The following is a 71,630-nucleotide window of genomic DNA, read 5'->3' as shown; positions in this document are numbered from 1 at the left end:
TAGGCACTGCTAGAAGCATTTTACACTCATCATATCATATCTCACAACCACACTATGAAAAGGGTTGTTTATTACCCTAACTTTACATAAGGAAAATGCATGAAGAGGTTAAACGACTTGCTCAAAGTCATACAAACAGCAACAAAACTAGGATTTGTACCTCCATAGTTTGACTAAACTCATAACTGTATAACTATTATGCAATTCTTACAAGAAATATAAGACCACAAAAACTCTTGGGCACAAATAAATACCAATAATGAAAAAGCACACTAGATGATTAAGGAAATGCACAGCTAGAGACAAAGATGTAAACCCAGGTTACAGCAAGAAATTGTTAAATCATCCTATTACCAAGTATATTTTTAAAGGAGGGAAATACAGACACATACACACACACACACACACACCACACAGGTCTTGGAAATAAGGATTTCCTCTGTATCAGTCCATTTCTGTTGTTTATAACAAAATACCTGGAACTTGGTGATTCATAAGAAAACAAAATTTATTGCTTACTATTTAAGAGGCTTGGGAAGTCCAAAGTCCTGGGAACACATCTGGTCAGGGTCCTCATTGCTGGTGGCTATATGTTAATTCAGGGGTCTCACATAGCAGAAAATGGTGAAGCAGAGAGTCTCACATGCTGTCCTTTTAAAGCCCCGAGAACCACACCCCTAAAAACCATTACTAATCCATTCACTAGGCATGGTCCTCTGAATCTAATCAGTTCTTCAAGGCCCCACTTTTCAATTACCATAATAGGATTTGCCACCCTCTTAACACTGTCACACTGGGGTTCAGGCCTCTAATTCATAAAACTTAGGGGACACAACACATTATCACCCTCTGAAAACTAAACAAGTAAAAGCCAGCCACAATGGATGTGAAGAGTAGACTGGGACACAATCAAAGGGCTCCCCATCCAGGTACGACAACAGAATACACACACATGCCTTTGCCAGTCAAGGCTGAGTGGGGACCAGCCAGACAAAAGGGAAGAAAGGGTATGTCCAAGCAGAGGCACAACATGAACAAAAGCTAGGAGGGGAGACAGCATGATGCATTCAGAGAACATGGAAAAGTTCAGTATGGCCCAAGCAGTGAAGATGGAGAAGTAGGCAGGGGCAGGGCTACAGCAGGACTTGTCTGCCACGTTAAGGCTGTTCGGACCTTAACCTAGCACGGTGGGAAGCCAGCCCTGCTGAGAAGTTTCAAGTGAGACGTGAAAGAACTGAGATTTAGGAAGATCTCTTTGGCTTCAAAGAGATTGGAGCCATCTCCACCCTCACCCCACAGCAGAGGAGACTGCTGCAGTTATCCAGGACAGAGATGGCCAGGGCAAGGTGGGCCGGCATGGCATCCACAGGAGTGGACTGATGAGAGACACTGCACAGGCAGATGGATGGTGGTGTAGTCCATTCGGGCTGCTGTAACCAAATACTTTGAACTGGGTAATGTGTAAACAACAGAACGGTATTGCTTACAGTTCTGGAGGCTGGCAAGTTGAAGATCAAGTCTCCAGAAAATGCAGTGCTTCGTGGATGGTGCCCTGTTGCTGTGTCCTCACATGGCAAAAGGGGGCAAGGGAGCTCAGTGGAGCCTCTTATAAGGGCACTAATCCCATTCATGAGGGTGGAGCCCTCATGACTTAATCACTCCCCAAAGGCCCCACCTCTTAATACTATCACAGTGGGTATTGGGTTCCAATGTATGAGTTTTGTGGGGACACACACACTCAGACCATAGCTGATGGGACATGGGGGTGAGGCAAGAGAAGGGAGTCTGGTTTGGTCAGTGGGGTGGATTGTGGTGCCCTTCACTGAGACTGAGAACAGGAGGATGAAGAGGGAGGGAAAGGGGAGGGGGCGAGGGAGAGGAGGAGAAGAGGGAGGAGGAGGAACAGGGGTGAGAAGGAAGTTGAGTTGTAGGAGCTGGTGAGTTATCCAAATGGAGTGCTTCAGTGGCCAGTTCATCACATGAATCTGGAGTTCGGGTGTGAGGTCTGCCCTGGGAGATGAAGGTGTGGGTGTCCTCAGCCTTGAGAACCCAAGGGAGGATCAGCTGGCTAGAGGAAGCCAGGCCATGAAAATGGAGAAGAGAAATGGGAGATGGGAAAATCCATGAGGCACAGAGAGCAGAGGCCAGGTGTTTCTCTCATGGTGTGGGAAAGGAGGACATTGTAACACCCGAAAGGCAGTCTTATTTCTTTCCTTACCAGTGTGGTTTCCTACTTCTTGTGTGCCTGTGTTTTGGCGGGTGGGGTGGGCTGGGGAATTGTCATCTTTTTACTGTCCTTGTGTTCTTTAGGCCTTTGAGGGCTCTCAGTGTTCTTCCTCTTTTGAGGAAGGTAGTCTCCTTTCCCTTTTTATTTTTCCCTCTTCCAGGCAGTTTGTGCAGTTCTATGTTCCAGATCCTGCCACCCGGGACTTAGACATGCACATTAAGAGGCAGCACAATCTAGTGTTGAAGATCGTGCGTTTTGGAGACTGTTCCAACCGTACTTCACTACTTCAACTAATTTCTGGCTGTGCGCACATTAGTTAAGTTGCTTAACTTTTCTTTTCTTTTTTGCTTTTCTATTTTTGGGTTGTTGGCCCTTTACATTAGGATAACAGCACCATGCTCCAACCAACTGAGCTAACCAGCCAGCCTGTTTAACTTTTCTGAATCTGTATTTCTTCATCTCTAAACTATCCTATATCTGAATCTCTTTTCTTCATCACTATTATCTATCCCCAATGAGATTTTGTAAAGATTGCAATAGATAACACATAAAAAGCTTTTGTCATATTCATTATTATTATCATCATCATGATTATTATTATTATTTATGCTCCAGGACAATCTGGAGCCTGCAACCCTAGAGCTTTAATGCCAGGCATCAGGAGGAAGAAAGAGTGCCTGAGAAGCATACCGTCTTTATGATCTGCAATAAACTTTGTATTTTCTAGGCCAGGAAGAAGCCACAGGGCTAGTCTGAGACTGATGGGGCAGTTGTGGGTATTGGTCCTGGTCACCCAAGGTAAGGGTTCCCTATCCCAAGATGCCATCTGATCTACTGCAACTATAACATGGGAAGTTCACATATTCCAGCAGATTGGTTTGGAGTCCCAGAATCGTTCTTGATGAGATTTTGATTGTGTACTCAGCCAGGAACCATTTCTAGACTTACACTTTAAAATAAAACTAAAATAGGTGAAAGACATTTTTATGGATTTTTTCAGACCTCTGGGGGACCCTAGATCTAGACAACAGAAAGCACTTCACTTAGTAGTCAGGATTGTCATGGTTACCTAATGTTTCACATGATTCGCACGTACGCCCTGCTCTACTATAAAGCAGTATTTGCACTTCAAAGAAACCCACATTTTTCAAAATTCCCTTCTAAAAACATTTGTTTCAATGGGGAAAATGGAGTTAAGGTCTAGAGAAGTTGAAACTTGCAATAAAAATGTTATATTTGCTGCAGGAATTTGAATAGTAAAGGTTTTATTACAGCTATAAGTGTATAGCTATAAAACAAAGTCTTCGGTGAACAAATTCAGGGTTTGATTATGTGGAACATTTGCACAGGAGTAATGGCTTTTATTTTTCTTATCACCACCGGCTTTATCATTACTACAAAACTTCTTACACATTCTTATCAATTTTTATCACCTTTATCACTAACTGTTAGGATAAAGAATGCTTAAAGGCATCCCAACCAAGTGATGTGTCTTTAGGGTTTTTTGTTTTGGTTTGGTTTTTGGTTTTTGGTTATTTTTAATGCAGGTGATAGTGGCTCCTGATTTTAATAGCATTATTAACAACCACTCACTGCATAATACAAATTAGGTTACCTAGTAGATCAATCATGTTTTATCCGATTTGAATTATTGAAACATGGTCGTGAGAGAAATGCTCATACTGAATAAAAATAGACCACTATCTGGAACTTGGGAACACTTGTTAATGTAGACATTTTTATAGACTCTCACACAGTATCCTATAATATGCTTATGATATTTAATTATCTCACAACATTAGAAGGTATAACTTTTACCTATAAATGAACCTGGTTGGGGACAAGAGAGGAGAATAAATTGAATTATAGTACAATTCCTCAATATTTAATTATTTTAACTGGATATATGCTTTTAAAATGAGAAAAGACTTATCCAATGTCCATCGCTGTACGTAGGGTCTTGGTTGACTTTATCTCTTCCAACCTCATCTGTCAAGTTGAGCAAGATAATTTGTGTTTAAAGAGATCAGTATGTCTCCCTTGTTGAATAAATTTTTTGAAAATGCTCTGTTTTTTCGAGGGATAAATACTTCATGTCCTCACTCATAAGTGGGAGCTAAGAGAAAAAGAAGGAAGGAAAGAAAGACCACAGTGATGTGTCGGATTTGCAGAGGGAGAGAACATACCTTGGGATACAAAGTGGAGTGGGGGGGGAGCGGGAGGAGGAGGGACATCGGGATAATTTGGGTGGGGGACACAGGGTACAAATGCAATTTGTGGTAATGAGCTTGCTGCCAGTATGAATTTGGCCTTCACATCTTGGGCATGAGGGGTGACAATCAGCTCTGTATCTCATGAATATTCATAACCACTAAAACAAGAAATATCATGATTTGTAAGAATGAATATGCTAATAATAAATTTTAAAATTTTTTTTGAAAAAAGCTTTGTTTTCACAGGAAGCACCCAGGCTTTCCTGAGCCAGGCCAGTGGGGGACCAAGGGCCTCGGCCACACACCCCTGACACTCACAACCAGCCCAGCAAAGACTACCAAGCTGCCACAAGAAGTGATCCAGGCTCCCGAGCTGGGGTGGTTGGGGGCTAGGGCTTTAGCCACACACCCCTGACATATGCACCCAGCCTAGCAATGACCGAGCCACTGCTAGAAGCCCCCTGGTCTCCCTGAGGAAATGAGGGGGGTGCCACAGGCCTCAACTCTGCCCCCCCTCCTTCCTCCTTCCGTCCTATTTCCTTCCCCTTTCCTCTCTCCCCCTCCCTCTCAACTGCTTCACAACAACATCATAGTATCTAAAAAAAATTAATAAATAAATTTTGCTCTGTTCTGAGAAAGGGTTAGAGAAGATGAAGAAATGAAGAAAAGATGAAAGGCTCCTGAGCAAGGAGATACCTGTGCCCTACTCCAACAGTATCTCGGAGACGTGGCAAGCCTCAGATAGGACAGCCATGAGCTGCACCAGGGAGACTAGATCCAAGCCCAGCAACTCAACAGCTTTGACAAAGATTGCTATTCCCCTATCATTGACCAGAAGCAGCAGAGCCATTAAGCCGGAATGAGTTTGCAATCTGGGACAATATGTGTCTCAGCAAAAACCCACATGGAGGGGCCTGACTTCCTGATATCCTCACTCCAAAATTTTGACAACACTCAATGAGTGAGGGAACCACAAATATAAATGAATAAACAAAATAAAATAAATAAATAAAATAATAAAATAGTTCTTCCATACTAGCAATATAGGGGCTCAAAGTTTAAATTTCTTAAAAGTACCTTCTATCCCCAAGAGCCCAGGGCTATTACATGGATGTTAGATTAACGGGCAGCCCATTTGTCAGGGTAGCAAAGTCCCTTTGCCTTGACACTCTCCCATCCCTGCTTGGCTCACCTTGGATTGTATAGGTAAACAACACCTGCCCTTCCTTTAGCAACTTCTCCACTAGTTTCAAGAAATTCAGAGGAGTTGTATGGCAGTCAATTTTAACACCTACCAAAACCTGTTCTAAATGGGCTGAAGCCATGCATACTATGTTTAAATTTCCCTCAACCTTTGCACTAGCCTCTAATCTCATTATAGGCAGAACACATTTTCACTAGGTGCTGAATTGCATGTCATGCAGTCCCCTTCTGAAATTCATACATGGAAGGAAGAGATTTAATTCTAGGTTAGAGAGAGAAAACTGGCTCTGGAGGGTGGGGAGAGGGGAATATTTCTGAGACAACCACTAGGAAGTTAAAGAAGCACACGTATGCATCTCTTTTCCTTTTGTTTATGGAGAAGCTGGCCATTTCCTGGTAGACTGCACACATGAAGAGACTCCATAGCACATAATGATGAAATTAAGGCCTCCTGATGGGGGTGGGGGCACGTGACTACAAAGCACATTTTCCCCTATGTTTTCTTTAAGAAGTTTTATTGTCTCAGGGTGTATATTTAAATCCTTAATCCATTTTGAGTTGATTTTAGTATATGGTGAGAGGTATGGATCTAGTTTCATTCTCCTGCATAACGATATCCAGTTATCCCAGCACCACTTGCTGAAGAGGCAGTCCCTTCCCCAGTGAATAGGCTTGGTGCCTTTGTCAAAGATCAGATGGCAGTAAGTGTGAGGGTTGATTTCTGGATTCTCTATTCTATTCCATTGGTCAGTGTGTCTGTTTTTATGCCAGTACCATACTGTTTTGGTTATTATAGCTTTGTAGTATAGCTTAAAGTCAGGTAGTGTTATGCCTCCAGCTTTATTTTTTTTGCTCAGCATTGCTTTGGCTATGCGTGGTCTTTTATTGTTCCATATAAATGTCTGAATAGTTTTTTCCATTTCTGAGAGAAATGTCTTTGGAATTTTGATGGGGATTGCATTGAATTTGTATATCACTTTGGGTAGTATGGACATTTTCACTATGTTGATTCTTCCAATCCAAGAGCATGGGATATCTTTCCATCTTCTTGTATCCTCTCTAATTTCTCTCAGCAGTGGTTTGTAGTTCTCATTATAGAGATTTTTCACCTCCTTGGTTAACTCAATTCCTAAGTATTTTATTTTTTTGGTGGAAATAGGACTGGGCACAGACTTCATGAATACGACCCCAAAAGCACGGGCAACCAAAGGAAAAATAAACAAATGGGATTATATCAAACTAAAAAGCTTCTGCACAGCAAAAGAAACAATTAAAAGAGTTAAAAGACAACCAACAGAGTGGGAGAAAATATTTGCAAAATATACATCTGACAAAGGATTAATATCCAGAATATATAAGGAACTCAAACAACTTTACAAGAAGAAAACAAGCAACCCAATTAAAAAATGGGCAAAAGAGCTAAGTAGGCATTTCTCTAAGGAAGATATCCAAATGGCCAACAGACATATGAAAAAATGCTCAACATCACTCAGCATCCGGGAAATGCAAATCAAAACCACATTGAGATACCATCTAACCCCAGTTAGGATGGCTAAAATCCAAAAGACTATGAACGATAAATGCTGGCGAGGCTGCGGAGAAAAAGGAACTCTCATACATTGTTGGTGGGACTGCAAAATGGTGCAGCCTCTATGGAAAATGGTATGGAGGTTCCTTAAACAATTGCAAATAGATCTACCATACGACCCAGCCATCCCACTGTTGGGAATATACCCAGAGGAATGGAAATCATCAAGTCGAAGGTATACCTGTTCCCCAATGTTCATCGCAGCACTCTTTACAATAGCCAAGAGTTGGAACCAGCCCAAATGCCCATCATCAGATGAGTGGATACGGAAAATGTGGTACATCTACACAATGGAATACTACTCAGCTATAAAAACGAATGAAATACTGCCATTTGCAACAACATGGATGGACCTTGAGAGAATTATATTAAGTGAAACAAGTCAGGCACAGAAAGAGAAATACCACATGTTCTCACTTATTGGTGGGAGCTAACAATTAATATATAAATTCACACACACACATACACACATACACACACAAACGGGGGGGGGTAAGAAGATATAACAACCACAATTATTTGAAGTTGATACAACAAACAAACAGAAAGGACATGGTTGGGGGGGAGGGGGGGAGGGAGAAGGGAGGGAGGTTTTGGTGATGGGGAGCATTAATCAGCTACAATGTATATCGACAAAATAAAATTTAAAAAAAAAAAAAAAAAAAAAACAAAGCACATTTTCATTGCAAGAATGCAGATTGACCCACATTAGTCGTAGTAGCTTTAGTCGACACTATTGATGCCCTGTCCAGATTCCACTTACTGGGCCAGGGCATCCATCCCCCAGCTGCTGAGTGCTGGCTATGGAACAGTCATAGTTATGCCATTGTCAGAGCCACTTCATCCAGGATACCTGGGGAGTGAAAACCTCTCTCCCCTCACCCCACCCTACCCATGCATCCTGGTTTGCAATCAATGGATATAAAAACCTGGCTCCCTTGTTTCAAGGTGCATCAATTCCCTGGCACCCTTCATGTTCCAGAGTTCCCTTGGGCTCAGGCTGAGGCTAGACTTCAGCTGAACTACATCCATGCCTATTTTTTTCCCCTGTCCTATGCTGTTCCCCTTGCTTCTATACAGGCTTCACCTAAGAACACTCTCTCAATAAACCACTTTCACAAGAATCCCCATCTCAGGCTCTGCTTCTAGGGAATCCTGCTTAAGACATAAGGGTGTTAATTTATGTTTCACCGCTGTGCCTGTGTTCCCCACTTTCCCTTTCTTAGTCATGTCAACTCTGTACTTACTTGCCTCAGAGAAAGTTTGTAGCAGGATTTTCCTGAGTTTGTTCCTCAAAAACCCCAAGTCCATTGTGAAGAACAGAGTTTGGAGAGTCAGAGATCTCCCTCCCACCAAAAAGAAAATGCTACCCACCCCCAACCTCAACTGGAGGGGAAAAGAGAGAAGTCTTTGAGTTCCTTGAACAGATAGGACCTCTGGCCTGCTCCCCAACAGCCCAGAGAAATGAGTAGGAACTCAGTGCTGATGGCCACGTGACACACCTGGGAGACTGGATCTTAACCAGGGCTCCGAGCTTCATCAAATTTCTGTGTCCTATAAGTCAAGCATGGCACACAAGCTGCCTAACTGGCCCCTCAAAAGGCTCATTGAAACTTGCATGATGGGTCTCACAGTTATAACTAGTACAGAAAGATATCCCCCATAGCTTGGCAATGTGTATAAGCCCAGAACCTTGGCTCTATCCCCAAATCACTCTGATAGGATGCCCTGCCATCCTGGCAGAATGGGGACTTAAAAGTTTACATAGAGTTATTTTTCAGAAAATAAAGACATCTAATTTCTTTCACACCTGAGTCTTGAGAACTGTTTCATACCTACTACATGAAAGGCCAGCAAAAGGGGAAGATTATGATTATTATATTTTGTTATCATGAAATATTCCATTGATAGGATGTTTATGAAGCATTTTTGTTAATTAATAAAAGTCATATCCTGCAATATAACCTGAAAAAAATTCCAGGACAATATATACAGTGTATGTTAAATATACTGCAATAATGTTAAATGCACACATCCACATTTTTACAGAGAAAAAGACAAAGAGCGGTAATTATTGGTGGCTTATTTTTATTTCCTTCCTTACAGTTTTCTGTATTTTCTAAACTTTTTGTAAGCAGGATTGATGTGTTCTCGAATCATCCGGTCTCTTCTTGTTCTGCTCTCCACCACAGGTTAGTCAGTAAATGTAGTACCAGGCGCCAGCCCCAACCACTAGTTCCCTGGCCATCAAACCCAAATTCTGAGCAAGGTCCATGTGGCAGCTAGTGAGAATGTCTGGGGGGGGGGGGCTCCCTTAGGCTAGTGAGAAAGCGTGGGGGGCGGGAATGTGAAGCTGGATCTAGGGACGGGAGGAAAGGGAGGAAGGAGATGAGGCTTTGGGCTTCTCCTCCTTTTGCATGCCGACCCACCGCTGATGGACTGACTGGCAGACACAGACCAAAGCCAGAACCATACCGGAACAAACGGGAGACAATGCAGACTTTCAGCGCTCGGTGGGTGCACCAACATCTGAATGTGGGTCCAAACCCCGACCTTTCCCTGTTCTGGGTCCAGGTTGTCAGCCCTATCTCTCACCTCGCGGTCCCCCTTTGCTACGCTGTCTGCTAACCTCTTCCTCCCCTCTGTCTTCTCAAGTCACCAACGCTTACCATTTCTGCTGCTGGCATTGCCCTGCCTTTTACAAGGCACAAAATGAGAAAGAGTCTGGGTCCAGGTGTCCCCACAGGGAAATAGAAGCGCCTCCAAACTTGAAAATTGTGCTACCACCCTCTGCCCCCACTCCAGGAGTCTCCATTCGACACCCACCCTCACACCCCCTAGAGGAAAGAGGAATCTGGTACCTGAGCAGGAACCGCTATCTGGACCAAGACTTCACCACGTCAGCTCCTGCTCACATCGCTAGTGAATTTGGATCCCAAATTTCTCCTCCCGACCCCATCGCCCCCCCCAAGCCCACCACCACCACGCAGGTCACTGTCGCTCTTGCTCTTTTTAGTCTTCGCACACTCAACAAAAGTGTTGTCTTCTCTTGTTACTGGGAGAGAAAACATCTTCTTCTGGGCTACTGGCCATTTCAATTTCTCTTCTGGGGAATGGTTCCATTCTCTTCTCTGCTCTCTGCACCTCTCTGCTTTGGAATCATTAATATTTACCTATGCCGTCCTGAAATAACCTGAAAATGGGGGTGGAAGAAGGATGTCAGGATAGGAAGCAGAGAGCAGAAATAGATTGTATTACTTTATTGTTAACACTATTCTACTCTCTTTTTTTTTTTACACAAACATGCATTCTTTTTAATATCGGAAAATATGATAGAACTATTTTCATTTTAGAAAAAAGATTATTTTTTAAAAAAGACAGTTATCGTAAACAATAATTCTCACTGCATAATGAGTTTTTCACGCCACTGAAAAGCAATCTCATTGTCTTCTACAACTTGTCACATGACAACATCCTGACTTAGCTATCTACTTACCTGAGAGTTTACATATCTGCTAATATGCCATACCAACTAGGCTTTATTTCTGGGTTACAAGAGTGGTTTAATGTTGGAAAACCATTTATTCAATTATTTATTTATTCAATACATTTACTGAGCATGCCATGCATTGTTCTCGATGCTGTGGTTAAAGCAGTGAATAAAGCAGACCAAAATCTCTAATCTCATGGCCCCTACATTCTAGTGAAAGAGACATGCAATTAACAAGATAAACAAAATATATGGTATGTTGTTAGTGATCGGGTACTAAAGAGAAAAAAATAAAAGACAGGAAAAGGATATGAAAAGTTGAGATGGGTTGAACTTTTAGAAAGGGTGAACCAGGGAAGGACTCACTAGAGAGGTGACCTTTGAGTAAAGACCTGAAGTCAGTGGGTAATCTAAATATGGTGATGCCTGAGGGAAGAACATCACAGGCAGGGGGGACAAGCAAATGCAAAGGCTCTGTGAAGAGAACATGTCCAGTATGTTCCAGGAACATCAAGGAAACCAGGATGACTGCAGCAGAGTGAGCTAGAGAGAGAGAGAGCGGTAGAAGATAAGGCAGAAAGGTAATAAGGTTGACTAAGGTAGGGCATTGTCACTTGTAGTGAAGACATTTGTATTTAAACAATATGGGAAGTGGGTGGGAAGTTTGAACAAGGGGCATGTGTCCAGATGTGCTAGAATATACAGAGAGACAAGAGTGAAAGGGAGAATGGTTTATCTACATCATTCATTACAAGAGCAAACTGCAGGAGAAAAGCAACCTTACAATCAAAGCATTTGATAAAATGTCAGCCATTTCTAATTTTTAAAAAAGTATTAGTAAAATAGAAATAGGAAGAAATTCCGTTCATGAAGTAAAGAATTATATGTAATTTAATGAGAAATTCTTGGTTGAATTAAACTAGATATAAAAGAAAATATCCTTAAGCTAAGGAAGCATATATCAGAAGCTTTTCTCAACTGGCAGATTGGTCACTCCCTATGCACTATCAAAACCACAGAACTTACGACTTGCCTTTACTCGTTGATAGTATTTTTTTGCACTATTTGTGTGTATGTGTGATACTGGTAAACATAAGTGAAAGTAACTTGAAAAAAAGAGAATATATTAGCAACAATAAAAGTTACACTAAATGATAAAACAAAAAAGGCATCTCCATTGACTTCAAGAATGAGATCAGGAGGCTTTCAAGAAAGTTCTGATTGGTATAATACACGCAGAAAAGGAAGGAAAAAGAGGCATAAATATTGAAAAGGAAGAAATGAAAAATCATCATTTGCAGATGTTTACGTATAATACATACCTAGACAAACCGAAGGTATCACCTGAAAACTATTGGAAGTAATAATACAGATAACAAAAATTGGCAGATACAAAGTAAACATATAACAGTAGAACATTTTCCCTTAAACAGAAAATTTCCTATCAGAAATTGTAATTCAGCAAAAGAACAGTAGTTCAGCTACAGAGACTACTAAATACCTAAGAAAAATCTAACAAGTAATACAAATTACTTAGCTGAAGAAACTCATGAAATTTGAGAAACAAACAGAAAAGTACAACGAAGCAAAATGGAGTGTACATATTATATTCCTGGAAGGGAAGTCTCAATTTTAAGATATTAATGCTCCTCAAATTAATCTGCAGATTTACGGCAATTACAATACAAATCCCAATGCTTATTTTTTTGTTATTGTTGTTGAATTTGGTACTTGATTAATAAGCATAAATGCACTTACTAAAATGTGCATAAAAAGAAAGTTGGAAATTGTTAGCAGTGGCTGGGAGTGGAAAAGATAAAACAGGGTTTTTTCCCTGTATATGTACTTTATATATTTCTTTGTTGTTTTGAATATTTTTTAACCACTAGTACATATTACTTTTATTATCAGAACAAAAAAAAACAAGATTCCTAATCTGGAGTATTATATATAATGCAGACCCTCTAGGCCATTGTATTGGTTCTTAATATCTGGGGGAGGGTCATAGACCCCTTCAGAAATGGATGAGGTCAATAACCTCTACTCCTGGAAAAAACATGCACTTAATATACAATCACAAACAAAATCTTGCAGGTGAATATAATATCAGGTGGTCCACAGAGTTGGACAGGTGAGAACACCTGCTCTAGGTTAATCAGTGTGGTCAGTGAGGACTGTTCCTTGGACCTGGGCATACATTTGGTTGAGGTGGGTGTGGACTGGCAGGCAGTGACCCTCCATCAAGACTAGGCTTTTCCTGGGTGCCCTGGAGGTAAGGAGGCCAGAGGTGAGAGGTTCAGCAGGCTGCACCTCTCAGGCCAGGTGGTACTAGCAGACAATGTTAGGAGCACCATTCACCAGAGCACTGTGAATCAGGGCAGACAGCAGGTAGGCCTGGAAGCTTCCCCCAGCAACCCCTTCTTCAGGCTTCATGGAAATCCTCAGCTGCAGGGGCAGGTGTGAACAGCAATACTCCCTTCTATGCATGCCAATTTCACCCTGTGGGAATTTGGGGGAAAGTGGGAAGGAGCCAAAGGCACTTACCAGTCACCACCTTGGTCACCTATCTATGTGTATTTATGGAGTAAGCAGCAGAATCAGGTGCCTGAATGCCGGGAATTAGAAGCTCTGGAATATGGGAGGGGGTAGGCAAACAGCATCTCTCCCCTTTTATAGGGCAGAGAGGATTTGACCACCCTGCACCCTTCACGCTTTTAGTTTCTTTGGCCTTACAGCTCTTCCTTTTTTCCAGAGCTGCATCGCTAAACTGGAACCTAATCCGGGGACAGGTGTTCAAAACTGTCATGGTTACAGCCATCGAATTACAGGAGGTTCACACAGCAGTCAGCAATGGTTTGGGAATATTAAATAAATGTGTTTCTCTAACAGAACAAGACAGGATCATTTGTTTATCCAACTTAAAAGCTGTCCCAAAAGGAGAAAAAGTAGGATATTATTTGTCCAAAATAAATAAGATTGGACAACTGAACATCTCTCCATGGGTCAATTTACAGATCATATGGAAATATGCTTATCTTGTAAAAAAAATTCATTTTCAGATGTTCAAATATCTTGGCATGTTCTGAAAACTATTTCCTATGTGGCCAAGGGAATTCATTTTCTATGTGGTAAAAAATTGACCAAAATTAATGGTGCCTTCCAATGGAAGTGGGAAATCTTTTTTATAAAACATGCTCGCCTGTTTTTGTTGCTGTTTCCCACACTGAATTCTTGTTTTCTTGTATTTTCTTACTATAAAAATAAGGCGTGAAGATAATTTTTGGAAAAAAAAAAAGAAAGAAAAGAGTATTCCAGAAGTACAGACTCCACTGCTACTCCTTGCCTCCTTTCTGACACCCTGTCCCTTACCTATACTGGAGCAGGGACCCAATTGCAAGGGAAACGGTGGGGACTGGAGGTAGAGCGAGGGAAGAGTGTCCAGTAGCCCAGGAAGGGATGAGACAATTCCCCAACAAAAAAGTACAACTTGTCAATAGCCCTCTGAGAAGATGTAGCCCCTCCCTGATACCCAGAGAAAGGCAAATTCTAACGACAGGGAGAGGGGCTACTTTTGGCCTCGGAACTACAAAGACAAAACATAAGTGACAGGACCAGCTGTGGCAGGGTGAGGTGGGAGTGGGGGCAAAGGAGGGGGCTCGTACTCTCGGTGGGAGTGGAAATTGGGGACCCAAGCTTACTGGCGATGCGGCCCTCACGTGACCAGGAGCTGACGTGGGCAAAGGTACTTAAAGCCCTGACCGCCGTCCTCCGTCCTCCTCTGGGTACCAACTCTATTGCGCTGCGCACTGCCGTGCGTTTAACCCAGGCGAGGAGGAGGAGGAGAAAATTCCCTCAGATCCGGGCAGGTGGGTGTGAGGGTGGGTACGGCCTGGGACCCCTGAGTAGGGGCAGCCTCGGGATGCGGGAGTCCGAGGCCGCGGATGCCTCCGCTTCGCCCGCTCCAGGCCGGCTTTCCAGACCCTGGGCTCTCAGACGCAGCTGATTTTGGTGGGCGGCGGGGAGAGGGGGAGGGGGAAACGAAAAGACTTGGATAGACTTGGCGAAGAATCCGCTTACTTCCCCTCCCAGCCAGTGGTTTTTGGCTTTGTTTTTTACACTCAGGCCCCGCACCCCACATCCCGTCCTGTTCTGAGAGGAGAAGGGAAGAGAAATAAACGTGGCAGCGCACATAAGGCCAACGGAAAGGTTGGGAAAGGGTGACCGGAGGGGCAGGCCATTGGGAAACAGTGTGGACCATTCACTCCCACCCTCATTCTGCAGACACCTCCCCATACCACCGCCACCGCCCCCTCCCCTCCCCCGGCCGTCCCCCCCGCCCGGTCCTTTGGGGGTGCTGAGAAATGGGTGTGCCAGCGTCGGTAGGGGAGATGGCGGGTTTGGTGCTCTCTGGGCTTCACAGGAGGGGAGAGCTTGAGAGAATCTGATATTAAACCGCCCTGCTAACTCCCAGACTGCTTTCCAGACACCTCGGCCCACACAGCCGTTCTACCCCCGTCTTTTCAGTCCTGGAAAAGGAGTGCGGGTACGCAGGCGGGAGGAATGGCGGTGACGGGGGGATTTGGGTGGGGGGTGGGAGGCGGAGCCCGGAGCGGGGGAGCCGTGGAAAATCACGACCCTGCAACCTAAAGGCAGACGTTGGGGCCCCTGTTCTGCAGTCTAATGCGGCTAATGCTAGGCCTGGGGGCTGGGGAGTGAAGGGCGGGTGATCATAGGAGGGGAACACTGGCTTGTTTGGCAGGAATCCCCCACGCCCCGTCTCATCCAGCTTTCGCTGCACCCTCGCCCCGCCCCCTCCCGCTTGGGTGCAGAAGAAGGGGTGTGGCGGTGTGTCCCGGAGAAATGGCGGACGGGGGCGGGACAGAGTGGAAGGCGGGGCAGAGTGCCTGGGGAGCCTGCGCGGGAGGGGCGAGTGGGGTGGGAGGGGAGGGGAGAGAAGAGTTGAGGGAATTGAGAGTATGCGAATACTAAAAGGCAATTACTGGTACTCTTGTCCTGGATGTTGATCCATCCACCAGGCTCTCAGTCTCCAACGTCTGCAGTCTGTATTTCTGCCCTTCGCTCTGTCCTTAGGATGAAGCTCTAACTGAACTGAAGGAAAGAAAAACAGCCCTGAATCCTTGGAGGTCAGTGTTGAGGGTGGGAACTGTCTGGGGACCACTGGCGTGGGTGTGGCAGAAACCAGAGCAGAGTCTGGGACCAGAGGCTCCTCCTCCAGCATCTTCTCTCTCTCTAAAAGACACCCTTGCCCCGGCCCGTCCTTTCTGGTGCAGAGAAAGAGGCGTGGCATCCGCCTTCTTAGTTAATAGTTTGAGGAAGAAAGGATAGAGAGAAAAAGAGGAGCCCTGAGAGGGGGAAACTTTTGACCCACAGGGGTTCAAATCAAGAAAGGAACCCGAATCCGTCCAACAAAGGCTCGAAAACACCCTTTCCGTGATCTGTCCGCAGGTCTGTCTGCCTTTTGGGCTCTCTGTTCAGGCGCCCAAACTGCTCTTGATCCCAGGAGGTCAGTATGTGCATGAACACCATATAGGGACCTTGTGGTGGAGGTGGGAGAATCAGAGCAGAATCTGAGGTCTCTACTGTTCCCCCCCCCCCCCCAGCTTTCCCGCCTTCCATACTGCTTCTCATCTCCCCATTTAGGTGCTGGGGAATTGTAGGTATTGATATTGGTAGGGCAGGCCAAGGTTGAAGATATAGAAAACATCGATCGATAGATCAGGTGTCTGAATCAGCAAATGCAGGCCTTGGCACCTGTGTCTGGGTGCTAGCCCGCCCGTCAAGCATTGTGTCTTCAAACTCTCCTCGAAGTAGGCTTGGTTAGACACGAAGTGAACCAGAGCCCTAAGCCTTATTCCTATCCTTTACTCCTAGGTCCTGCTCAGCTTGCGGTCTCCGCAGAACTTGCGAGCCTGACCTGAAAACCTTCGCCGGGACGTGCACGCATCCCGCTTTGGACAAGCCAGTTCCACGCCCTGGATCAGAGAATCACCCCAGCTGCACCATGAGCCGCGTTCGGGATGCTGGCTGCGTAGCTGCAGGGATAGTGATCGGTGCTGGTGCCTGGTACTGTGTCTACAAATACACCAGAGGAAGAGACCAGACGAAAAAGAGACAGGCCAAGCCCAAGAACCGGGCTGTGGCTGGGACTGGAGCCAGGGCTAGAGCTGGGCTAAGGGCCGGATTCACAATCGACCTTGGGCCGGGATTCAGTCCCCCAACCCCAGTCCTCGCTGGGGCAGAGGATAGGGCCCAGGATGAAGCCTCTGCTCTAGACACAGCTGGAGATGAGGCAGTGGTCCCACCTGCATCCAGTGCTGAGATTCAGAGTGGGACAAGTAGTCAGGCCCAGGAGGCGGATGGGGCCGGGGTTGGGCCCAAGACCGAATCAGTAGTCGGGGCTGTAGCGGCTTCTGCAATGACACCACCTCCTGGAGTGGCAGAGGCTCCCACGGCTGCAGAGTCCCCGTCAATGGCAGGGACTCCCAGAGTGGCAGAAACCCCCAGCGCAGCGGAGGCTCCCGGGGCAGCAACACCTTCCGGGACGCCTCCCGAAGCGGCAGCACACACCGAGGTGGTGGAGGCCCCTGGGGTTGTAGCGCCTACCGAGGCAGCCGAGGCTCCCGGGGTGGCAGCGCCTACTACCGAGGCGGCCGAGGCTCCAGTGCCCGCAACGCCTACGGGGGCGGCAGCGCCCACTGGGGCTGCAGAGGCTCCTGGGACGTCAGGCTCCCCTAGACCAGCGGCAGCTCCTGCAACGGCAGCCGCCAAGAAAGCGACCCCTGGGGCTCACACCGGAGCTATACCTAAGGCCGGGTCAGCGACTGGAGCTGTACCCAAAGGTGGGGCCAAGGGTGGAACCAAGTCCCGGAATGGGGGCAAGGGCAAGGGCAAGAAAAGCAAGGTTGAAGTAGACGAATTGGGGATGGGCTTCCGCCCTGGGGATGGGGCTGCAGCAGCTGCTGCAGCCTCCGCTAATGGGGGACAGGCTTTCCTGGCAGAGATCCCTGATTCTGAGGAAGGGGAGTCCGGGTGGACTGACACAGAGTCGGATTCAGACTCTGAGCCTGAGACCCAGCGCAGAGGAAAGGGAAAAAGACCTGTTCCCGTGCAGAAGCGTCCCTTTCCTTATGAAATTGATGAGATTCTGGGTGTCCGAGATCTCAGGAAAGTCCTTGCCTTGCTTCAGAAATCGGATGATCCTTTCATCCAGCAGGTAGCTTTGCTCACCCTGAGCAACAATGCCAATTACTCATGCAACCAGGAGACCATCCGCAAATTGGGAGGGCTCCCAATTATCGCAAACATGATCAACAAAACCGATCCCCACATTAAGGAAAAAGCCTTAATGGCCATGAATAACCTAAGTGAAAATTATGAAAATCAGGGCCGGCTTCAGGTTTATATGAATAAAGTGATGGATGATATCATGGCCTCTAACCTGAACTCAGCAGTACAGGTAGTTGGACTAAAATTTTTAACAAACATGACTATTACCAATGACTACCAGCACCTGCTCGTCAATTCCATTGCAAACTTTTTCCGTTTGTTATCTCAGGGAGGTGGGAAGATCAAGGTTGAGATTTTGAAAATACTATCGAATTTTGCTGAAAATCCAGATATGCTAAAAAAACTTCTCAGTACCCAAGTGCCACCATCATTTAGTTCCCTCTATAATTCTTATGTGGAATCAGAAATTCTTATTAATGCTCTTACTCTGTTTGAGATCATCTATGACAATCTCAGAGCAGAAGTGTTCAACTACAGAGAATTCAATAAGGGTTCCCTTTTTTACTTATGCACTACGTCTGGAGTGTGTGTTAAGAAAATTCGAGCCTTAGCAAATCACCATGACCTCTTGGTGAAAGTGAAAGTTATAAAGCTAGTGAACAAATTCTGATTGTATATGTGCTCTCAAAAGACAAAGAAATTTCTTGGTTTTGCAGTCTGGAAGCATTGAAAATTGAAGGTTACTGCTTTTCCACTTGTTCATATAGTAAAGGGATCCTTTCAGCTGCCAGTTATGAATAATGTATCATCCAGAGTGATTTTATCTGTGACATTCACCAGCTTTAAGCTGAACCATTTTATGAATACCAAATAGTCCTCTTGTACTGAAAACACATTTGTGACTTTAACCGTGCTGCTTGGGTGGAAATATTTTTACTGGTTCTTTTATGTGAATTGATAGTGAACCTGTCCATTATGAATGGCCTACTCTTCTATTATTTGTTTTGACTTGAATTTATCCACCAAAGACTTCATTCGTGTATCATCAATAAAGTTGTATGTTTCAACTGACAAAAATTGTTCTCATTCTTGAATTTAAAATCTAACTGGAGAGATAAGGTAAATATGTACAAAGGAAAACAGTACCCAATTATATGCTCATTGTCTAATATATGCTGTCTGATTAAATGAAGCACAGGTTGTTGAGAAAGCTTCAATGAGAGAGAGCACACTTAAGCTTGGCCCTGAAGGACAGCTTAGAAGGGCATTCCAGGAGAGAAATATAGATTGAAGGAAGGCATGGAGGTGGCATATCTGTTCCTGTGATAGGAATGAAGCCAGTTTGCCTGGAATGGAAGCAATAAGAGGAGTGGCGAGAGATAAAGGTGGCAATTTAGGGTTAGGAAAGTTGAAGGAAGATTCTGAATTGCAAGCTGAGATATTCAAATGTTATTCTGGCATATTCTGGGAGTCACTGGACATTTGTGACAAGAGGAAAAGTAACCTGGTGGCAATGTGCAAGATGGATCAGAGCTGGGATTGGGTTAGGTGTAGAGATTGAAAAGGAGGACATTTGTTAGAAAGTTACAATAAACCAAGCATGAGATGATAAAGGGTGAAATGGGCAGTCACTAAAGGAACAGTTAAGGTATAGTGGTAATAAAGGACTCATAAAAAAACAAAACAAAAAAAGACCAACATCCACTGCCTGACATTTGGCTGTGGGTCAACAAAGAGGGAGGATTGTATGACCCCCTGCAGGCCCTGACAGCCTCTTTCTTGGGCAACTGTGGGGACAGTGTAGTGACAAAGGGAGTTACCATTTGGAATGATGAAAAAAAAAAACAGCAGTGTGGCAGAAAGAATGACTCTTGGTGCACAGTAGTGGTTTGTTTCCTAGGGTTAGAGGTCTAGATCCCCGTTCTTTTAGAAGAGGGGCAATGGTGAGGCCTTTATGAGAGCCAACACCCCCACCCTGAGTTCACTTAAGAGCAGATGTACCTTCCTTCCTTCTCTTCCTGGCCCACTGGAGCAACGAAAAAAGAAAATGAAAGGGGTACCAGAGGTTTTTCCAAACTCGGCTTGCTTTCTTGACATCCCTCACAAAATCATTTTTGTGCGAGTGTATGGTAAGCTATGGCAGGGATAGAAATAGGTACTCCTGGGAGGGGGCATACAGAAAAAGTATACATTGGTATTACATATCGGTACAGCTTATCTGGAGATCAATTTGGTAATATCCATAAGAAGCTTTAAAGATGTACCTGCCCTTTAACCAAGCATTCCACTTGTACGATTTTTCTTCCTAAGAAAATAATCAAATAACTGTACAGAGAGGAACATACAAGGCTGTTTATTTCAGCAATGTTTCCAAGAGAGAAAAACTAGAAGCAACTTAAATGTCTAACACTATGGAACTGGCTAAACAATAGATGGTATGTTCATGTGGTACAATATTATACAGCTATTGAAAACTAAGGGATCTATTGTACATCATGGTAACTATAGTTAATAACAGTATATTGTATAATTGAAAATCGTTAAGATAATAGATTTTATGTGTGTTAACAACGAAAAAATAACTATACGAGGTAATGCATATGTTAATTAGCTTGATTTAGACACTCCACAATGTACAATTATATATAAAATCAAAACATCATGTTGTACCCCATAAATATATACAATTTTTACTTGTCAGTTGAAAAATAAACTTTAAAAAATTGTGATAAACTTCTATATTGGTATGAAAAGACAGTCACCACATGTAAGGACCTGTGGCATCAGTCAAAAAGGTTCACACAATTAAACCTGGGTGAAAATTCTTTCAGTGTTTATTATGTACATCTCTGTATTTTTACATAGAATTGGAATTATATTGTATAGTAGTGGTTCTCAATGGCTAGTCCATGGACTACTGCAGGTCTCTGAAACTGTAAGGTCAAAACTATTTTCAAAACAATACCAACATGTTATTTGCCTTTTTCACTGAATTGACATTTGGACTGTTGATGCAAAAGCAATGATGAGTAAAATGGCTGGTGCCTTAGCATGGATCAAGGCAGTGTCCCCAAACTATACTAGTAGTGATTATATTCTTTACAGCCACATGTTCAATTTTTTGAAAATCCAGTTTCATTTTTAAATGTCTTTAACAGAATCCTTATTTACAATAAAATTATAAAATTTGTTAAATCCCAATGCTTGGGTTCATGTCTTTTTAATATTTTGTGTTGATGAAACAGAAGTATGCACAAAGCACTTCCGCAGCACAGCTTAGTGCAATGGTTGTTTTGAGGGAAAATATTTGCACAGTCATTTGAGTTGTGCACTGAATTAGTTGCTTTTTTCATGGAACATCATTTTTACTTGACAAATGAGTAGCAGACAAACTATGGTTTTTCAGACTTGGGTATTTGGCAGACGTTTTCTTGAAAATGAATTAAGTAAGCCTTCAAGGAAAACAACTGACAATATTTGTCACCAATAATAAAATTTGAGCTTTCAAACAAAATAAGAATTTTGGAAAACCTGCATCCAAAACCATAAGCTTGACAGCTTGTAATACTTGAAGATTTTTCTGAAGAGATCAGTGGTCATAATAATGAAGGTAATGGTCTTTCTTCTTTTTCTTCTTCTAGGAGAAAATTGATGAAGGACCTAGGGCCTAATGTTCATCTTACTCAGTTTTACTGGGACCATTGTAACTCACATGACCTTGAATCCATGGCCATTTCATAAAGAATATCATTGCTGTGCAACAAGATGACTCCGAGTGAGGCTAGACCCGAGATTTTTTAACCCTTAATAAGGAGAACTTGAAAAGATGTCAGTCCTGGTACGGGGATGTCTTCTTCTGGGTGAGTCAGAGGTGTTGAGCTCATATATTGAAGAGGATGCATCAATGTCTCTTGGCTTGATACCAGCTATTAAGGTAATTCAACCATCTTCCTTTGCTCTGATTTTCAGTGGGAACTTCCATCCCCTTCAGGCGAAACCTATTCCCATACAGAGATGTGTAGTCTAGCCTTGTGAATGAGCTAAGAATCACACACTAAGCCAATATTTCATTTCCTAAAGTCTGGGGTTTTGTGTCGTAAATCACATCACATGTGGAAGATCAACAGCATAGTCCAGGTGGCTGACACTTAAAAGAGTAGTTCTTTGAAAGATTTAATTTAGTAAAATAATAACAGTAGGCACCAAGAATGGAGCACCAGCTATACTCATACAGTGTTCTATTATTCCTAAAATGTGACTGCTGAAACATTCTTTATACATTTTGTATTATAGTTTTTACCTCTTATATTATGTATCCAGGGCATGGGTTAAGTGGACAATTCTCACAACTGTGTTTACACTGAATAGTCTTGTCTTTCTTGCTTTAATTTATAGGTTTGGATAAACAATTGGATCAGGAAGCAGTCGTGTCTTTTTTTTTTTTTTAAGAACATGACCTTATAAGTGCAATAAGTGCAAGTGAAAGAACTGAAAATACAGGTCTGTCATTTTAGTGGCAGAGCACAAGGATGAAGTGATACAGATTTTTGCTCTTGGGGTCCCTGGAGCTGGATTTGTTTCCGCCCTTTATCGGGCCATGTTATTCAACTTTTCCATTACTTGTAAGACATATCACAATATCTTTCCTTAAATCCCAGTGTGTGCTTAAGCAAAAGGTTACAGACTAAGAGTAAGACCGGAAATGGGGCAGTAAGCAATAGAGTCTCGAGAAAACATGGGATATTTGGGTTGAGGTGGGCAAAGTGCAAATAAGACTTCCTTGGACAATCTGGGGTTGAAAACTAATAGCCTACAATTAACTGAGTGCTTTCTCTCCGACTCTTGGTTCTAGGTGACAAGGTAGTTGCTCCTATAGAACAATTTCATGGAGAAGAGGAATTGAGTGGGATCAGATATTTGTTTCTAAGGACACTGAACAACTTCCAGTGAAAACAACGAGCAGGCTTAAACATGGAATTCAATGTTAAGAGATAAAAAAAATATAGAGAGAGTAATTAGGAAGTCCTACTTCAAGAATCCCTTTCCACGTAAAGTTATTAGAGACCTCTTGAAGAAAGAGTTTAGAAATCAGCCTTGTCAATTACTTAATTGTAATATTAGCTGAATTCACCACCTTACCAGGTATTTTTAGGGAAACTGGGAACACTGGCAACCAAAATAGGAGATCTGGAAAATCCTGACCCTCTTTGGACTTTTTGAAAATAGTTCCCTCTGTGCTCTGCTTATAAGGAAAATAGCAATTTGCCTGATATGCTCCCACGAAAACTCATATTTAAAATATGAAAATACCTATGTCTGAGAGTGATATTGCAATATTAGAACAAAGAAGAGATTATAGACAGACTTTGAGTGTGCCTGACTAAGAACATAAGTTTAGATCAGTACAAATTAATTGCACCTGGGGTCTCACCTACTGCTGATGTATCAATAATATATTAATTAGCTTCAGACTTAAGTTAGATATAAGTGGTAAAACTTCAAGAGTGACCACTAAAATAATAGAAATAGCGTGTATAATGTCTAAAGCAGTGAAGGAAAAAACGCACAAAGAGCAAAATCCAAAAAAAGGTAAGAAATGCGAAAAGTGAAGCCTCAAAAAAGGAAGACAAATAGAAAGTACATAGCTCAAATGTGTTAGTAATCACAATAAGTGAAAATGGGCTAACCTTACTAGTTTTAACTATAACTTTTAAGACATAATCAGATTTTTAAAATCCAGCTACATGCTAAAGAATGAGCATGCTGAAACTTTGAAAGCAAAAGGATAGAATACGTTATACCGTACAAGCACTAACCAAAAGGAAGCTGGTATAGCCAAGTGTATATGAGACAAAATAGATTTTAAGACAGAAAGTATTATTAAAAATAAAGAATAGATAAATGTTTAAACACACTGTGTTACATCTATATCATGAAATACCATTCAGAAATAAAAAGAAATGAACTATTGATACACATAACAACTTTGATGGATCTCCAGGGCATTACACTAAGTGGGAAAAAAACAATTTCAAAAAGTAACATACTGTATGATTCCATACAACATTTTAAAAGTAAACAAATTATAGAGATGGAGAACAAATTAGTGGTTGCCAGGGGTTAGGGATGGTGGAGTGGAGAGTGGTGTGAAATAGAAAGGATAGCACAAAGGATATATTGGTTGCAGTGGTGTGATAAAATGGCATAGAACTATATGACACATTTTGTGCCAATGTCAGTTTCCTAATTTTGATATTGTACTACAGTTTTGTAAGATGCAAACAGTGGGGGGAACTGTGTGAAGGGTACAGAAGACCTCTCTGTACTATCCTTGCAATTTCCTGTAAATATATAATTATTTCAAAGTAAAAGTTTTTAAAATGATGACAAAGAGTTCAATTCACCAAAAAGTTTCTAAATTTGTGAGTATTTAATAAATTAATCTCAAAATATATAAACAAAATTGTTATGGAACTATACCTCAAAAGGTATAATAAAAAGGCAAGCCTTTGGTGAGACTAAAAAACAAACCAAAAAAAAGGGTGCAAAAAAAATATTGGCAATAAACAAGAGGATGTAATAATAAATAAGCAGTGATTTCCACAGATAAGAGAATACTATGATTAACTTTATGATGATGAATTTGAAAATGTGGATAAAACAGATGAATTCCTTGAAAAACAGAACTTGCCAAAACTGGCTTAAAAAGACACAGAAAACCCAAAAGTTACTATAGCTACTGAGGAAATTAAATCAGTAGCTTAAAAGTCCCCTGTCCCCCCAAAAACCAGACTCACATAGAACAGATAATCCCAAGTTTTATACAAACTCTTCCATAGAACAGAAAAAATCAATGCTTTCCAATGCACTTTATGAGACTAGTATTTATTTGGCCCTTTGTATCCATGGGTTCGGCATCCATGGATCCAACCAACAATGGTTCAAAAATAAAAGATTCAGGAAAAAAGAAATAATACCAATTCAACTATAAAAATAATTCAAATAAAAAATACTGCAGTAAACAACTCTTTACATAGCATTTACATCGTATTAGGTATTAGAAATAATCTGGAGATGACTTAAAGGATATGGGAGAATGTGCATAGGTTATATGCAAAAACTACACCATTTTGTGTAAGGCACTTAAGCACCCACAGATTTTGGTATGGGGTGTAGAAGTCCTGGAACAAATCCCCCACAGATACTGAGGAACGACTATAAACTGTATATCAAAATTGACAAGATCAGTATGAAAATGGAAAATTACAAACAAGTCTCACTTATAAACATAGATGTGAACATTTTAAAAACCTGCAAATAGAATCCAGTAGTGTATATTTTAAAAAGTCATGATCAAAATTGTAATGTAGAGTTTGTTTAACAAAAAAATCTATCAAAGCGTGATCGATGCATTCTAACAGTATATGGAAATATTAAGATCCAAAAAGAGCTACATCAATTGGAAAAAGAAGGTTAGAGGGGAGACTTACTCTATCAGACAGTAAGATATACTTGTAAGATCATATGCATTAGTTAAGGTAAAAATAGGCTATACTGAAGTAACAAATGAACCCCAAAATCTCAGTAAAATCAACAAAGGTTTATTTCTTGCTCACATAAAATTTAATGAGAATTAGGCAGCTGTCCAGTCTTCCTTCCATGCAGTTACTCAGGGATTCAGGCTTCTTCCATCTTGTGGCTCCTCCATCTCCACACATGGCCTTTTATACAGATTTTTAACTACCCTGCCCAGAAGACATTCATATTACTTTTGCTTATAGTACTTTGTCCAGATCTAGTCATCTGGTCTCAATCTAACTGCAAGGCAGGCTTGGAAAGTAGGTAAGTACAAAGATCATTTGATGGGTACTAGCTCTTCCTGCCATATTATAGTAATAAAAGTAATGTGGAAGAGATAAATAGATAAATAGAAAGGCTTAGAGACAGACCAAGTAAATATAGAAACAATATACTATAAAACTGGCACCACAAACCAATGGAAAAAAGATGAACTGTTCAGTATATGGTACTGGAAAGATGTAAATGAGGGGCTAAAATTATGAGGCTAATAGAAGATAATATCAGAGAATATCTTTGTGGCCTAGAATTAGATAATTCCTTGAATAAAACTTCATAAGACACACAGATTAATAAACCTGATTACATAAAAAATAAGATTTTGTGTGTGTGTGTGTGTGTGTGTGTGTGTGTGTGTGTGTGTGTGTGTGTGTGTGTGTGTGTGTGGCTGGCCAGTATGGGGATGCAAAGCCTTAAAAAAATAAGAATTTCTAATAAAGGACATCGTCAACAAAGTTAACAGATGACCCATGCTATTTAAACAGTTCAAGAAAAAGGGAAAAAAATTAAAAGTTCACTAATGAATTTTATGAAGCTAGCAAACCTAAAACCAAAACCTGTTAAAGATAGTACACAAAAAGTTATTATAAACAGATATCAATAATAAATATAAAAAACAAAATAAAATATTAAACTATAAAACATATGAACAAACGTAATGTAGAAATATAGCAGAAAAAAACTATACTGTGACTTGATAGAAATTCATCCACAAAGGCAAAAATAGTCAAACATCAGGAATTCTATTAATATAATTCATTCATCAAAAAATTAAAGGAGAAAAAGTACATGATTCTGCCAATAGATGTTGAAAAGTCATTACGGAAAAAATTAGTAGCTAGTCCTAACACACATTAATAGGAATAGAAGCAAATAACTTAAATATGGAAAAAACTTTTGTCAACAATCAATAACAATCCTTATTCTACCATTAAATGCCAAAGAAATTTCCACTAAAACCAAGAACAAATCAGTATCACTCACAATCTCCATTTTTTCCAACAGTATTTTGGAGATTACAGCTATTGCAATAAAATAAGAAAATAATTAGCATAAAATTGGGAACAGAGCATACTAATTTCTATTTACAATTGATGTGATTTAATTCTTCTAAAACACAAGGGGCTATTTAAAAATTAAAAAGTTGATTAACAAATTAGACATAAGATAAATAAATACAAAAAAATCAATAGCTTTCCTCTATTCTAGCAAGTTTTTAGGGAGCCTTACCCTGTAGAGCCCATATGCTAATATCATTCACTTATTTTTTTGTTTAAAAGGATTCATATTGCTATCTAACTAGTCCATAGGATGATTTCATCAATTGCTAGTTCAACCAATTGTCTCAGTCTCAATAACCCTCTGATACTTATTTCATTTTTTTCATTATACGATTTTCTCTATTTGTACCCAAGTGTACTTTACAAATTTAACTGTGTATCTCACTTTTTTGCTAAAAATATTACTTTACCTTGTAAGTGTCCACCAAAATGTCTTAATTCGTGGTGCCCAAATCCTATAGATCTGATAGTTCATTTCATGCCTCAGAAAAACCAGTTTCTTATATTTGGTTACAAGACACACATGATAATGTATAATAACTATCCTGTTGGAAGACTGGATTAGACAGCAGACTTTCAAACTCTCAAATGCACTGATTATGTCACTCATTGTCATATGCCTCAGGACAACATTAAGATTGCTTTCAGTGAATTGTTGCCATACTCACTTAGGCCACCCATTAGACTACCTTTTACAATTTGTGCCTTTTTCATAGACCAAAGTGCATTTTATTTATCCTCTCGGTGTTTCAAATGTCTTCATAATACACCCATGACACAATGAATTACTGGTATCACAACCCAATACTATTAATTTCATCTTTAATAAAACAGGTTCTATGATATAGGACTTTTCCAACAGTGTTCAGTAGATCATACATCAAAGATAGCAAACAGAGCAACAATATTTTTATTTACAGAGAAAAACAACATTTTGTAAATAATCTATGACTAACAGTGTATGAAAAGTCCTGACAAAGTTGAAGAAAGGATGGCATATGTATTAATCCGTTTCTGTTGCTTATAATATAAATATCTGAAACTGGGTGATTTATAAGAAAATGGAATTTATCCCTTACAGTTTCTGAGGCTAGAAGTTCCAAAGTCCAGGGAACACATCTGGTGAGAGCCTTCCTTGGTGGTGGCTTTACAGCAATGCAGGGGTCTCACGTGGCAGAATATGGTGGAGCAGAGAGAGAGCTCCTCTGCACTCTCCTTTTAAAGCCCTCAGAATCACATCCAAGACCACATTAAACCATCAACTTAATAACCTCCTCAAGGCCTCACCTTTCAATTACCATAATAGGGTTTCCCACCCTCAGTAGTTACAGTGGGGATTAAGCTTCTAATATATGGACTTTGGGGAACATAATTCAATCAGTCCACTACAGCATATTCAATGTTTGAGGCTAGGAAAAAGAAGTAACATCACATCTCTAGTTTATAACATACACAAAAGTATATACCAGAAAGATTAAAAAGAAACACACACACACACACAGCTATTTTTAAAAGCTTGAAGAAAATATAAAAATTATTTTATGATCAGAAGGTGGGAAAGGTCTGCCTAAACATGGCCCAAAACCCAGAAGCCATAGGGAGAAAGGCTGAGGGATATGACCACCTGAAAATGGATTATCTATAGAGAAAGACACTATGAACAAAGTTAAATGAGGTAAGGTGTGCATGGAAAGATACATATGATGTACTGTAAGTGAAAAAAGGTGCAAAATAGAACAATGCCTGAACTGTGAGTTGATTTTCTGTTACAAATGTGAGTATGTATAACATCTGTTTATGTTTGTATACACATAGAAATCATCAGACTGGTAATAGTAAGTAACTATACAAAGATGGAAAGGAAGAGGGCAATTTTTACATCTAACTATATATATTTACCTTTTTAAATTTTTAATAAACATGTTTTACTTCTATGGTTTATGAAAACACAATAAAGAAGATCAAAATAGAGTTCATTGTGAAAAATAAACTCTCAGAGTGCTGGTACCTTCCAAATCCATCTAAGAGTTGTAGTCAAATGATTAGTTTGATACAAAATCCTGTCCTTAAACGCAGAGGCTATAATATGGCCTTCTTCCCCAGATGCTAATTTTTTCCCTTTCTAAGTGGAAACAAATATATCTGGGACTTCTATCAGTAGTTAAAAAACAGCTGAAAAACAATTCCAGGATCTTTTAAGTACCATAGTATCTCCCCAACTGTAACCATAGTCACTTAAACAAATGTGACTTTATGTTTATGGCACATATTTATAACATTCACAAGCTATGACATTCATAATACAAAGATTTACCATTGTACCAGAAGAAAAGCAGCCAGAATTAATTGAATTTTCATAAGTGACATGGTGCAATTTAACATTTACGATTTGGGGCTACAGATTATATGGACCCACCTAACAAGGTGTGATGATTAATGATGATAAATAATAACTTATTATAAACATTTGCTCTACAAATCAGTTTGAATGGATTCAAGATCTATAAAACATTGTAAGTATTGCTTGTTTTATTCAGTCTTCTCTATATTCCATCTTTTCTAATACCAAAAAGAAAATCCATTTGAATTCATTTTAAATGATGAAAGAAAATAAATATTAAAAGTTTTGTTTTATGAACCCATTTCACTAGGTCTGGAATTTTATTATAGCTTATTAAAAGGAGGCCATAGAATTAGCATGAACACAGTTAAAATCACATTTTAGTAAACAAAGGACTAAAAATGGGAAAAATAACTAAAAATGAGACAATTCTTGCTCAGATTTTTACAAAAATTAATAACAAGGTATTATTTCTCATAAAAAAAATCCAGAAAGGGGAAAACTAATCAACATGTAGGAGAGAATGCACTGCAAATATGGTAGTCTTCTCCTGCTGTAAGAGTGTATATCTCTCAGAAAACAAGGGGGAAATCTCCACGACATTGGTCTGGGAAAAGATTGCTTGGACATGACCCCACAACAAAAGCAAAAATAGACAAATGGGATTGCATCAAACTAAAAAGCCTCTGCACTGCAAAGAAAACAATGAACAGAGTGAAGAGACAACTCACAGATTGGGAGAATATATTTGCAATCATACATCTTATAAAAAGTTAATATCCAAAATATGTAAGGAACTCAAACAACTCAATACTAAGAAAACAAATAACCTAATTTTAAAAATGGGCAAAGGACCTGAATAGACATTTCCCAAAAGAAGACATACAAACGGCCAACAGGTACATGAAAAAATGCTCAACATCACTATGACTAGGGAAATGCAAATCAAAACCACAATGCGATATCATCTCATGCCAGTTGGACTGGCTATAATCAAAAAGGTGGAGAATAACAAATGCTGGTGAGGACGTGGAGAAAAGGGGAGCTCTTACACACTGTTGGTGGGAGTGTAAATTAGTATAGCCATTATGGCAAACAGTATGAAGATTCCTCAAAAAACTAAAAATAGAACTACCATATGATCCAATAATCCCACTGCTAGGTATTTATCCCCCAAAAAGGAAATCATCATACTGAAGAGTATCTGCACCCCTGTGTTCATTTCATCAGTATTCACAATAGCTAAGAAAAGGAATCAACCCATATGTTCATTGATAGATGAGTGGATAAAGCAAATGTGATATATATACACAATGGAATACTACTCAGCCATAAAGAAGAATGAAATCTTGTCATTTGTGGCAACATGGATGAATCTAAAAGACATTTTGCTAAGTGAAATAAGTCAGGCACAGAAAGATAAATACTGCATGTTCTCACTCATATGTAGGAGCTAAAAAAAATAAGTTGAACTTTTAGAAGTAGAGAGTGGAATCACAGTTACTAGAGGCTGGGAAGGGGAGGCAGGAGTGGGAATAGAGAGAGGTTGGTTAATAGGTACAAAATTACACCTAGGTAGGAAAAATAAGTTCTAGGCACGTACAGCAGTACTAGGCATCTGTAATTAACAATAATTTATTGTATGTTCTCAAATGGCTAGAAGAGAGGTGATCAAATGTTCTTACTACCAGAAATGATAAAGTTTTGCTGTAGTAAATATGCTAATTATCCTGATTTGATCATCACACAATTGTATACATGTATTGAAATATAACTTTGTACCCCATAAATATGTCCAATCAATACCTTTCAATTAAAAAATAAATTTCCTAAAAAAAATGATAAAAAGATAACAAGCATTAGTGAAGATGTAGAGAAAAAAGAGCCCTGCACGCTGTTGGTGGGAATGTAAATTAGTACAGACATTATGGAAAACAGTATGGAGATTCCTCAAAAAACTGAAAATAGAATTACTATATAATCTGGCAATCCCACATCTGGGTATTTATCCAAAGGAATTGAAATCAGTATGTCAGAGAGATATCTGCATTCCCCTGTTCATTGCACCATTACTAACAATAGTCAAGATATGGAAACAACCTAGGTATCCATCAATGGATGAATGAATAAAGAAAATGTGATCCATATACACAATGGAATACTATTCGGCCTTTTTTAAAAAAAAAAAAAAGAAAAGGAAATTCTGTCAATTGTGACAACATGGAAGAACCTAGAGGACATTTCGCTAAGTGAAATATGTCAGGCACAGAAACACAAATACTGAACGTTCTCACTTATATGCAGAATCTAAAAAAGTAGAATTCACAGAAGTAGAGAGTAGAATAGGGATTGGGGAAAAGGGAGATGTTAATCAAAGGAAACAAAGTTTCAGGTAGACAGGAGAAATACATTCTAGTTATCTATTGCCCAGCATGGTGACTATAGTTAATAATAATGTATTATGTATTTCAAAATTGCTAAAAACAGTACATTGTAAATGTTCTCACCACAAAGAAATAATAAGTATGAGAGGTAAGGTATATGTTAATTTGCCTGTTTTAATCATTCCACAGTGTGTACATGTGTCATAACATTACATCGTACCCCATAAATATATACTATTTACCAATTAAAAATAAAATAAAGTTTCTTTAAAAAAAGAATGAATCACATTGCTATAAAAAGTATATATATCTCAAACTTTGTTTGATAGCCAATTTGTCCACATATCTTAACAGTCATAATATTTAATAGTCATCAGCATCCATTAATGCTCTGCCTCTGCCAAAGGGGCATCTAGGCAGACAAAATTTATAGTTGTGTCCAAATAGAAATGTGCTCTAGTTTTTTAATACAAGTATTGGATATCAGCAACAAGTCAATCCTCATAGCAGAGACGGATGCACCAAGTTCTACTTTGAGGGCACCAACATCTAGCTAAGGTGGCTGAGTTCCCCGAGCACTAAATAAACAACCTCCTATGATAGTTTGGTTTCTAATACAGATTGATCTTAGGTAGGGAATGTGCTGAGCAGCAGACACTAAGAACCTTGTCAGCTTAATAATTATATTTCCTACAGTAACATAAACTATCCTTTTTTTTTTTTTTTTAAGGAAATTGCCCAAAAAGGAAACACTCAAACACTGTTGGTGAGATTGTAAATTAGTACAGCCACTATGGAAAACAGTGTGAAAATTCCTCAAAATTTAAAAATAGAATTACCATATCACCAAGCAATCCCATTATTGGGTGTATATCCAAAGGAAATGACATTAGTATGTCAAAGAGATTTCTGCACTTCCATGTTTATTACAGCTCTGTTTACAATAGTCAAGACATGGAATCAACCCAATTGTCCAAAAACTGATGAATGAATAAAGAAAACGTTGTATATATAAACAACGGAATACTATTCAACCATAAAAAAGAATGACATCTTGTCATTTGCAACAACATGGATAGACCTGGAGGACACCATGTTAAGTGAAATAAGCCAGGCACAGAAAGACATTCACCACATGATCTCACTCATATGTGGAATTTAAAAAACAGAGAGAGGGAGAGAGTTGATCTCATAAAAACAGAGAGTAAAACAGTGGTTACCAGAGACTAGGGAAGGGAGAGAAGAGGAAAGAGTTGGGAGAGGTTGGTCAATGGATACAAAGCAACAGTTAGTTAGGGGAGATTCACCCAAAGAAAAGTTCTAGTGTTCTCTTACACAGTAGAGTTACGATGGTTAATAGTAAGGTATCATAAATTGCAAAATAACTAGAAGGAAGGCTTTTGAATGTTCTCACCATAAAGAAATGTAAATACATGAGGTGACAGATATGCTAAATACTATGAGTTGATCATTATACAACCTATATGTATTGAAACATCAAATTGTGCCACATAAATATGTACAGTTACAATGTGTCAATTTTAAAAATTTTGAAAAGTAAATCTTACCCCATTTGATAACATGGTGTATCCTCTGGGATCTTAAAAATGCTCAGTAATTGAGGAGGCTCTATGCCCAAACAAATATGCTTTTATTGCACCTACTCTTTCACTTCTTAAAATGTGAAGGGCCAATGGGGCCAGAGACTGACAGCCCACTCTCAATGGGTCAAGTTACATTTGCATGAACCTGTCAGGATAAAGTTACCCCTCCAATGAGGTTTCCTCCCCACCTCTCTCTTTCTCCCTCCCCCCACGCCCATCCCCAAACACACACATTGCCCAAGACCTTAACACAGGCCTGAGAAGGCCCCAGTGGAGACGGTCAAGCATGGTACCACTTATCCTGCCTAATACCACCTCCTCAGGGCAGGGCAGACCAGGGACCACAGGATGGCAGTGAGATAGCTCTGGGCTCAAGGCAAGGAAGAGTCACAGCTGAAGCAGAGAAACTGGAGAAAACCTTAAGCCTGGGATGCGATGTAAAATTAATGTAAAAAAGCCAGCACTGAAAATAGTATTAATCATATTTAAAAAGCCATCCTCAAGGGAACTTAGCAGAGAAGTTAACCAAAGAGAGCCATAAACATAAAATTTGCTTGAACCACATCAATTTGCTAAGCCTACACTTGGAATCTCTTTTGAAACAAGGTAGGCAAAATATAAATAAAAGAAAAAACAGTTTCCTGAGCCTTAAAATATTCTGCTTTGGGTGGCAATTTATAACAGAACTGAGCTCCATCTTTGTAAAATTGCCTTTGAACACATTTGGACTGGGATATACCCACTTATATTCCTAAAAGTATTAAATGAGAACAAAACCAAAATAGCAGGACATCCTCTGAGTTTCTAACTTCCTTGGTTTCCCAGGAGCCGCCATCCTCTCAAAGAGAGGACACTGCCTCCTCCCTGCCCCCATGAGCCACCACAATCACAGCCACTGTCCCACAGCTTACAACTTTGCCCTTCCCAAAATGATTGAGAGTGGCAGCCTCCTAAGTGAAAACACTGGAACATGAGCTTCGCACACTGACCAGGCAGTCACACACCTGTGTCACACAGCACGTTCCCAAAGTCTGGGTTATTTGGTCTAGATCATACCAGGTGTGAGACTTCAAAAGTGCATGTAGTGCGCACACGGCTGTGCCAAGCTAGGACTAGCTCCTTCTCAAGTCTCTGTTCTGTTCAACAAGGGTTCTCAGGACTCTTGGCATCCAGCCACACCCAGGGTCATCCGATTACCACAGCAATGACAATTATTACTCTTATGAAATGACCATTGATGCATGGCATGCTGTCACTGGAATTAAATGGTCACCCCAAAAGACACAGAAGCACAAGGAGGCTAGCACCAATTATCTCCCTGAAGGAGGAAATCAAGACAGAGGCGCGAGGGAGGGAGAGGAAAGAATGAGAAGGAACCAGGAGAGGAGAAAAGGAGCAGATGGACGCCTGTCAGGCCAGTCTTGCCTCACTGTGGCTTTGTATTACTCGAATCAACCTCATTTCTACCTCAGGAACAAAAGTCACTTGGCATCTCAAGTCCAATATGGCTCAATTTGAATATTTTTTTTAAATGTTCACACTATATAATGTATGCATTAACGTGTGGGCATGAAGGTTTTGTGTCTATCCTACAGGGAGCTACAGAATTTAACTTGACAACTGCTTGGAGGTGGCCAAATTTTAAACTAAAAGTTTCAATTAAAATGATGAAATTTTGTATTTTTGAATTTTGTAAAAAAATAAATAAAGTGAGGGTGGTTGCTTCTGGGAAAAAAAAAGTTTGCACAACTTTCTACTCATTGACTCTATTTTCCCAAGTGTCTTCAATGAATATTTATTACTGTTTTTGAGCAGAAAAATTTTAAATCAGGCTCTGAAAATGTATTTACAGTATGGTCCAATTTTATATAAAGAATGTATAGGTATATGGATAGTAAAAGTATCTGGAAGGCTAAACATTCAGTTTTAATTCTCTGTTTCTCTCCCCTTCTGCCACAGTTCCTTACACAGTTCATTTTGCAGCCCTCCATTCTTTGATTTGGTACTTTCGTTCTGGGGGGATCACATCCACTCCCATGTCCTCAATTATCAGCCATCCATTGATGGCTCTGAAATCCTATTTGCAGCCCAGTGCTCTCCTCTGAGCACCAGATCAATATTGTCAAATAACAATAGGGCATCCTCATCTGAATGTCATACAGGTACCTCAAACTCAATTGATTTTAAATGGATTCATCCCCTTCTCCCCCAATCTTTTTTTCTCACCCAAAAATATGTGCAAGAAAAATGTTAGTTCCCTTTTCCCTCACTCCACCACCCTTAAAACTGGTGTCAAATGAGTCCCCACATGTGCACAATTTAGTAGGATCACAATACCCAACAACTTTAGGCCAACCAGTCCCTGGTCATTTTGCCTACTACAGACATTGGAGTACATATATGGAAATCTGGAGCTAAAACCAGATCATAACTGAACAGAGGATTTTACTCCTTCCTGGCCTCGTACGTAGAACAGAATAACATCTCCAAACCAACTGGGTTGCGGAAACTGGTGCAATCATGTCTGAGGGAACACTTTGAGTCCTTAAATAAAGAAAATCTATTCCTTTGAGAAATTATTTTAACAGTTGCCTTGCAGTAATGACAGAACTCTACACAGTAGTCACTTAATAAATGTTAACCTTTATTGTTATTTATTAAATGACACTGAAACATGGCAGAATGCTCCAGCAAAACAAAGGTAAACCAGAAAACCATCAACCCTGCATTTTTGGTAATTAACAGTGCTCACTTTTATTAATTAACTGCTATGTGCCAGAACACCATAAATACTTTACATATATTACTTCATTTAATCCTCATGATAAGTCTCATCTTCACCACTCGTCTATCATTTTGGAGAAGAAACTTCAACCCACCTCATTTTAAATCTAATTTTTTTTCCCATTTAATACATGCTCCAATCAGTTACCTGCTTCAGTACCAACACTTTTCTTTTTCAAAAATTTCCTAAAAAATCAATATTAATTTAGGTAAATAAGAACACAAAGATGCGGAAGAGGTTAAAAAGTAAAGATCATTCATTATCCTTCCACCCAAAGATAACTACTTTGGGTGTCTATAATTCCAGAGCTTTTAGTGTATTTTTAAACATATGTTTTATTATTCTCAAAAAAATGGAATCATACTATGAATACTGCTATCTAGCCTACCTTTCTCACTTAACAATGCATGATAAATATCTTTTCCTGGCAATATAGATTTCATCATCAGCATATTTATCATATCCTACTGTGTAAACATTTCTTAATTTATTTAACCAATCCAGTGTGCTAAACACGTTGTTACCAATTTTTACTGCCTTAGACAGTGTTGGGATGAACTGCCTTGTAAATAATCTTTGGCCAATTATTCAATTACTTCCTTAGGACAAAGGGTTTACATACTTTAAGGCTTATAATATGTATTACCAAATGGCCACCACCAGGGTTCAAAAGGGTCCATGTTGCCACATCCTTGTTGAAACTGCACAGTAGGAGACTTTTATATGGATCCCAACTATTTTCTAGTCAAAAATATTTAATGGCTGTCAGTGTTCAATGGAATAATATTCAAACAGCTCTCCACAACTTTATTTACTCCCACTCCCCATACTCTCCACTCTAAGCAGACTGTCTCCTGTCTTTGGAAGTGGGTTCCTTCCTTAATGACTTTCTCCCAGCATTCTCCCCTGGTTCCTGTCTCATGGAATGTCCTAACCGCCCTACCCTATTCAGGACTCATTGTCAATGTCCACCTCCTCCAAGAAGCTTTAGCTGACTAGCATATCCCACAGAAGCCTTTGCCTCTGTGTTCTGAGAGAGCACATCTGACACTGAGTATACGATCCAGATATTCTGTTACCTTTTGGTTTGTATATTTCTTATCTCTCCAACTAGATTATGAACCAAAGGACAAGGATGGTTTTTCTTCTTTCTTTCTTTCTTTTTTTTTTCTTTCTAGCATTAGCACACACTTTATTGATGATACACAAATGAAACCAAGGCAAATGACAGAAGGGAGCTCACTTACGATGAATTGGTTCACTATCACTATGCAGAGGAAATATTAAAAATATTTCAATCTAGGCAGCGAGATAAAAAGCAACAAACATATTTTCAGAACAAGTAGTGATATTCGCCCAGCTTAAACCTGAAGACCAACTCGGTTAAATACCAGCACTGATGATGCAATATGATATTCGTTATTCAAAATGGGAAACTGGAAGGATTCCTTTACCATATAAACAAGGTGGAGAAAAGGAATAGTTTACAATGAGTGTTGCTTCTAAACTACGAAATCAAGAAGTTATTCCTGGTTCTTTGGAAACATATGCTCAGCCAGTTTGGCCATGAATTTTCCAACTTTTACTTTCACCAAAAAATCATGGTGACTTTCTATTCCCAGAACCTTATCAGCACACACTTGAAATTCTTTTAAAAAGAAAAAAAGTGAACCTTCACCAAATTGATTCTGGGTAGGTTCATTTTCTTCCCATTTAAAATTGTCATTTATGTTCTCAAATATGATCAGAAGTTTAAGAATAACCTCTTTGTTCTCTTTCTTATTAAAGAGCGTACCCAGTGAAGATGGTACTTGGGCCCTGAGCAGGTCTCTATTCATGGCTGGATTTTCAGCCAAATTCAAAAGGAGTTTCAAAACCTGCAGTTTGGTTTCTTCATTTCCAGCTGAAAACAAACGAAAAAAGTCTGAAATGGAATTAGCAAGCATGTGCTGATACTCATTAGTAACAGTCATATTTGTAAGCAATCTTAGTCCAGCCAGCTGAACAGATGAGTTCAAGCGAGAAGTGATTGTGTCATCACACACTTGATTCATGTATATCTTAAGCCTGCGCTGATTTTCAGCATTTACACTCAAGTTATTCAGGACAATTAAAGCCTTTTCCTTAACTATGGGATCCCGAGTATTGAGAATCTTTGCAACAATTGGGAGGCCACCCAGATCACGAATAATATCTCTGTTAAATGCATACGCAGCATTGTTACCCAGAGCAATTAAAGCTGCCTCAAGAATATAAGGCTTTTCGGACATCTCAACCAAGCAGAGAACTTTTTGCAGCTCTTGAGGGGACAAAACAGTATCATCCGAATTGGGGGAAGCCCTTTTCTGGACGGCCCGACGTGCCCGAGTAGCCCTGGCCCTTGCCCTGGCCCTAGCTCTGGTCCCCGCCTCAGTCCCAATACGGGCCCAAGGTGGGTACCATACTATACTCTTGCTCTCACTGCTGTCATCATCATCATCAGACCAATCATTGTACCTGGCCCCAGAACAGTCCCCAGCATCATCCACATCCCCAGACCCACCCTCAGCCATTTTCTCCTTGTTCTGTTTTCTTCCCCGGGTCAGTCTATAAATGCAATAGCAGGCGCCAGCCCCTATCACCAGGCCTGCAGTCACCCAGCCTACTTTCCTGGCGTAGCCCATGCAATCGTCCCTGTCAAGAGCAGGGACCAAGGAATAGAGTAGTCACTCAGGCTGAAGGAAGAGGGCTATGGGTTTGGGTGAAAGGACTGTGGAAGGTGATCGTCCCTGACAAGAGCAGGGACCAAGAAATAGTCACTCAGGCTGGGGTGCAGGCCTGTGGAGGGTAATCGTCTTCAGCCACTTCAAGGCCACAATAGCTGATTCTGGAGGTGGACCTAGGAGTGCAGGAAGGAAATAGGTTTGAGTTTCTCTTCTCTTTGTGTTGCCCCATGCAGGGAGTTGCACAGAGGGATCGGAGAGTAGTGATCGAATGCTGGGTAGGAAATACAGATTGTTGACAAAATCTTTATCCCCCTCATTTCACCCTCTCCCTACCCCCCCACCCCATGTTCTCCCCCACCCTAAGCCTGGATAAAGGCAATGGAGTCCACAGACTGTGCTGGGACTCTGTCACCACAACCTCGGGTGTCCCCAGGGAGCAGCACCCTTGCACTAACCTTCTCAAGCCAAGCAGTTTGTTCTTCTCTTCCCTATAGGTGTGCCACGCCCAACAACCTTTCCGATCTGCAGAGAGACCCAAGCCAGTGAGAACTGAAAGCTTGATGGATTGACTGTTCATTTGTTGCGTTTCTGATTCACCATCTAGGCTGTCAGATTTTTTTTAGCCTCTCTAAGCCATCCAAAACATGCACTTGCCTGCCCCCTCCCTAGTCTGAAAGAGGAGGGATGTAAGGAAAATAAAGTAGGATTGGGGGAGCCCGTCCAAACCGCAACTGATTTCCAGCCCCTCCCCCATTCCAGGCAGCCCCCACGCCCACACCGACCTCTACTGATCTAAGGAAACTTCCTCACTCGCTTCAAGCGGTGCCACCTGCTACAACAGACCTGCAGGATGACAGATCGAAAACATGGAGCCTATGCTAATGAGAGAGGAGGATTATGAACACACTATCTGATAGGTTTCCGTGCTGTCATTATCCACCCCACCCCCATCCCCCACCCCACCCCAACACACACACAACGCACGCCACTTCGCCACAGTCCCGGGAGTGACAGAAACACATTCAGACTCAGACATGACCCTAGATTATTACCTACTCTGGATTATCCCCCACTCCCCACAGCCGTCCCTCCTGGGGTCCCCAGATGGTCTTACCCTCAAATCGACCTTCACCAATCGGGGTTAATTTCCTTCCTCTTCTTTAGCCTGTCGTTGTGCCGCAACCTACGGAAAGACTGGCCACCCGGGAGAGGCTTGGACCCACTAGACACAGAGCCATGGTCAGGAAGACACGCCACAGGCAGAAAGACGGGAAACAGCCGCTACTGCGTGCTTTGTGGACGGACCAGTCCCCAGAACACGAAGGCCTGGTTCGGAGGCCTGGTTGTCAAAGGTTTCCCACTGCTATTACCCCTCTCGGGGCTCTGCTGACACATCACGTTGCACCTCACATCCCCGCCCCCATGTCCAGTTTTTCCCCGCCGACACTGTCCTAGGACTAGGGGACCCACACCCAAGTCACAGCTCCCTTTCCGGATTGCGGGCCTCGGTTCCCAGCAGATTTCCGTCTCCCGATCTCCGGGCTTCTTCCCAAACACCCCCCTGCTCACCGTTTAGCAGTATCAAAATGGGCTGCGGGTGGGACATATGTCTTGGAAAGCAGTTGGCAAGTGGGAAGACAACGGAGGCGCCTCAGGACCCGCGACGGTCTCCGCCCCACGCCGTCGGCCACCCCCACTTTATGGAATATCCCAAGCACTGACCTGCAGGGTTCTGGGACAATTTCCTTCTCCTCCTCTCTTTTCCCTCCGCTGCAGGCCGGCCCGCCCTCAGGGCAGTGGGAGCTGGTACTCAGACGGGAACAACGATCAGGACAAGAAGGACTTCTGCACACGTCAGCTCTTGGTCACGTGAGAGCTACGTCATCCACCAACTCGGGTCCCCAATTTCCCCTCCCACCAGCAGTGCGGCAGAAGAGGGCCCGCCCCCCTCCATTCCCTCCCCCATACCAGGCCTAGTTACTCTTTCTTCTTCGCTGATCCCGTCTCCCTGTAGTTGAGTTTCCCTTCCTCCGATTACCAGAACGGGACAGCATGTTCCCCTGGGGGCTACTAGCCACTTGTACTTTTTTGAAAAATTGCTTCTTCCTTCCCTAGGCTCCTGGGACAGCAGCCTCTCCCTCCACCTCCTCCTAACTATAAATGTCTACCCTTTCCTCTGAAATCTGGTCCCAGATCTGAAATGAACAAGCCAACAGAAAAGGAAACCTGGAGAGAGAGTGTGGTTTTTACTTTCTTAATACTTTTTTGTTATTTTTATTCTGCTTTCCCCCACCCCCAGCCTGCATTCTTTTTATGAGAAAAAAAATGTTATAAAGCTATTTTCATTTTAGGAAAAAAAAAGAATGTAGGTTGGAGAGTGATGTTGGGTGATGGCCTCCAAAAGTCCCACATTTTTTCAGTTAGTGGAGTGTGTTACACGCTTCACTCAAAGCAATCTTAATGTCTTCTGGGGCCTAGCACATTGCACAACCCTGAATGAGGTAATCAGGGTGTCTGAGAATATATAAATCTTCTGACTAAGCCAGTCTTCGGAATAGGAGAGCTACAGACTTTCACCTGCATCAGTTAGCAAGGAAGAGGCATTGAGCCCTCAGAAGCGGGTAACAGGAAAGATGGAGTAGCAATCACAATTGCATAGTCAGTATGTGTAAGATAAAGAGGCATGCACACTGACAAAGTAAATGATGCACAAAGAACATTACAAAATATACTTGGGTACAAATAGAGACTATCATCTGTAAAAGAAATAGATATTAGAGGAACACCGAGACCAAGACAAAATGGGCTGAACTCGGCATCTAGCAATTAGTGCAAAGCCATTTCACTGATCGGTTTGATGAGCTCAATAATTCACCTGTCATCAAAGATTTTATGACTTTTTTAAAGTAGGAAAAGGAATAAAATAATTGCATTCCCTCATTTAAGTTAGCCATGTTTGGCTTCATTTGTTTGCAAACAAACAACCTTAATTAATACACAATACAAAAACAAATAGCACAATACAAAAAGTAATATAGCTGTTCAGAACGTAGAGTCTTCAGTGAGATATTCCCTAACAGTTTGGATACAAGGTTGCTATCTGAGTATAATTTTTAAAATCCACAAACAATATGGGAGTAAATCAAGAGACTGGGAAGTTTGGGAACTGAAAAATCTCCAGGAAAATCATATCAGTGTAACTTCTGGGAGGCAGTACTAGGAAATGATTGAAATTTAATAAATAGAAACCAACTATATGATTCTGTATTTAGAGAAAGATCATGTGCAGCCAAGGGACTTATTCAAGCATAGGAATACATGAAAAGGAGAGTCAGAGGAAAGTGTTGGTAGTTCCCACCCAAGCACTGTCTGGAGGAGAGGGAGCATTGGCCAAGAGGAATAGAACATTAGCTTTCCTTGGCAGAGTCATCCCCACGACGTGTAAGAGTACTTCAAGCTTCCCCAGCTGAAAGCTACTTCTTAAGATGAACAAATGCCCTTGCTCCGATTTCAGGCTCACCGAGCAACCTTCTGAGGTTGTGGCTTCCCAAGTGGCAGCTTGTTAAGAGGGATAGAATGGGCAGGTAAGACTGACAGAAACCTCTAGTACCCCTGACAGTTGTTTTTCTCAGGGTAATTATTCAGTCATCACTCCTGTTGAGACTTAGCTTCCCTTGTGCCCTCTTTTACAGGGAGAGAATGCAGAAACCCATGGGTTTGAGCATTCAGATCTAGATTTAAATATAAGTCTCTATGAATGGGAGTCTTTCCTTGACAGAGGTATCTGTTTGCAGCATACAGAAAAAATCAGGACTTGATCATGCAATGCTGAGGACAAAACCCTGAACTGTAGATGCAACCTTGTGGAATCCTGCTGGGGAAGCCAGGTGGCCTTGGTTCAAAAGACAACCTCATGCATTGCCATTTCATAACTGTACCTTTCTAATGTTCAATTAATGTGGAAATTACAACTAAGACACGTTGTGGCAGATAGGGCCCCAGCCTCTCAATCACAACCAGACAAAGGGTTAATATCCAAAGTAGTTAAAAGGCTCCTGCAAATCAACAACAACATCTGAAATAGCTCGCATTTCCCTCTGGGAAGGGAAAGGAAGTGCATTTTACATTTTATATACCCTATCTGTTTCCTCAGCAAAAGAGGTGGGCATTGTGCCCAAAACAGACCAACCTAAAGCTCTCTTACTAAAACTTGAATCTTGAACCAAGAGATAAAAACCCGAGAGACCATCTCTCAATTCCTCCTACCTAGACCCTTCAGAGGTGACCCTGGTCTTCAACATTCGCTCCTTGTGTTAACTGGTCTTGGTTTCTGTTGTTTGCCAACAACTTTAATTAAGACACAGTACAAAAACAAATAACATAATACAAAGAGTAATCTAGTTTTTCAAGATAACAATCTTCTACAATGTTTTTTCACCCTCCACAATTCCATTAGAGTTACCATCTGCTGATCTTCTTTTGTTTTCCTGTACTTTATAAGTCATATGTCACATGTGACCACATACTGGTTTAAGCCAAAAGGTTCCTTTGACAGTAGCTTCACATAGTCTTTTGTGAGCTCAGGAAATTTTAACAAGCTTGTCTGAGGACTTGCTCAAGCATTTTCCTTTTCCGCTTGTGAAATGGTATGCCAGGCACGTAATAGATCCTTAGATAAATATTTGTTGGTGGATGTATGATGGAGAGCAAAGTAGTTTTTAAATGCTAGTACCCAGGTTCCCTGGTAGAAACTGTGCATCAGAGTGACAAAGAGGTAAGAGAATTGAAAGAGTTATCATGCCCGTGGGGTTTAGGAAGTTTTAGAGAGAGTGGATTCAAACCAGAAAAGGTCTGACAGATGGGGAGAATAGTGGTCAGAGGTTATACATTACGATAATTGGAGCCTATATAAAAGGGAAGAGATAGTTTATGCCAGTAAGGAGAGGTGAGAGTGAAGCTTTTACCCTTGAAGCCTGGCTAAGTGCTGTAAAAATGAGTTTATGCTGTAGAGCCATGTCTAGGACACTAAGGCATTTGTCTTTGTGAAGCTGTACCTGCTCCTTAGTTCCTTCTAGTGTCTATACTCTGTATCCTAAACAAATAAAAGCTGCTTATCTGAGTCCATAGCAGCCAAAAACTGAATGACGGACAGTTGAATCTAAGAGTTCTGTTAGTAAGTTTTCATAAACAGAATTCACTTGTCTAGGAGAAGTAAATAAAGGGTCATGAAAAGAACAGCATAAGGAGATGACGGCAAAATAAATGAGGTAGATATTTAGAGAGATGGACTATAAAAGTTTAAAGAAGACCAGAAAGTTGTGACATGTTCTTGACTTCTGAATATTTGCCAACAAGGCACTATGGGCTCCCTGGCTCACCTCCTGTGTGTGTGTGTAAGGGCCTCCGATACACAGGGGCCCCTCACAAGGGGGCCTCCGCTGGGGTGTCATATTTCAATGTTCTAAGAAGAGGCTGCCAGGAGGGTCTATATTTAGAGTATGATTCCACAGCAGGGACAGGTGGATGTCTGGGGACTAACTCTTGCATACTTTGTCCCTGAGTTCTGGGATTATTCTGAGGAGCTTGTACGGGTGGTGCAGTGAAGTAGTAAAAGAAAGCAGGGAACAAAAAGGCCACTTTCTCCTGGCGACTGCTTGGGATCCTGTACCTTGTCCTTCCGTTTGTGAGGGGAAAATGACACGAACATCAGGAGTGTTGCAGCGATTCAGTCACCCAAAGACCTTCACCACCATCTCCACTGCAAAATGCTGTACTGCTAGGGTGACATATACTACAAGAATGGCAGATACTGGAGACACCTGACCAGTGTCATGATGGAATGAAAATTCCCTCTCAAAACCCTCATTTTCTCATGAAAATATCAATGAGGTAATAGGGAATTCTCTAATTTCTGGATAATTTATGGGTTGTACCATGAAACTTCAGAATAGATTTTAAATAAAGCCTTTTGAATGAAAAGCAGGCTAATCTGTGAAGTTACTAGTTTCTAAAATTTATCTGAAGATGTAAGAATCATCTGAAGTTGAGATCGGCATAAAATCTGTCCTTTGAAGCCAGTGTGAAAGCCATCCAGCAGTCTTCTATGAAGATCTCAGTAATCTGAGACATAAATTCTATGAGTTCAGCCAAGAGGAAGAAGGGGGCAGTGGTTCACTTATCTAAAATGGTCACGATTAGAACACTGACTTTCTCACTACAGATTCATTTATTTATCAATTTATAAATCATACTGAAAGTACAATGGTTTTGTTTGTAAGGATATATTTTTAAATTTTCATATGCTGTTTGAAAGCTATTTCCTGTGCAGTCAAAAGAAAGTATTTTCAGTGTGGCACAAATTAACTTCACCGAATCAATGAGGCCTCCCTATTAACTGGGAAATCTTTTAAAAATGTTTTGAATTCTTTTTTCTCCAAGTAGAAATAGCTTTATTCTACTTTCTGATTATAAAATAGTGTAGCTCGAGTCAATAAAAAAGAAGGAAGAAAGAGGACATAAATGTATCACAAATACTAATAAAAATCTCACTATTACCTGGGCTTCCTTTTCTGCCCCTCCCCCAATTTTGGTGCAGGGACTGAACATGGAAAGGGGCAGAAATTAAGGAAGGGGGCGTGGGAGTTTCAGAGCCAAAGAAAAGATGGGCCAATTTCCCAAGAAGTATAAGTGAAAAGGGTAGACCCAGGAAAAGATGTTGCCCTTTCTTATAATTAGAGAAAGTCAAATTCAAACACCAGAGGGACATAGCCACTTCTGGTTTCTGGTATTGTTATAGAGGAAAAGAGTGACAGGGCCCAGTGTGACGGGGAGCGGGCGGGGGGAGGTACGGGGCAGGCTGGCGCCTGCCGCACTGCTTGTGGGAGTGGAAATTGGGGGCCAGAGCTCACTGGTGACGTGATCGTCACGTGACCAAGAGCCGCCTAGAGCAGAAGTCCTGCTAGTCGCCTCGGTCTGGGTACCAGCCCCCTATTACTCTGCTGGCCTGTGAAGGAAGAAGGAAACTAGCTCGGACCGTGCAGGTCGGTGCGAAGGTGGGGCTGCTTGGAAAGAGGTGGGGGTGGGAGAGAGCCAAGAGCGCCGCAGATCCAAGTTTGGGCCGCTCGGAGCTGTGTACCTTTCTCGCCTACTTTCTAAATACCGCCCCCCGCCCCCACCCCACCCGTGCTCATTTCAGTGGAGAGAAGTGACGGGCTCCGGGCGGGGGTGAGGGGAGTGAACGGTGGTTACAGAGACTCCGAGGAAAGAAAGGTTCCCCAATCGGGCGCCCGTGTCCCGGCTGCTGGTCCGTCCACCAAGCACTCCGTCCCCTCGGTCCCCTGTCTGTTTGCAGGTTTGTAGGTCTGTTGGCCTGGAGGTCGCGGCGCAAGTGTCAGCGAGAGAGAGAAGCAGCAAAGTGCCTGGGTTGGGACCGCGCAGGTCGGTGGGAAGGTGGGAAGGTGGGATTAGCCCGGGACCGTGGGTGGGGGTGGCGGAGGAGCGGGGCTGGGATGTGTGCGGGCCGGGTCCGAGTCGCCCTCTCCTGGCCCCTTCTTTCTCCACACCCCCTCCCATTTCAGTGCAGGGAAAGGGGTGTGGCGGCCTTTGCTGGGGAAATGGCGGACGACAAGGGGGGCGGAGGAAGCCCGTGTTAGGAAACTCGGGAGTGTGTGAGAAATATTTTACACTCAAAGGCCTAAAATTCAGAAAAGCGGACCGTGGGACCTGTGTCGTCAATGCTGATCCATCGCCTACACTTTCAGGTCTCCACTGCCGCCTGTCTTTCCATTTGTCCTTCTGTCAGACTCTGTCCTCTACAAGTGAAGGGGGAATTCACCTGACTTTGGTAGGGGCTGGCGGAAGAAACTGCCTGTGACTCTTTGGGGGTGGAGGTGTGGTGAGGAAGGAGCCTACCCGAGGGTTTGATTCTCCCTGTCACCCTCCTGGCTTTCATATACAGTCCCATCTCCCGCCCTTCTCTGTAGGGCCTGGAAGAGAAATGGTGGACCCGGAGGGTGGGTAGGAGAAGACAGAAAAAAACAAGTAGTTTTCTAATAATCCACCTTTCTCACCAAGAACTCAAATTCCACTCTGTCCAGTCAGGCACAAACCCAGGCATAGCCCAAAGCCTAATACTCTTCTTTTACCTATAGATTCATCACAAGAGAGCTACAGGAGCCTGTGAGAGGCTGAAGATTTCTACCCTCTACCATTGCTCACCTCAGCCGAACAGTCCTCTTCCATCAGGTGGAACAAGGCCCTCTCCTGTCCTGCCCCAAGGCTGGCACAGACTTGAGCATGGGCCGGGCTCGGGAAGTGGGTTGGATGGCAGCAGGACTGATGATTGGGGCTGGTGCCTGCTACTGCGTTTACAAACTGACCATAGGAAGAGACGACAGTGAGAAGTTGGAGGAGGAGGAGGAAGAAGAATGGGACGATGACGAGGAGCTGGATGAGGAAGAGCCTGAGATTTGGTTTGATTTCACAACTATGACTCGGCCCTGGAGTGAGGATGGGGATTGGACTGGACCTGGGGCCCCAGGAGGCACTGAAGACAGGCCCTCAGGGGGGGGCAAAGCCAACCGAGCACACCCAATAAATCAGAGGCCATTCCCCTATGAACATAAAAACACTTGGAGTGCTCAAAGCTTTAAAAATATCGCTTGTATTCTTGACCTCTCCAAGTGTCCTTTCATTCAGGGAAAAATGTTGTTTGCGAAGCCCAAGGATGCTAGTTTTCCATTCAGCCATGATTATATCAATAGTCATTTGGCCAGCCTCTCAATGGTTGGAAACACGATCCCCACTCCCGACCCCACTGTTAGGGAGAAGGCTTTGTGTGCCTTGGATAGCTCGAATGCAAGTTTTGAAAATCAGGGCCAGATTGAGACATATATCGACGAAGTGTGTCGGGAGACTGTGTCACATTGCTGCAACTCATTTCTGCAGCAGGCCGGATTACATTTGTTAATAAGCATGACAGTTATTAATAACATGCTTGCCAAGTCTGTTTCAGACTTGAAGTTTCCTTTGCTATCAGAGGGAAGTGGATGTGCGAAGGTTCAGGTTTTGAAACCGCTGATGGGTTTGTCTGAAAAGCCAATCTTGGCGGGGGAATTGCTTGGTGCCCAAATGCTGTTCTCATTCATGTCACTCTTTATCAGAAATGGAAACAGAGGGATTCTCCTGGAAACCCTTGCCCCGTAAATGGCCGTCTCCAACAGAATGGGACGGAATCCACTCAAAACCCATTTGGTTTACAGATGTCAGAGATTCTGCAGCGGGTGCTACCGAAGATCCAGCCTTAGCCAATCACCACATCACTGGGTGAAAGTCCCAGTTGCTAAATCGAGGACCACTCTCTTATTGGCCAGGCAAGGCTCCCACAGAGCTTTGAGTGACTTCTTCGTTTTGCAGTCTGCAGGCGATGTGCATTGTAACTTACTCTCCTGCAACCTTCTTCGTGTGGTAAAGGGATCACTTCGGCTGCAAGCTGTGAGTAAAGAACACCAAACTATAGCATCACGAGCGCTGTTGCTACCTGTGGTGGTGTCCCTGTCTTAACGGGACCACTTTGCAGAGACCAGACTCATATCGGAGCTTGTGCTGAAAATGCATTTGTTGCTGCTTAGGTTGACTTCTGTTTCATTTACTCTTTCTTCTACGTGAGCTGATGGATGGTGAACCTGTTCATCAGAAAAGTAAACTCCCCTCTGTCTACTGTCCTGACGTAACCTCCTCCACCCAAGTCTGCATCCATGTGTATCATCAATAAAGTTGTGTGCTTTGATTAGCAAAAAAGAGACATGGTCCTTGTCCTTGAGTTTACAGTCTGCACGAAGAGAAAGACAAAGATGCACAATAAGCGCCAGCTGACTGGGGCGTCTGCTTCCCGACAAATGCAAGCTTATCAGTGCTCACAGGAGGCAGGGGTAGAAACGGGCTGCTGCGGTGCTCAGGATAAGCTTCAGGAGGGGTTGGGGGCTGGAGTGGGAGGCGGTGGAAGTGGGGGGGGGGGTTGCTGGAATGAAGATGGAGTGCTGAGAGGACCAAAAACAACAGCCTCGAAGCAGGCAGCACAGTGCCTGGCGCAAAGAAACCCCTCGATAAAGGTGTCTTTCCTTGGCTGCCGGCCTAGAGAGGAAGGTCAGTATCCTTGACGTTTGTCTGAGCATCCCCTGGTGGTGGTGGCAACGGGGGCGCTCTGCCACACATCCCTCTGTGCACATTTAGTGCATCATTCTTCCCATAAGCGTTGCCGCCTGCCCAGCGCCTGCCTTGAGTAGTTCTGTCTCTCCTGTGCAGCTGCCGTTAACACTGCTTCCAGCCGTCCCCCTTTCCTGGGCATCCCAAGCACTACTTTCAGGCAGAGTGAGAAGGGTTGGCTGCTGCTTCCTCTGGGGGAACCTCCTTTCTTCCCTGTCCCCCAGCCCCCAGTACCTTTGATGGGACCCAGGAAGGGGACAGTGGTGCCCTCCATTCCCTCCCCGTGCGGTTGGCAGGACAGATGCTGAGGATGCTTGGCATGGCCCTGCTGGTCCATCCTTCGGGATACACTTCCACACCCTCTGTCGCAGGTCCCGGCATGCCCGCAAGGAAAGCAAGGGCCCGTGTGTGCTGCACGAGTCCTTGGTTCTGGGCAACTCATTCTGCCACGGCCTCCCAAACAGTTGCAGACCCCTCCCAGCAAGCCTGAGCCCCTGCAGCACCGAAGCCGGGTCCCCAGCATGTTTGTGATGTGTCCGGAAGTGGTCCCCGTCCTCAGAGCCATGGCAAACCCAGTAAACACATGTGCTTCCCTTGGGCAGTGCAGCTGCCGTGCCCGGTGCCCTGTCCTGGGCGGTCTCCCCAGGCTACTGCTGTGGGTCACTGGGCCCTGGGCAGCAGCGGTCTGTCTCTACAGTGCTCCGCCTCCACCTGCTCTCCGCCACACACAGCATACTCTCCTTTTCTTTCCTTTTCCTCCCTGCCCTCTGAGTTGGGGTTGCAGGTGGGCGGCAGCTTTCCTGCTTGTACCATCCTGCCCACAGTCCATGCTGAGCAGGCCCCCCCACCAACTCTGGGAAATTCTCACACTGGGAATGGGGACGCTGCCTCTTCCCGGGCCCTGGAGCCTTGGATGGCCAGCAGGTGACTTGGGGTTGCTGAGACACCACACCCCTGCTGAGGCTCAGCCCTCTGGGGCTTCCTTGGATGGCTCTGGGGCCCTGTCTTGTTTCCGAAGAGCTGCTGATGGGACCACCCCTTTCTCCCAAACGAACCTCAGTTTGGCTGCGTGATCTGTCTTTCATGGAGGATTTCCCGGCAGACGTCACCTGCATCCACTTTCCCCAGTCGAGCCCGCTCTGCCAATGCTGACTTCAGCAATACCTCACTGCTCATCCTCTTTCACCTCAGCACAAAGGCAGAGGCTGTTCTCCTTCCTCCTAGCTTGTGGTCCCGGATTAGCATGTGCCTCCACACTCCACTGCTCGCGACCAAATTCCCCTTTGCCAGAGGTTGTCCACGGTCTCCCAGGCACTTGATGCGGTAAGGCTGCAGCTGGCTCCTCCTCAGGGAGGGCCTCAGAGGCTTTCTGCCCATCTCCTGAGCAACTCTGTCATGGGGAAGCGGCCACTGTCAAAGTGTCTCCACAGCATCATCATGGTCCATGGCAAGCCCTCCTGCCCATTTGCTGGCACTGCCTTCCGGAAAACGCTCCCTGTGTCTGGAAGCACAGGCCTTCTTTCCTGCCCCTCATCTGTGCACAGGTCGCCGTGCCGGGGTACCAGAGCCCAGCTCCCTGCGCATCCTGCCTCCCCTGGATGCGACATGCAGAGGAGTGGGGTGCATGCCTGCCACCCAGGCCTGATGAAGACATCGAGAGGCTCTCAGCACTGGCAAGAGCACGGGTGCCCCCATCCCATACATAACACACACACACACACAATGAAGACAGCCCTGAGCCATCAGTCGCAATGCTTACCTGTCTGCTGCAACTAAAAGACAGTCTTCCCGGGCTCTCCATGGCAAACACTGGACAAAATCATCCATGCTGAGCTTACCACCTTCCGTGGGGAGGAGCCCTGCCTTCATGGTGCCGCCCCAGCCTAGGCCGTCTCTTGTGTAGATCTGCAACTGCCACCACAGACTGCCTTTCAGCTCCACAAAGGGCCCTCGTTTTGCTTCTTATGCATCTTATTAGGCGTGTACATTTGGTGCCTGTAGGTACCGGCTTCCTCACTGTCTCTCGGCGCGGTGCCCTCCCCAGCTTGCCACCTCTCCTGGGGATTTTGTGGTTTGACGCCCCCACCCCACCTCTCCTCCAGGTAAGTGCACACAAGGTTGCAGACATCCAGCTTCCTTTCCGGAGGGCACATCCGGTCTCAAACCCTGCGTCCTCACCAGGGCCCTATGTGTCACTGTCACAGCAGTTTCCACCACAACCCCCTCATTTTTAAGTGCCACCATGGACCCACACAGCCCTCACCAAGTCAGTCTCTACACCACAGCTCCATTCGGTTAAGAGCTGGGCAGCTGTGGCAGGGGTTTGCTCTTGCCTCCCTTCTAGAGGCCGCAGCCCGGTCTCAGACCCAGACAAGGGCTGCAGCAGAGTCCAGCACTGCCCTGCAGGAGGCTGGCCCCTCCCCTGACTGTGACAGATGCTGCACACATCTGCTCACAGTCTGCCACTTCCCTCCTCACTTTGGAGGCCCCATGGCCTACTTTTCACCCTGGACGCCCATTTTCTCTCCCTGCCTCTTGTTTTTGTGTGTGGCTTGGGACGGCCTTCCCTGCTGCCTGATTGTAAAGAGTCTCCTTCATAGTTGCCTAATTCTTTCATACCGTTCTATTTAAAGTTCTGTCTCATGGATCTACTTGGAATTTACTTTTGTGCAAGGTGGGAGACAGTGATGGGACTTGCCTTCTTCCTCCAGATGGGTAACCGGTGAACCCAGCACCACCGGCTGAGCACTCCATTCTCCTGCTACTGTGTGGTATGTTGTGGGATCCTCATGCACCCAGCCGAGCACCCCCTCTGTGTCATTCCTGAGGCATGTCCTTTTTCTCTCAGGAATCTCTAACTGATATGAGGAACCTTGGCTCACTGGATGGTTTAAGGCAGGTGGTGTAAGTGTTGGTGGGGAGGGCCATGTTGGTGCTTGGGACCAGGCCTCTACCCTAGATACCTCCTAAGGACATCGTCTGGCCTACAGGAAGCTTAGGAACACACACCCTGCCCACTTTAGCGCCTTTGGTAAACTGGCAACTGATCAGAAGCTAGTTGCAGAATGCTGTGTTATGTATATAGCCTTTTTTTTTTTTTTTTTTTTTTGCGTTCTTGCTGTGAATGGGTTTGCAAGGGAGGTCAATAAGAGATTTAATTTTCTTTTTCTTTCTTTTGTGCCTTTTGATTTTTGTCTTTATGTATGAATTTCCCATTTAAAACTAAATTTACTAGGACACAATTATTGCTGGTTCATATAAAAGTTATAGATACTGCATTGTCATTCTATACAAAGGCTCTTTTGGTGAACACCCTTATTAATTTTATTATTTTGTGTCTTTTTTTCTCTTTGACTTCTTAAGTCGACAAACGTAGTTTACAAATTATGACAGTTTTATCTCTTCCTATTCAATAGTTTATAGTTCATTTCTTTTACTTATCTCATTGCACTGTCAAGGACGTCCAGAACAACAGTGTTGATGACACAGTGTGCATTTGTCTTGTTTCTGATTTTAATGGTCTGTATTTCAGTGTAAGGTTGATGTCTGCTGGAGGTTTCTGAATAAATAATATGTCATACATTTATATAATAGAATTTATAAAGTAGTAAAAATGAGTGAACTAGGTATTTATTTATCAGTCCAGACAATTCTCAGGAATCTAAAGTTGAGTGAAATAATCAATTTGATGAAAGATACAGTATAATGTCATTTATATAATCATAGATGTATAACACAATACTATATATTATTTTGGATACATATATTTGTAGCAAAATTAAAAATAGGCTCTGAAAGTTCTATATCAATTTTGCAATATCAGTTGCCTCTGGGAAGGGATAGAGAAAAATGTGACTCCAACAATATATGTAGTTTAATTTTATGTATTAAGAAAAATATTATATACAAACACAATGAAGTGTTAATGTTTGTTGTTAATTATGGATGATGTATACATAGATCCTCATTATTTTCTCTCTGTATTACTCTTTTTTTAATTAAAAAGAAAGGTGTATTGTGTGCCCAATACGATCAATAAAAATTCCCTCACCAAAAGGGTCATAATGAGCTTAACAGTTAAAAAAAAGAAAAGAAAAGAAAGATGACTGCTTACATGTTAATAATTAGTAATACTGGATTCATTTATTAGGCACTTACCATAGTGTATAGTGTATGGTGAATTGTAAGAACTTAGGAAATATTGACTATTACTTCATCCCATTCTCACACTCTGAATAAGTGCTATTATCATCCCTATTTTGCAGATTCAGAAACTGTGACTCAGAGAGGTTAAGTAATTTGCCCACAATAACAAAGCCAAGTAGAGAAGTTAAGACAGTCTGACTTCAAAGATCTTGCTCTTTTTTTAAAGGTGATACAAAAACACAGTAAATAAATAAATAAATAAATAAATAAATAAATTCCCTCACCTGGACATATCCTCAAGAAATTTTAGCATAACAGGGATTAAAAGAAGCTTAAAGCTTCCCAGGTAGGGGGAATGTCACCTACAAATCAGACTGGCATCAGATTTCCTATTCATAATATTTAATGCTAAATGTCCATGTATAAATGCCTTTAAATCTTTAGAGAGTATGCTTTTCTCTAGTATTCTATCTCCAAGTGTACTATCAAAGAGGTATGTAATGACAAGATGTTTTCAGGACTGAAAGTACTCAGAAAGCTTACCTCCTGCAGACCATTTTTTAGAAAGTTATTTGAACATGTACTTCAACAAAATGAGGTAGTAATCAAGTCAAAAGTAAATACACAATCCAGGAAATAGTGATCACAACTTGAGAAAGCAATAAAGGTTACTTTTAAGATGATGGCCAAACAGCAGGCCCTGATTAACCAGACTGAAGAAGAGCAGGATGACAGAGAATTTAGGGTAGTGGGTAAACTCATGAATAAAGGGGGACTTGGTAAAATGAATTGAGAGGTTAGAAAATGATTGAGAGATTGGAAAAACTAGAGGATGTAATAAGGGCAAATAAAGGAAGAAAAACAGAAAAGCCTCTAAGAAAATATTACAGTAATGGCCCCCAATGGACCATGCCTCCCTGTATCCATACCATTGTGTAGTTCCCTCTCACATAGGCTCTGGGCCTGGCCGTGTGATATGCTTTGGCCAGTTTAAATGTTAGCAAACATGACCGAAGAAGAGGCTTGAACTGTACATTTTCAGTGAGCCTTTCACTCTTCTTGCTTTGAAACCTGCATGTGTGGAGCCGCCTAGGCAAACCTGTGGAGCATGAGACCATGTAGAACAGAGATGAACTGTCCCAGCTGAAGACCCCTAGAAAGAGTTGCCAGATCATTCATATATGTGTATATATATAAATTTGTAATGTATGTATGTCCCAAGTATTGTATGGAACATATTTATACTTAAACATATTAATTATTCATCTGGAATGCAAATTTAACTGGGCATCCTGTATTTTTATGTGCTAGATATAGCAATTCTAGCTATAGGAAAACCAACCCCCAGCTTATCTGCCAGCTGACTCCAGCCACATAAGTGACCTCAGGCAGGACTAGCAGAAGAACTAATGAGATAAGCCCAGTACAAATTACTGATCCACAAAATAACAAGCAAATAATATGGCTACTTAAAGCCAGTGTGAAAAGGTGTTTTGGAGTATTTTTTTATGCAGTAACAGACAACAGATATTTAAAACAAAAATGTGTACTTGCTCCAAAAAAGCAGCAAATTAAGATACAGAATGAATTCAACATTTGATGGAATATAAGGAAAAAGGGTCTATTGAGTCCTGAGTGTAATAACAGTTCCCCTTAAGTGACTCAAGAGCCTTGACCTTGGATCCTAGAAAAAGGTTTTTTTTCTTTTCAAATGACCGGTAAGAGGATCTTAACCCTTGACTTGGTGTTGTCAGCACCACGTTCTCCCAAGTGAGCCACAGGCCGGCCCTGGATCCTAGAAAATTTCTAAGCAATGAGAGTGGGCTGGATTAAGTTGGAAGCTAATCCCAGGTGTCCCTGGAATCTCACCATGCCACATAGAATGGGGCAGGCTTAAACTAGCTCTCAAGTTACTAAGAAGGATGCAGGCAAATATTCCCAGGGTAAGATGAATTTATGACCTGATGTGATTGATTTAAACCTTGCACCTAGCTCTACCACCACAGAAGACAGTAGATAAGTAGACCATGGCTACATGGCTCCCATAACAGTCTGAAGTGACAAAATGGATATAAAGGCAACAATCCCACATCCGAAGAAAGGCCTAGGTTGAATGTATCTGAGGGATTCAGATGGTATTATCTTCAAAGGAGTACCTTCATGGGGTCCTGAAATCAAGAGGACGGTTGGCCAGTTAGCTCAGTTGATTAGAGCATAGCTTTATAACACCAAGGTCATGGGTTCATATCCCCATACAGGCCAGTCACCCCCCACCAAAAAAAATGTTCATTGAAATCAAGGGAAGCTTGCTCTTCTAATAGAGAGAATGCCCTGAGCTTTCTTCTTTATATAGCCATCTGCATGCAATAAGTTCCAGTTTACTTTTACATTCTGTTCTATAACAACCATGTCTCCCATTAAAGCTTTCTACTTTCAACTCTAGGCATTGAAAATCATGAACTGTATTTAGATGATTATGACTATTTAAATGCTTCTCACTGCTTAGCCAGGTAGCGTCCTAGCACTTGAACACTTGAACCCCTCTTGCATAGCTTTAAAAAATGATTCACATATTGCCTATAGGAATGAGATTTCAAGTTGACTTGAGACTTAATAAAAGTATAGCTGACAGAATGTGGGATATAAAAGATGGTAAAGGGCAGAAGAAAGAACAGAGGAACCAATGTACTTGTTTTACAAAGTGGTAGAAGCTTACGAAACAAAATAAAGTTTATGTATATTACTTAAGGTTACATTCAGGTACCTTATTTATTTTAATTGATTTTATTGCCTACTTCCTCCACAAGAAAGCAAGCTTAATAAAGGCTACTTCTGTCTTGAAACTGCTTGTTGTGAGTTCCTTTCCTCTCTGTACCTTTGTAGTAAGAAAGCTCAGGAAAGCTGGCAGAGAACATGGAGTTGTTTCCCTTTCTGGGACTGACTAGAGGCTCTATTCAAACTTAGCTTCACAGTATATTGGACTCTGACTCCTTCACAGAAAATGTCTCTATGGATTTGTAAATTGGTTTTATGCTTGACAGTCTGTTCGGTTAATTTTCCAGAAACTCTAGCTGCACTCTCAAGTCAGTCACTAGGCAACACCAAACTCCAGAAAGAGGAGAGCTGCTCGTATATTTCTTAAAGATAAGAAGTATGCACATGTTGACATCAGGAGCCTCAATGGACCCTAGTGGGTTATAAGAAGTAGAAAGAGATTGGGCTAAAGAAGAAATCCCAGAGAAAGGTCATATTTGCAAGAATCCATCTGTCTACTTGGTAGCACTGGACATGACTCCACCCCTGAGTAGCAGGGGAAAGGAAAGATTACATTTTCAACAGCCTCACAGCTACGTCTTTCTGATGGCTTGGGCCATGAGAAATATTCTTGATATCAGGGAAGACAACTCTGGCCCTTGTCCTAGTTGAACCTTTCGCAAATAATTGGTTCAAGAAAATCTGATATTCCTTAAAGACAGGGAATAAAAATGGAACTTGTATAAGAGATAAATACAGATGTTACGTGAAAAAAGGAGAAGGAGGCATGAAAAAATGGATAGCAGATGAAGAAAACTCATCTAAAAAATATTACCATAAAGTAGATGAAAATTCTCACCAAATATTTCATATGAATTTGAAAGTTTTAATGAAGCAAGTAAGCGAGAGCTCAAGAAAGGGATGGAAAGATAAGAATGAGATGAAATATGAGCTATCAGACCTCAGGGAAGAAGGTGGAAAAAGAAATTTAATAATCATAGAGATGAAAGCAGGAGGACAGGGAAGAAAAAATATACAAAAGTATAGCAATTAGAGTCCAATCTATGTAAATTTAGGACTAAGGCCAAAACAAATGTGGTGATTATGGCTCCAGAATGAAGGTAATGCTGATAAACCAAGATCAAATAGAAATTCTATAATTAACAACAATTGGGAGAGGAGAGAAAAAGAAGGTGGAAGGTAATGTAATTTTGTTGATATTCTTATCCTTAATAACTGGGGTCAAAAGATACCATCTAAAGCAGACAAATATGGCAATAGAGGTACGAGTATATTGAGTGGTACAAAGATAAACACTAAGAGGAAGGGGAGAAGGGAAGAGAAAGAAATATGCATAAAGTTAATCAATGAAGCATTATTTGTAATAGCAAAAATAAATAAAAACTCTAAACATCCACAAATAAGAGACTGACTAAATAATTAAGACATATTCATGCAATAAAATATTATTTAGCTATAAAATTAAAAGCAAGTTTTTATGTAAAAACTTATATAAATTGAGGATTGACAAGGTTATTGACATGTTGTTATGTGTATGTATGTGTGTGTGTGTATATGTATGTTTACATATACAGTAATATCTCTGGGATAATACACAAGAAACTGATAACATTGCCTCTGGTGGGGGAGAATAGTTGGTGAAAGAGAGGAGTTAAAGGGAAATTTTTAATGTATGCCCTTTGTTACCTTTTGAATTTTGAACCACTAGGACTTCATGCCTATTTTTTAAAAAATTAATTTGGGGCCGAGCCCGTGGCGCACTCGGGAGAGTGCGGCACTGGGAGCGTGGAGACGCTCCCGCCGCAGGTTCGGATCCTATATGGGAATGGCCGGTGCACTCACTGGCTGAGTGCCGGTCATGAAAAAGACAAAAAAAAAATTAATTTGTTTATTAATAGTATTATTTTTTTACATTCTAAGATGTTGTTGTGGAGCAGTTGTGGGGAGGGGGGCAGAGGGAGAGGGGAAGGTGGAAGGAAATAAGGTGGGAGGAGTAGGAAGGAGGGGGTGCTTGGTTGAGGCCTGTGGCACTTCCCTCATTCCAGCAGGGCAGACCAGTGAGCTTCTAGCAGAAGCTTGGTTGTTGTTGGGCTGGATGCAAATGTTGGGGGTGTGGCTGAAGCTCTCAGCCCCCACTGCCCTGGCTCAAAGGCCTGGGGCATTTCTGGCAGTGGCTTGGTGGTCATAGCTGGGCTTGGCACAGAAATTGGGGGGGGGCCTGGCTGAGGCCCTCAGCTCCCCACCTCCCTGGCTTGGGAGTCCAGGGGGCTTCTGGTCCTTCTAGGTTTTATAGGTGTTGTCTAGTGGTGTTAAAACTTTACCGGTTAGTATCAAACTTTGTCTCTGATCTGTGGGTTTTTTGTTTTTTCTTTCAGTTCTCTGTTGGATTATTCACTGTTCCCACTACTTAAACTCTGCACTGGAACAAATTTGTTGTCCTTTGCTTACTTCTAAAATGGGGGAACTTCTTGTGGGGATCAGCACTTGAGCTCTGTGGTTGAGCTAAATTACTGCTTTGCTGCTGATTCCCTGGGGAAGGCTTTTTGTGCAGCTCAGGTTTTAATCGTTGACCTTATAAGCATTTTTGGGTCTTCTGAGGCCCAGTACACATGGGTTGTGTAGAAACTCCAGTCTGGGCCTGAGTCCCTTCAGCAAACTTCACCCCTGCAGTCTACACTCCCAACCAGTCTCCAGTTAGTGACCCTGTGCTGATTGGAGGGCAGATCAGCTGTCCATGCTGTGCCCCAATGTTCTCCTGGTGGGCCCTCCAACACTCCAAACACTTCCCATAGGATGGGCCATGCACTAGTCCCTTGTGATGACTCACCAGCCTCTGAGTGGCTCCTTTTTTTCAGTTGTCTGTGGTCCCTCACTCCTATGTGGGTCCACAGGAACCCTATTAATGGTCTTGCTGGCCTGGGGACCACCAAGGCCCTCTTCTCCCCTGTCACCTCCAAGCAACTTCATATGAAGGGCACAGCAGTGGCTTTTGCTAGCTCTTACTCCGTGTGCTTACCAGCTCCAGCCTTGAAGTGGCCGGGGCTCAAAATGATGGGAGCGATCCTTTCTTTCTCTCATCATGGCTTCTCCTGCCTTCACGCACTTCGTAGGTCTCTCCTCCTCTTCCCCTGAGCTCTAGCGGCCCCACCTGGCTATAGTTGCTTTTTAATAGTTGTAAATTGGTTGATTTGTGGGAGAGAGTGACATTGTGGACTGTCTATTCTGCCATCTTGACCTCTATTGCCTATTCTTAAAAATAGATTACATTTAGATTTAAGATAAAATGTAAAGAATTGGTTGACCTGTCTGCCCAGCCTGTGGATATTGTGTTATGTGAGATGCCTGATACATGCTTTATAGAGTTTACTCAGTCCACATATATCTCTCTTTGTTCTATCCCCCTGAGGACTGAGGCAAACATGTAGGGCAATGTCGTGGTTGCCAGTTTGGCTCCCTGGGTCTTTGCCCATTCTCATTATTCACCATCAAGACTAAGTAAGTAAGATAATAACCTTGCCTGTACCTCACTCAAGAAACTTTGAGTTCCTAAAACCAATTTTTAAAATTTGTAGCCATCAATTTGGAGTTTTCCTAAATTCCAAAAGCTTCCATTACATATTGGGAACCAGACCTGGAAGACTCTGACCATAGATCTTTACTACAACCCGTAAGTAGTGAGAACTCAGGATCTAAAGGAATTGTCCATCAGAGAAAAACTTTGTGGAGAGGAGAAAAAGAAAAACAGACAACATCATGTCTCCTGGCTGAAATTAATTCTCAGATTTAACCCCTAGAGGGTGGTGGGTATTATATATTACCAGATAAGTTACTTGAAATTTAAGAGCATTGGGGTTAGAGTTTTCATTTCCCCAGGCACAAGCTGCAAAAGTACCAGTCCAACATGGGACAGCTCAAGTGGTAAGCTAGGAAAGGCTAAGAGAGAAGGCTGGTGATAAAATTTCCTATCAATTCCCTTACCTCCAAAACCCCTCCCCAGTTGAGGAAGTTGACAATTTCATCTACTACCCAATTTAGGGTCCTTATAATGAAAAACACAGAACTTTGGATATAGATTTACACATTGAAAATTGGTCTTTGTGAGATGCAAATATTTACTCAGAGAGGGTTGTATGGCATGATTATTTGGAGTGTTTATTTGTGGTAATAACTTCAGCCATCAAATTGTCTTTCCTTCCTTCAAAATTATCCCATATCCAGATATCCAGCAACAAAGAACAATAGAATATTGGTGGCTAGACTTAATGTAGACCTTGTCAGAGAGGTGAAAGAAACCTGCTTGAATAAACCAGAAAAACTAGTTTGGACTACTCTACTGCCAGGGGAGTGGTGGAGGAAGAAAATATAAAAGTAAAATGAAAGAAGGGAAAGGGTTTTTAGGGAAGTTCTGGGAAAAGAGCATTTGTGTAACAGTAAGTCCAAATGCCTTGTCTTCTTCCCCTTTCCTCCTCTTTGAAAGTAGCAATGGTGAGGCACTTGAGCATCCACTTTTTTTATTACTGCTCCCAAAGCAGCAGAAACCATGGATATGTGTAGCGTGCTGGCACATGGGATAAGGACAGCAGAATCAAAATAGCAAATCATTGTAGGACCTAGATGGGAAGATTCTAAAGATGCCAATTTAATCCATTAAATTAATGTAATTTCAGTCAAAACATAAAGGATGAATTCTGCAATAAATGACATTAGAACTATCAAGGAACAAAATAACAACAAATTTAGTCGAAGATCTCAACTGGCTTTATTGTGATTCTACAATCAGGCAACATAAAATAGAATATGTGCTCCAATGAGCCAAGTAGAGGATGTTGATTTTATAGACAGAAAAAGGCTAAAGAAAGCAGAAACAAAGAACAAAAAGTGATTGCTCATTTCAAAGTTACTTGTCCTTGTAAGGTGGGGACAGGCATACAGAACAATAGAAAAATAATATCAGGTTACTTCAGGCTATCTCTTTTGTGTAAGGTTTAAAGCAGACAGAACTTCATTATCATAAATAATGAAGATTTAAAATGGCCTGTTCAGGAAATTGGCTGTTATCTTTCTTCAGACTTCTTGGAAGGTTGGACCACAGCCTAAGTGACATGGAACTTAACAGGGGTGACTCCATTTTGATTTTTAGTCTGATTTTTTGGGATCTAGTGCAGGAACTTAGTCCAAAACAATGGCCTCCTATAATTTTTATTGAACAGTATAATTAATTATACATTTAGAGAAAATTAAGGTAGAAAATCTACCCCAAAGCATTTGTACAGACAGTCACACACACACACACACACACACACACACACACACACACACACACACACACACACACAATACTAGTGGGTTAACAGAAGAGCTAACTCTAAAAAGAATATTGTGTTTGTGTTCTTTGTAAGGAAATAGGCAAATGTTTTTCTTAGAACCTTGGGATAGGAAAGGCTATCAGAAAAAGGAGGAGAAAAGGAAGGAAGGAAGGAAGGAAGGAAGGGAGGGAGGGAGGGAGGGAGGGAGGGAGGGAAGGAGGAAGGAAGGGAGCCCTAAAAGAAAATATTGACAGAAACAGAAAACACAAACGTCCTGAGTGATCAAACATATCATACACACACAAAAATAAAGAGATGCAGGCGAGAGAAACCACTTATAACATGTAAGTTTGACATGTGACAACAGCCATCTCTGCGGTTAATCTGTGTGGACACTGGCTACCATATGTGACAAGACAGGAAGTGTTTACGTAGAAAAGAAATTTGCTTTTGTCTTGCACAGATGTAGTAATCTGAGAGAGGGAAGAGACCGATCGCCAGTTTCTCACGGTGCTAAATTAGGCAGGGTGTGTATCCTAAGCTTGCTGAGGGCCAGAAGATGTCCTGAGGGTAGAGGCCTGGTCCCAAGCACCAACGTGGCCCTCCCCACCAACACTTACACCACCTGCCTTAAACCATCCAGTGAGCCAAGGTTCCCCATATCAGTTAGAGGTTCCTGAGAGAAAAAGGACATGCCTCAGGAATGACACAGAGGGGGTGCTCGGCTGGGTGCATGAGGATCCCACAACATACCACACAGTAGCAGGAGAATGGAGTGCTCAGCCGGTGGTGCTGGGTTCACCGGTTACCCATCTGGAGGAAGAAGGCAAGTCCCATCACTGTCTCCCACCTTGCACAAAAGTAAATTCCAAGTAGATCCATGAGACAAAACTTTAAATAGAACGGTATGAAAGAATTAGGCAACTATGAAGGAGACTCTTTACAATCAGGCAGCAGGGAAGGCCGTCCCAAGCCACACACAAAAACAAGAGGCAGGGAGAGAAAATGGGCGTCCAGGGTGAAAAGTAGGCCATGGGGCCTCCAAAGTGAGGAGGGAAGTGGCAGACTGTGAGCAGATGTGTGCAGCATCTGTCACAGTCAGGGGAGGGGCCAGCCTCCTGCAGGGCAGTGTTGGACTCTGCTGCAGCCCCTGTCTGGGTCTGAGACCGAGCTGCGGCCTCTAGAAGGGAGGCAAGAGCAAACCCCTGCCACAGCTGCCCAGCTCTTAACTGAATGGAGCTGTGGTGTAGAGACTGACTTGGTGAGGGCTGTGTGGGTCCATGGTGGCACTTAAAAATGAGGGGGTTGTGGTGGAAACTGCTGTGACAGTGACACATAGGGCCCTGGTGAGGACGCAGGGTTTGAGACCGGATGTGCCCTCCGGAAAGGAAGCTGGATGTCTGCAACCTTGTGTGCACTTACCTGGAGGAGAGGTGGGGTGGGGGCGTCAAACCACAAAATCCCCAGGAGAGGTGGCAAGCTGGGGAGGGCACCGCGCCGAGAGACAGTGAGGAAGCCGGTACCTACAGGCACCAAATGTACACGCCTAATAAGATGCATAAGAAGCAAAACGAGGGCCCTTTGTGGAGCTGAAAGGCAGTCTGTGGTGGCAGTTGCAGATCTACACAAGAGACGGCCTAGGCTGGGGCGGCACCATGAAGGCAGGGCTCCTCCCCACGGAAGGTGGTAAGCTCAGCATGGATGATTTTGTCCAGTGTTTGCCATGGAGAGCCCGGGAAGACTGTCTTTTAGTTGCAGCAGACAGGTAAGCATTGCGACTGATGGCTCAGGGCTGTCTTCATTGTGTGTGTGTGTGTGTTATGTATGGGATGGGGGCACCCGTGCTCTTGCCAGTGCTGAGAGCCTCTCGATGTCTTCATCAGGCCTGGGTGGCAGGCATGCACCCCACTCCTCTGCATGTCGCATCCAGGGGAGGCAGGATGCGCAGGGAGCTGGGCTCTGGTACCCCGGCACGGCGACCTGTGCACAGATGAGGGGCAGGAAAGAAGGCCTGTGCTTCCAGACACAGGGAGCGTTTTCCAGAAGGCAGTGCCAGCAAATGGGCAGGAGGGCTTGCCATGGACCATGATGACGCTGTGGAGACACTTTGACAGTGGCCGCTTCCCCATGACAGAGTTGCTCAGGAGATGGGCAGAAAGCCTCTGAGGCCCTCCCTGAGGAGGAGCCAGCTGCAGCCTTACCGCATCAAGTGCCTGGGAGACCGTGGACAACCTCTGGCAAAGGGGAATTTGGTCGCGAGCAGTGGAGTGGGGAGGCACATGCTAATCGGGACCACAAGCTAGGAGGAAGGAGAACAGCCTCTGCCTTTGTGCTGAGGTGAAAGAGGATGAGCAGTGAGGTATTGCTGAAGTCAGCATTGGCAGAGCGGGCTCGACTGGGGAAAGTGGATGCAGGTGATGTCTGCCGGGAAATCCTCCATGAAAGACAGATCACGCAGCCAAACTGAGGTTCGTTTGGGAGAAAGGGGTGGTCCCATCAGCAGCTCTTCGGAAACAAGACAGGGCCCCAGAGCCATCCAAGGAAGCCCCAGAGGGCTGAGCCTCAGCAGGGGTGTGGTGTCTCAGCAACCCCAAGTCACCTGCTGGCCATCCAAGGCTCCAGGGCCCGGGAAGAGGCAGCGTCCCCATTCCCAGTGTGAGAATTTCCCAGAGTTGGTGGGGGGGCCTGCTCAGCATGGACTGTGGGCAGGATGGTACAAGCAGGAAAGCTGCCGCCCACCTGCAACCCCAACTCAGAGGTCAGGGAGGAAAAGGAAAGAAAAGGAGAGTATGCTGTGTGTGGTGGAGAGCAGGTGGAGGCGGAGCACTGTAGAGACAGACCGCTGCTGCCCAGGGCACAGTGACCCACAGCAGTAGCCTGGGGAGACCGCCCAGGACAGGGCACCGGGCACGGCAGCTGCACTGCCCAAGGGAAGCACATGTGTTTACTGGGTTTGCCATGGCTCTGAGGACGGGGACCACTTCCGGACACATCACAAACATGCTGGGGACCCGGCTTCGGTGCTGCAGGGGCTCAGGCTTGCTGGGAGGGGTCTGCAACTGTTTGGGAGGCCGTGGCAGAATGAGTTGCCCAGAACCAAGGACTCGTGCAGCACACACGGGCCCTTGCTTTCCTTGTGGGCATGCCGGGACCTGCGACGCAGGGTGTGGAAGTGTATCCCGAAGGATGGACCAGCAGGGCCATGCCAAGCATCCTCAGCATCTGTCCTGCCAACCGCACGGGGAGGGAATGGAGGGCACCACTGTCCCCTTCCTGGGTCCCATCAAAGGTACTGGGGGCTGGGGGACAGGGAAGAAAGGAGGTTCCCCCAGAGGAAGCAGCAGCCAACCCTTCTCACTCTGCCTGGAAGTAGTGCTTGGGATGCCCAGGAAAGGGGGACGGCCGGAAGCAGGGTTAACGGCAGCTGCACAGGAGAGACAGAACTACTCAAGGCAGGCGCTGGGCAGGCGGCAACGCGTATGGAGAGAATGATGCACTAAATGTGCACAGAGGGATGTGTGGCAGAGCGCCCCCGTTGCCACCACCACCAGGGGATGCTCAGACAAACGTCAAGGATACTGACCTTCCTCTCTAGGCCGGCAGCCAAGGAAAGACACCTTTATCGAGGGGTTTCTTTGCGCCAGGCACTGTGCTGCCTGCTTCGAGGCTGTTGTCTTTCGGTCCTCTCAGCACTCCATCTTCATTCCAGCAACCCCCCCCCCCACTTCCACCGCCTCCCACTCCAGCCCCCAACCCCTCCTGAAGCTTATCCTGAGCACCGCAGCAGCCCGTTTCTACCCCTGCCTCCTGTGAGCACTGATAAGCTTGCATTTGTCGGGAAGCAGACGCCCCAGTCAGCTGGCGCTTATTGTGCATCTTTGTCTTTCTCTTCGTGCAGACTGTAAACTCAAGGACAAGGACCATGTCTCTTTTTTGCTAATCAAAGCACACAACTTTATTGATGATACACATGGATGCAGACTTGGGTGGAGGAGGTTACGTCAGGACAGTAGACAGAGGGGAGTTTACTTTTCTGATGAACAGGTTCACCATCCATCAGCTCACGTAGAAGAAAGAGTAAATGAAACAGAAGTCAACCTAAGCAGCAACAAATGCATTTTCAGCACAAGCTCCGATATGAGTCTGGTCTCTGCAAAGTGGTCCCGTTAAGACAGGGACACCACCACAGGTAGCAACAGCGCTCGTGATGCTATAGTTTGGTGTTCTTTACTCACAGCTTGCAGCCGAAGTGATCCCTTTACCACATGAAGAAGGTTGCAGGAGAGTAAGTTACAATGCACATCGCCTGCAGACTGCAAAACGAAGAAGTCACTCAAAGCTCTGTGGGAGCCTTGCCTGGCCAATAAGAGAGTGGTCCTCGATTTAGCAACTGGGACTTTCACCCAGTGATGTGGTGATTGGCTAAGGCTGGATCTTCGGTAGCACCCGCTGCAGAATCTCTGACATCTGTAAACCAAATGGGTTTTGAGTGGATTCCGTCCCATTCTGTTGGAGACGGCCATTTACGGGGCAAGGGTTTCCAGGAGAATCCCTCTGTTTCCATTTCTGATAAAGAGTGACATGAATGAGAACAGCATTTGGGCACCAAGCAATTCCCCCGCCAAGATTGGCTTTTCAGACAAACCCATCAGCGGTTTCAAAACCTGAACCTTCGCACATCCACTTTCCTCTGATAGCAAAGGAAACTTCAAGTCTGAAACAGACTTGGCAAGCATGTTATTAATAACTGTCATGCTTATTAACAAATGTAATCCGGCCTGCTGCAGAAATGAGTTGCAGCAATGTGACACAGTCTCCCGACACACTTCGTCGATATATGTCTCAATCTGGCCCTGATTTTCAAAACCTGCATTCGAGCTATGCAAGGCACACAAAGCCTTCTCCCTAACAGTGGGGTCGGGAGTGGGGATCGTGTTTCCAACCATTGAGAGGCTGGCCAAATGACTATTGATATAATCATGGCTGAATGGAAAACTAGCATCCTTGGGCTTCGCAAACAACATTTTTCCCTGAATGAAGGACACTTGGAGAGGTCAAGAATACAAGTGATGTTTTTGATGTCTTCAGGATCCAAAAAAATCATATTCTTTTTTTTTTTGGAAAAAGGTGATTTTATTTATTGGGACCGTTTCCTCTCTGGGAAGCCTCATGTTCTTACTGCCCTTGATTTATGTCACCCTCTCGTCCCCAGGGCTTCCCCCCACCCCTAGCCCACTGTTGAGTGCAGTCCAGATGCCTTAGTTGTCCTCACCACTTTCCCATTCTTTTGGTCTTTTCTTACTTGGTTGCATCTTATTCTGCTTGGTGGGTAAACACTATAGCAAGTTCTAGATCTGACCTTCAGATCTGCTTTCACTAATTCACCAATTGAGTGTATTCCACATCTATGACAAGTCATAGATGGGTCTCACTCTTGAAAAAGTCATTTAGTTGTGATGATCCAGGAAGGGGACTTTTGGACACTCTTTTCCTGGGCACAAGCTAGCTAACTGCCATCCAACATAGAGCTAGGGACAATGTAAACTTAAAACTTTTATATGCGTTTCCCAAGAGAGACTTGTGAATACACAGGATATAAGGATATCAGTATCTCTCTTTCCTGATTTAGGGTCTTCATTTTCAAATGTTCCTCCTCTGACATTTGATTCCTGCAAGCTCATTTCTACTATTTTTCCAGAGGTATATCAGTTGCCATCTTCCAGCATCAAAGTAAGAGGGAATGTGAACAAAGGTTGGGAAAGAGAGAAGTTGAGTTGCCTCTGGACCCTGTGTTCTGATTCTGACACCCCATCCCTGCCCCTTATCTCCAGGATCTCACACTGTGTGAAGCATTTCTTTCCTCCCTTACCTAGATTTTTGTCTACAGGTAGACAAGAAAAAACGGAGATTGGCAGATGCACTGGCACATGAGTTTCAGGTGCACCCTTTCCAGAGTGAGCAATCTATCTAAGCTTTCAAACGTCTTATTTAGGTCTCGGACACACCCCTCACCCTGCCCTTCAGTCACTTTATCACCTGCCCCTCCCCCACAAATGCTCATTTTTCTGCTCTACCCCACCCCATCTCCTTTCTGCCCTATAGATATTGACACTCTTTTCCCACAGAAAAAGGATTGGGATTAAGGGTTTTCTGAAAACAGGACAGGAGTGGAAGAGCAGGCTCTGGTTTAGTGCTTGCCTCTACCACCACCTTGTGACTGGCCTAGCCCTACATTTCCCTGAAAGAATGCAGGCTTGCTTTAGTCTCTACCAAATAGCGTCTTCCTGTTCCTTTCCCTTGGATTGTGCTGCCCCCTACAGACAGACAAACAAACGAACATCTATCCGTATGCTGGATGAACATATTTAGTGCCATAATTCCTACCTTTTACTATTTCAGGAATCTGTCAAATATTTTTCACTGCTCAGTCCTAGATCCCCAATACCAGCTCTCATCTTGACCCCAGGAACCATTTAGAGTACTAAAATAAGCTGGTGGGCCGGGCAGGGATATAGGGCAAACTGATTCTGCCCCAACCCTGACCCTAAGACCTCCCAGGCAAACCTCATTCTCACACCAGCCTGCACATAACCACAGCAGTACCTTCTTTTTCACTCGGCTACAAACATCTCTTTCTGAGGTCAACTGGAAGCTGATAGCTGGATCAAAAAGACTTTACCTCTTCACAATTCTTGCTCATCTGAGATACATGGAACCAATGAGCCATGGTCTGCAATTCCCCCTCTCGCCAGCAGTGATGCAAGAGTGTGCCTGCCTCTCTCTCTTCCCCCCAGCACACGAGAACTGTCACTCTTTTTTTTTTCTTTGCCAATTCTGGAAGCGAAAACAAAATTCATTTCCAGTTTGTTGGAATTTGCCTCACTTTGATTTCCAGGGAGAAAATATATCTTCTCCTGCAGCAATTATTTCTATTTTTACTTCTTTGTCTCCTCTTAAAATACAGGGCAACAGCCCATCTCTTTACTTCCCCTCCCCTCAGTCACTAATATCCATCATCTTGCTTGGATCCATGAAAAATCAGATTTTGTAAAATAAGGCATGGAGAAATAGATATTTTAATTATTTCTTGTCTCTGCTCATTTTTCTTAAAAATACTGACTTTAAAAAAATTTGTTTATACTTTTATATGTATAAGTTTTCTGGAATGATGTTTGCTAAATGTTGCTACTGATTATTTTTGAGAATGGGATTTCAAGCAAAACATATTCTAGCTACCGTGTCAAATGTTAAGGTCAATGGGACATGACGATGAATAGAGTGACTGTCTCTTGGGCAAGAACATCTGCCTTTCCAGACAGGCCCCCATAAGGTAGCATTTACCTTGCTGAGTTCACTATACTACAGGCTCCAAACCCTAATTTTGTTTTTAGACTAAAAATATGCACAACTTATAACCTTACACCCTACAGAAATGCATGCATACATTCACAAAAAGACGTGTATAAGAGGTCTTCAAAAAGGTCATAGAAAGATTCATATTATCTTTTAATTCTGTTTTTCCACGAATTTTTAAAATTTTTTAACATTTATTTGTACATATATGTGGGGTACAGTGTATAGTTTCAATACATGCATATACTGTAATATTGATTCACTTAGAATAAATAGCATAGCTTTGTACCTGTTAATCCACGTCTTCCCCTCCTCTTCTGCCCCCTCCCCTCCTGGCCTCTGGTAACCACTATTCTATTCTCTACTCCAATAAGAGCCACTTTGTTTTAAGATTCACATATGAGTGAGAACATACGGTATTTGTCTTTTTGTGCCTGACTTACTTCACTTAACAAAATGATCTCTATCTCCATCCATGTTGCTGCAAATGACATTATTTAATTTTTTTTAAATAGCTGAATAGTATTCTACTGTGTACATATATCACAGTTGTTTTTGTTTTTGTTTTTTTATCCATTCATTCATTGTTGGACATTTAGGTTGATTCCATCTCTTTGCTACTGTGAATAGCGTTGCAATGAACATGGGAGTGCAGGTGTCTCTTCAATATATTGATTTCATTTTCTTTGGGTATATACCCAGTAGTGGGATTGCTGTGTCATTAGGAAGTTCAATTTTTAGTTCTCTGAGGAACCTCCATACTGTTTTCCACAATGACTGTAGCAATTTACATTCCCATCAATAATGCAGGAGAGTTCCTTTTTCTCTGCATCCTCACCAGTATTTGTTATTTTCTGTACTGTTGACAATAACCACTCTAACTGGAGTAAGATGATATCTCATTGTGGTTTTCGTTTGCATTTCCCTGATGACTAGTGATATTGAGCATTTTTTTCATGTGCCTGTTGGCCATTTGTATGTCTTCTTTTGGAAAATGTCTCTTCATATCCTTTGTCCATTTTTTAATTGTGTTATTTGCTTTTCTGCTGTTGAGTTGTTTGAGTTCCTTATATATCCTGGATATTAACCCCCTTGTCTTGTGTGTAGTTTGCAAACACCCTCCCATTCTGTAGGTTGTCTCTTCACTTTGTTGATTGCGTGCTTTGTTGTGCAGAAGCTTTTTAGTTTGATGTAGTCCCATTTCTATATTTTTTCTTTAGTTCCCTGTGCCTTTGCAGTCTTGTTCAAAAAGCACTGCCCACTCCCATTTTGTATAGCATATCCCCTATGTTTTCTTCTAGTAGTTTCATAGTTCCAGATCTTAAATTTAGGTCTTTAATCCATTTTGAGTTGATTTTTGTATATGGTGAGAGATAAGGTTCTAGTTTCAGTCTTCTGCCTGTGGATATCCAATTTTCCCAGCACCATTTGTTGAAGAGGCTATCCTTTCCCCATTTTATATTTTTGGCACCTTTGTTGAAAATCAGTTGGCTGTAAGTGCGTGGATTTATTTCCGGGCTCTTTATTCTGTTCCATTGGTAAATTTGTCATTTTAATGCCAGTACCATGCTATTTGGGTTACTATAGCTTTTATTTTGAGATCAGGTAGTGTGACACCTCCAACTTTGTTCTTTTTGTTTAAGATTGTTTTAGCTATATGGGGTCTTTTGTGGTTCCACACAAATTTTAAGATCATTTTTTCTATTTCTGTGGAGAATGTCATTGGTGTTTTGATAGGGATTTCAATGACTCTGTAGATTGCTTTGGGTAATAGGAACATTTTAATGATATTAATTCTCCCAATCCATAAACAGGGAACAAACTTTTTTTTTTTTTTTTTTTTTTTTTGCAGCTGGCCAGGAGCAAAATTCTTGAAGCGCTTTTGTATAAGCATGTTCATAGCAGTACTTTATAATAGCTCCAGACTCTAGAAAACAGTAGAATGGATTAATTAAATATGGTATATTCATGAATGGGATTTATATTCATAAGTGGCAATAAATACTATCTATGCAATAGTACAGATTAATCTCACAGTGTTAGCAAAATACAAAAAAGACACAAAATAATATATACTGTATGATTTCGTTTACCTAATTTCATTTACCTAAAGTTATCACACATACATACACACACACACACACACACACACACACACACACACACACACACACACACACACACACACACAAAGCTATCTATATTGTTTGAAGTCAGAATAGTGGCTACCCTTGGGATGTGTTAGTAACTGAATGAGGGCATGGAGGGAATTTCCAGTGTGTTGTTAGTGTTTTGTTTCTTGCTCACTTTGTGAAAATTTATTGAGCTGAACAATTAGGATTTGTGTGCTTTTCTATATATATATGGTATACTTTGAAAAAAGTTTACCAAAAGGTCTCAATCATGAGTTAGGGAAATGGGATATGAGTAAATAAAACCAATCCTCCTGCTGAGTTGGGGAAGCTAGACAAAACACATTTTTTAAAGATTCCCAAAAGCATGGGAGGGCTAACAAGACAGTGAAGAATAACTGCTTTAGAATAGAAGTGGGTGAGGAAATTCGAGCCTAATGTTAGGGCCACTTTTTCCTAATGGAGCATATGCAACTATGGAGAGAACTGTTGAGAGGTTATGCAGAATTTTAAACAGTCTCTGGAGGCTGGGGAAACAGAGATTAAAATCCAAATCTTGCCAAGAGGTGTACCTGGTGAACTTTAATGTCTTTGGGTTGTGACACTAAAAGAGCTGTACCTCAGAGTCAGGGTGAACCAAAGGTATACAAACTCTCAGAAGCACTTCAAAGTTTAACTTTGAATAATCTTAATTACTGAAAATTGAATTAAAGTAATTCCAGAGTGCTAGTGCTCCTAGGTGCCTAACAGACACAAACATGAATCCCCTTTGGAGAGAGAAAACATCAGCCTCATATTATTTCTGAAGTTTTACAAATAACAATATCTGGCATACAATCAAGTACTCAAAAAGACAAGACAAAATTAACAAAAGCCATTAGAAAAGACAGACAATAAAAAAAGACTCATTGGTACCTCAGATATTAGAGTTATAAGACATAGAGTTAAAATAAATATGCTTACTCTCATTGAGGAGATAAAAGACAATAATGAGAATTTCTGCAGATAA

General features: G+C 42.7%; 3 protein-coding genes and 1 pseudogene across 16 annotated transcripts; 2 read left to right on the top strand and 2 right to left on the bottom strand.

Moving 5' to 3' along the window:
- The first annotated feature begins 14,503 nt into the window (after window positions 1–14,503).
- Window positions 14,504–19,046, top strand: ARMCX2 (armadillo repeat containing X-linked 2). Of its 9 annotated transcripts, none has more exons than XM_063083455.1 (6): window positions 14,504–14,587; window positions 14,844–14,927; window positions 15,205–15,264; window positions 15,813–15,865; window positions 16,188–16,245; window positions 16,614–19,046. In XM_063083455.1, exon 6 carries the CDS (start codon window positions 16,744–16,746, stop codon window positions 18,637–18,639), a length of 1,896 nt encoding a protein of 631 aa, XP_062939525.1. In that variant the 5' UTR covers window positions 14,504–14,587; window positions 14,844–14,927; window positions 15,205–15,264; window positions 15,813–15,865; window positions 16,188–16,245; window positions 16,614–16,743; the 3' UTR covers window positions 18,640–19,046. The 9 variants fall into 9 exon arrangements, with proteins under 9 accessions (XP_062939525.1, XP_062939524.1, XP_062939527.1 ...); XM_063083454.1 differs by having other exon boundaries at window positions 16,113–16,245; XM_063083457.1 differs by having other exon boundaries at window positions 15,758–15,865; window positions 16,113–16,245.
- Window positions 19,047–35,839: 16,793 nt separating this feature from the next.
- On the bottom strand, window positions 35,840–40,570 carry ARMCX3 (armadillo repeat containing X-linked 3). Of its 2 annotated transcripts, none has more exons than XM_063083692.1 (5): window positions 40,429–40,570; window positions 39,821–39,928; window positions 39,489–39,549; window positions 39,162–39,228; window positions 35,840–38,879 (listed from the first exon to the last, which is right to left on the bottom strand). In XM_063083692.1, the coding sequence occupies exon 5, from the start codon at window positions 38,662–38,664 to the stop codon at window positions 37,525–37,527; it is 1,140 nt and encodes a 379-aa protein (XP_062939762.1). In that variant the 5' UTR covers window positions 38,665–38,879; window positions 39,162–39,228; window positions 39,489–39,549; window positions 39,821–39,928; window positions 40,429–40,570; the 3' UTR covers window positions 35,840–37,524. The 2 variants fall into 2 exon arrangements, with proteins under 2 accessions (XP_062939762.1, XP_062939763.1); XM_063083693.1 differs by having other exon boundaries at window positions 39,821–39,900.
- A 5,085-nt stretch (window positions 40,571–45,655) lies between these two features.
- LOC134367218 (protein ARMCX6) lies at window positions 45,656–48,504 on the top strand. 5 transcript variants are annotated; one of them, XM_063083885.1, is made up of 4 exons: window positions 45,656–45,746; window positions 46,058–46,143; window positions 46,467–46,549; window positions 46,857–48,504. In XM_063083885.1, exon 4 carries the CDS (start codon window positions 47,002–47,004, stop codon window positions 47,908–47,910), a length of 909 nt encoding a protein of 302 aa, XP_062939955.1. In that variant the 5' UTR covers window positions 45,656–45,746; window positions 46,058–46,143; window positions 46,467–46,549; window positions 46,857–47,001; the 3' UTR covers window positions 47,911–48,504. The 5 variants fall into 5 exon arrangements, with proteins under 5 accessions (XP_062939955.1, XP_062939958.1, XP_062939956.1 ...); XM_063083888.1 differs by having other exon boundaries at window positions 45,656–45,758; XM_063083886.1 differs by lacking the exon at window positions 46,467–46,549.
- Window positions 48,505–65,065: 16,561 nt separating this feature from the next.
- On the bottom strand, window positions 65,066–66,240 carry LOC134368160 (protein ARMCX6-like; annotated as a pseudogene).
- Between the last annotated feature and the right edge of the window lie 5,390 nt (window positions 66,241–71,630).

Source organism: Cynocephalus volans, chromosome X, assembly GCF_027409185.1.
Source record: "Cynocephalus volans isolate mCynVol1 chromosome X, mCynVol1.pri, whole genome shotgun sequence".
Classification (NCBI taxonomy): Eukaryota; Metazoa; Chordata; class Mammalia; order Dermoptera; family Cynocephalidae; genus Cynocephalus; species Cynocephalus volans.
This window is presented reverse-complemented; position numbering and strand designations above follow the sequence as displayed.

Excerpts from the sequence above, each read along its gene's own strand:
- ARMCX2 (XM_063083461.1), top strand. The coding sequence starts at position 16,744 with ATGAGCCGCGTTCGGGATGCTGGCTGCGTAGCTGCAGGGATAGTGATC.
- ARMCX3 (XM_063083692.1), bottom strand. The coding sequence starts at position 38,664 with ATGGGCTACGCCAGGAAAGTAGGCTGGGTGACTGCAGGCCTGGTGATA.
- LOC134367218 (XM_063083886.1), top strand. The coding sequence starts at position 47,002 with ATGGGCCGGGCTCGGGAAGTGGGTTGGATGGCAGCAGGACTGATGATT.